Source organism: Coregonus lavaretus (assembly GCF_964263955.1).
Source record: "Coregonus lavaretus genome assembly, chromosome: 1".
Lineage (NCBI taxonomy): Eukaryota > Metazoa > Chordata > Actinopteri > Salmoniformes > Salmonidae > Coregonus > Coregonus lavaretus.
In genome coordinates this window covers 85,124,791-85,196,879 of record NC_139988.1, presented here as the reverse complement: position 1 = coordinate 85,196,879, position 72,089 = coordinate 85,124,791, and the positions used below count along the sequence as shown (strand labels likewise).

The window sequence follows — 72,089 nt, the reverse complement described above, 5'->3', positions numbered from 1 at the left end:
GTTCTCCTCTGAATCATTCAGATGTTCATTGGCAAACTTCAGATGGGCATGTACAGTGGGGAAAAAAAGTATTTAGTCAGCCACCAATTGTGCAAGTTCTCCCACTTAAAAAGATGAGAGAGGCCTGTAATTTTCATCATAGGTACACGTCAACTATGACAGACAAATTGAGGAAAAAAAATCCAGAAAATCACATTGTAGGATTTTTAATGAATTTATTTGCAAATGATGGTGGAAAATAAGTATTTGGTCACCTACAAACAAGCAAGATTTCTGGCTCTCACAGACCTGTAACTTCTTCTTTAAGAGGCTCCTCTGTCCTCCACTCGTTACCTGTATTAATGGCACCTGTTTGAACTTGTTATCAGTATAAAAGACACCTGTCCACAACCTCAAACAGTCACACTCCAAACTCCACTATGGCCAAGACCAAAGAGCTGTCAAAGGACACCAGAAACAAAATTGTAGACCTGCACCAGGCTGGGAAGACTGAATCTGCAATAGGTAAGCAGCTTGGTTTGAATAAATCAACTGTGGGAGCAATTATTAGGAAATGGAAGACATACAAGACCACTGATAATCTCCCTCGATCTGGGGCTCCACGCAAGATCTCACCCCGTGGGGTCAAAATGATCACAAGAACGGTGAGCAAAAATCCCAGAACCACACGGGGGGACCTAGTGAATGACCTGCAGAGAGCTGGGACCAAAGTAACAAAGCCTACCATCAGTAACACACTACGCCGCCAGGGACTCAAATCATGCAGTGCAAGATGTGTCCACCTGCTTAAGCCAGTACATGTCCAGGCCCGTCTGAAGTTTGCTAGAGTGCATTTGGATGATCCAGAAGAGGATTGGGAGAATGTCATATGGTCAGATGAAACCAAAATATAACTTTTTGGTAAAAACTCAACTCGTCGTGTTTGGAGGACAAAGAATGCTGAGTTGCATCCAAAGAACACCATACCTACTGTGAAGCATGGGGGTGGAAACATCATGCTTTGGGGCTGTTTTTCTGCAAAGGGACCAGGACGACTGATCCGTGTAAAGGAAAGAATGAATGGGGCCATGTATCATGAGATTTTGAGTGAAAACCTCCTTCCATCAGCAAGGGCATTGAAGATGAAACGTGGCTGGGTCTTTCAGCATGACAATGATCCCAAACACACCGCCCGGGCAACGAAGGAGTGGCTTCGTAATAAGCATTTCAAGGTCCTGGAGTGGCCTAGCCAGTCTCCACATCTCAACCCCATAGAAAATCTTTGGAGGGAGTTGAAAGTCCGTGTTGCCCAGCGACAGCCCCAAAACATCACTGCTCTAGAGGAGATCTGCATGGAGGAATGGACCAAAATACCAGCAACAGTGTGTGAAAACCTTGTGAACACTTACAGAAAACGTTTGACCTGTGTCATTGCCAACAAAGGGTATATAACAAAGTATTGAGAAACTTTTGTTATTGACCAAATACTTATTTTCCACCATAATTTGCAAATAAATTCATTAAAAATCCTACAATGTGATTTTCTGGATTTTTTTTTCTCATTTTGTCTGTCATAGTTGACGTGTACCTATGATGAAAATTACAGGCCTCTCTCATCTTTTTAAGTGGTAGAACTTGCACAATTGGTGGCTGACTAAATACTTTTTTTCCCCACTGTATATGTGCTTTCTTGAGCAGGGGGACCTTGCGGGCGCTGCAGGATTTCAGTCCTTCACGGCGTAGTATGTTACCAATTGTTTTCTTGGTGACTATGGTCCCAGCTGCCTTGAGATCATTGACAAGATCCTCCTGTGTAGTTCTGGGCTGATTCCTCACCGTTCTCATGATCATTGCAACTCCCCGAGGTGAGATCTTTCATGGAGCCCCAGGCCGAGGGAGATTGACAGTTCTTTTGTGTTTCTTCCATTTGCGAATAATCGCACCAACTGTTGTCACCTTCTCACCAAGCTGCTTGGCGATGGTATTGTAGCCCATTCCAGCCTTGTGTAGATGATATAAAAAAAAAATATATACATGTTAAAAGTAATGACTAAATGTTCCACCCTTAAATATAGTTGTGAAATGTTCTTGTTTTAAGTGATTAGTACTTTCTTAGTAGTGACTAATTATTATACTCCGAAACTGTGTGAGATGTGTTAGAATCAACTACCTGGTAATGTGTGAGTGTAGGACCAGTAAAGATTATGACATTGTGTTACTATTTAGAAATGTGAGTAGGAGTTAGACCGGACAGCGAAGAAGGAGAACTGTTAAACATAGTGCAGAATATTATGAGAACGGCGATAACTGAGGAATGCAGGGAGTAGGCTATGATAAGAAAGTGTGTGTGTGAACTGATGGTCAGGAGAGCAATTATAAAGTGGAAAACTACAGCCTGCCTACAGAGGGGAGGGATTTTAATATGACGTGTGTGTATAAAAATATTGTACGACCATATTGTGGCAGAATTCTCAATCAATAAACATCTGACTATGCAGACCGGGACTCTGTCCGTTTCATTGATCCAAAAGCATTACAACCTTTTGGGAGACGCACAGAGACACTGAAATAGTTTGTTAAATAGTTCACTTAACAGTAGGTCTACAATCTTGTCCCTGACATCCTTGGAGAGCTCTTTGGTCTTGGCCATGGTGGAGAGTTTGGAAACAGATTGATTGATTGCTTCTGTGGACAGGGGTCTTTTATACAGGTAACAAACTGAGATTAGGAGCACTCCCTTTAAGAGTGTGCTCCTAATCTCAGCTCGTTACCTGTATAAATGACACCTGGGAGCCAGACATCTTTCTGATTGAGAGGGGGTCAAATACTTATTTCCCTCATTAAAATGCTAATCAATTTATAACATTTTTGACATGCGTTTTTCTGTTTTTTTGTTGTTGTTATTCTGTCTCTCACTGTTCAAATAAACCTACCATTAAAATTATAGACTGATAATTTCTTTGTCAGTGGGCAAATGTACAAAATCAGCAGGGGATCAAATACTTTTTTCCCTCACTGTATATGGGTCAGAAAGATACTCCCACTCTCGAAGAGACTCAATGGGTGGTCACAGAGGGATGGAGAGAGAGGGAAAGAGAGTGAGAGCGCGATAGAGAGAAGGAGGGTGAGAGAGATAGGTGTGTGTGTGTGTGTGTGTGACAGGCAAACAAGCCTCTGTAAATTAGATTAAATGGGAGGGTTGTGTCTAATCATGTTTTAATGAGTTTTTGTGTAACTCATATTTTCATTAACTCCACTTGCCAATAGTGCAAACAGCTACGTCTGCATGTGTGTGGTAGAGGTCACCCTTCTTCATTTATAATGATAAGATGGCCCTGGCATTATAGAATGATTGCAAGTTATAGAAGCAAATAACATTAACACCTTTGGAAAATATTCAGACCCCTTTACCTTTTCCACATTTTGTTACATTACAGCCTTATTCTAAAATGGATTAATTAAAACATTTTCCTCAGCAATCCACACCCAATACAAAATAATGACAAAGCGAAAAACAGCTTATAGACATTTTTGCAAATGTATTACAAATAAAAAACAGAAATACCTTATTTACATGAGTATACAGACCTTTTGCTATGAGACTCGAAATTGAGCTCAGGTGTATCCTGTTTCCATTGATCATCCTTGAGATGTTTCTACAACTTGATTGGAGTCCACCTGTGGTAAATTCAATTGATTGGACATGATTTGGAAAGGCACACACCTGTCTATATTAGGTCCCACAGTTGACAGTGCATGTCAGAGCAAAAACCAAGCCATGATGTCGAAGGAATTGTCCGTAGAGCTCTGAGACAGGATTGTGTCGAGGCACAGATTTGGGGAACGGTTACCAAAAAATGTCTGCAGCATTGAATGTCCCCAAGAACACAGTGGCCTCCATCATCCTTAAATGGAAGAAGTTTAGAACCAACAACCAAGACTCTTCCGAGAGCTGGCCGCCCGGCCAAACTGAGCAATCGGGGGAGAAGGGCCTTGGTCAGGGAGGTGACCAAGAACCTGATGGTCACTCTGATAGAGCTCCAGAGTTCCTCTGTGGGGATGGGAGAACCTTCCAGAAGGACAACCATCTCTGCAGCACTCCACCAATCAGGCCTTTATGGTAGAGTGGCCAGACAGAAGCCACTCCTCAGTAAAAGGCACATCCCGCTTAGAGTTTGCCAAAAGGCACCTAAAGACTCTCAGACCATGAGAAACAAGATTCTCCGGTCTGATGAAACCAAGATTGAACTCTTTGGCCTGAATGCTAAGCGTCATGTCTGGAGGAAACCTGGCACCATCCCTACGGTGAAGCATGGTAGTGGCAGCATCATGCTGTGGGGATGTTTTTCAGCTGCAGGGACTGGGAGACTAGTCAGGATCGAGGCAAAGATGAACGGAGCAAAGTACAGAGTGGTCCTTGATGAAAACCCGCTCCAGAGCGCTCAGGACCTCAGACTGGGGTGAAGATTCACCTTCCAACAGGACAACAACCCTAAGCACGCAGCCAAGACAACGCTGGAGTGGCTTCGGGACAAGTCTCTGAATGTCCTTGAGTGGCCCAGCCAGATGCCGGACTTGAACCCGATAGAACATCTCTGGAGAGACCTGAAAATAGCTGAGCAGCAATGCTCCCAATCCAACCTGACAGAGCTTGAGAGGATCAGCAGAGAGGAATGAGAGAAACTCCCCAAATACAAGTGTGCCATGCTTGTAGCGTCATACCCAAGAAGACTCAAGGCTGTAATCTCTGCCAAAGACGCTTCAACAAAGTACTGAATAAAGGGTCTGAATACTTATGTACAGTGGCTTGCGTATGTACGTACGGTCACTGTGGGGACGACGGCATCGATGCACTTATTGATGAAGCCAGTGACTGATGTGGTGTACTCCTCAATGCTATCTGAAAAATCCCAGAACATGTTCCAGTCTGTGCTAGCAAAACAGTGGTAGGCCTGATCACCGACAACGATGAGACAGCCTATAGGGAGGAGGTCAGAGAGCTGGCCGTGTGGTGCCAGGATAACAACCTCTCCCTCAACGTGATCAAGACAAAGGAGATGATTGTGGACAACAGGAAAAAAAAGAGGACTGAGCACGCCCCCATTCTCATCGACGGGGCTGTAGTGGAACAGGTTGAGAGCTTCAAGTTCCTTGGTGTCCACATCACCAACGAACTATCATGGTCCAAACACACCAAGACAGTCGTGAAGAGGGCACGACAAAGCCTATTCCCCCTCAGGAGACTGAAAACATTTGGCATGGGTTCTCAGATCCTCAAAAAGTCTGCAGCTGCACCATCGAGAGCATCCTGACTGGTTGCATCACCGCCTGGTATGGCAACTGCTTGGCCTCCGACCGCAAGGCACTACAGAGGGTAGTGCGTACGGCCCAGTACATCACTGGGGCCAAGCTTCCTGCCATCCAGGACCTCTATACCAGGCGGTGTCAGAGGAAGGCCCTCAAAATTGTCAAAGACTCCAGCCACCCTAGTCATAGACTGTTCTCTCTGCTACCACACGGCAAGCGGTACCGGAGCGCCAAGTCTAGGTCCAAAAGGCTTCTCAACAGCTTCTACCCCCAAGCCATAAGACGCCTGAACATCTAATCATGGCTACCCGGACAATTTGCACTGCCCCCCCATCCCCACCCCGTCCCCCTTTTTTACTCTGCTGCTACTCTATTTATTATTTATGCATAGTCACTTTAACTCTACCCACATGTACATATTACCTCAATTACCTCGACTAGCCGGTGCCCCCGCACATTGACTCTGCACCGGTACCCCCCTGTATATAGCCTCCCTACTGTTATATTATTTTACTGCTGCTCTTTAGTTATTTACTTATTTTATTTGCTTAACGCTTTTTTTATTTGTTTTACTTTGCATTGTTGGTTAAGGACTTGTAAGTAAGTATTTCACTGTAATGTCTACACGTGTTGTATTCGGTGCATGTGGCAAATAAAATTTGATTTGATTTAAATTGGTTGCACCAGATCTTATTTAGGGGCTTCATAGCAAAGGGGTTGAATACATATGCACGCATCACTTTTCCACTTTTCCGTTATTTTTTTTTTTGAATTTTTTGAAACAAGTTATTTTTTTCATTTCACTTCACCAATTTGGACTATTTTGTGTATGTCCATTACATGAATTCAAATAAAAATCCATTTAAATTACAGGTTGTAATGCAACAAAATAGGAAAAACGCAAAGGGGGAAAAATACTTTTGCAAGGCACTTTAAATGTCATATTTCAGTTTTTTACTTTTATACATTTGCTAAAATTTCTAAAAACCTGTTTTTGCTTTGTCATTATGGAGTATTGTGTGTAGATTCATAAGGAAAAAAATACATTTAAATCAATTTTAGAATAAGGTTGTAACGTAACAAAATGTGTAAAAAGTCAAGGTGTCTGAATACTTTCCGAATGCACTGTATATATAAATTATATACAGTACCAGACAAAAGTTTGGACACACCTACTCATTCAAGGATTTTTCTATATTTTTACTATTTTTTACATTGTAGAATAATAGTGAAGACATCAAAACTATGAAATAACACACATGGAATCATGTATTAACCAAAATAGTCTTAAACAAATCAAAATATATTTTATATTTGAGATTCTTCAAATAGCCACCCTTTGCCTTGATGACAGCTTTGCACACTATTGGCATTCTCTCAACCAGCTTCATGAGGTAGTAACCTGGAATGCATTTTAATTAACAGGTGTGCCTTGTTAAAAGTTAATTTGTGGAATTTATTTCCTTCTTAATGCGTTTGAGCCAATCAGGTGTGTTGTGACAAGGTAGGGGGATAGCCCTATACAGAAGATAGCCCTATTTGTTAAAAGACCAAGTCCATATTATGGCAAGAACAGCTCAAATAAGTAAAGAGAAACGACAGTCCATCATTACTTTAAGAAATGAAGGTCAGTCAATCTGGAAAGTTTCAAGAACTTTGAAAGTTTCTTCAAGTGCAGTCGCAAAAACCATTAAGCGCTATGATGAAACTGGCTCTCATGAGGACCACCACAGGAATGGAAGACCCAGAGTTACCTCTGCTGCAGAGGATAAGTTCATTGAGTTACCAGCCTCAGAAATTGGAACCCAAATAAATGCTTCACAGAGTTCAAGTCACAGGCATATCTCAACATCAACTGTTCAGAGGGGACTTTGTGAATCAGGCCTTCATGGTTGACTTGCTGCGAAGAAACCACTACTAAAGGACACCAATAAGAAGAAGAGACCTGTGTCGTGATGTGACTTACTTTAATGTATGACTGTTATTTATCAAATCACCTAATTATGTTTAATTGTCACTCGATTAAATCAATCATGTAACAATTAACTCATTAGGAATTTGGGGCACCACGGAAGAAGTTGTTTAACGAGTTACCATCTCCCGAATTAAACTCTTAGAAAATATGTTATATATATCGATAACAGTCACTTATTAAATAAGTACCTCTTATCAGTCTCATTCTGAACGTCGCATAATCCTTGAACCTGCAAGAACCCTAACCTTATTGATGAATCAGCAATACACAAATTGGCTTAATTATTTATGTACTACCTAACTAAATAAAACAATACAAAACACACATAGGTTATTGATTACTAATGTAATACAATGAAAACAGGTCCCTAGTGGCCTGGACTAACATTAGCATGAATGCTTGGGTAGTGGAGGGGTCAGAATGGAAGGTAGAGACAGAGATTCAAACTATCGTAGTTACTTTGGAGACTATGCTCACAGTAATCATAATACTTATTCACCCTAATAATGCTCATTCGGATTAGAAATGCAACATGTATTTACGTGTAGCTGTCCTCGAGAGTTGAGTTGATGATGTAGGATGATGTTGTAAGTCCCCTGTAGCTCAGTTGGTAGAGCATGGCGCTTGCAACGCCAGGGTTGTGGGTTCGTTTCCCACAGGGGGCCAGTATGAAAATGTATGGACTCACTAACTGTAAATCGCTCTGGATAAGAGCGTCTGCTAAATGACTAAAATGTAAATGAAGGACTCTGGTTTGCCCACCAGAGATCCCAATGTCCTTGGTAGCGTTTCTGGTCGTAGTAGTGGTTAGAATGCATACTTCAGATGTACCAGTGGTTGTCGGAGAGGGATTGTCCTTTCCAACTCGTGTCTTTAGTGAAAGTTCTCTAGACGACTATACATGCCAGCTGCAGACTGAAATGATAAGGTCTAGTGCATTGTCTTCTTCTTCACCTCGTGTAGAGGTTGAGAGTTTCAGAGTTTCTCCATTTCATTTCATTGTGGATTAACGTCTCACGTTTTCTGGTCTTTCTAGTCTAACCATTTTGTAACATGTAGCTTCAGCTTCACGCTTCTTAGTATTGTAGAGTGTCAACCATTTTAAGCCGTGGGGCTTACTGGTCTTGAAGAAATTCAACCATTTGCAACATTTGGCTCACGCTTCACGTCTGCTGGTCTGAGATGAATATTTGTCACGAGGCTTTTTATGCACTCGGAATAAAAGGGGCGTTCCATCATGTTTGTGCTCATCTGGGTGTGGCCACTGACTGAGAACAAATCAATATGGAAAACAATCATCTCATCTAGAATGCTAAAACCACATTGTTATCTTCACAAAAGTATTATTATGCTTAATCATTCGTTTTCTACAACAATTTGATGCAAACCTCATAACTGGGAAGTGTAGCCCCCCAGAGATACAGTTATGTTGTTCCACCGTCTTTAATGACATCACAACATAGTAACGAATTTGACATGATTGTTCTTTAAGTCCCCACCAACCATTTCCCACATTCTTTTAAGTAGGAATATTGTTTCATTATCCACTTTTGGATGTTGGAGTCTTGGCGGGAAGACTTCCTTTGTTAACAAAGGGGTCCTTTCTCCCAATACTTCATGGCAAGAGAAAGTCTGCACGGTATTTATGACCGGTCATAAAACTGGCCCCCAGGAAAGGGGCTGTTCAAAACCTTTGCCTAGCTGGCATGTTTGATCCTCAACCCATGAGGGCAAGTCATGACACCTGCTTCGGCCAAGAAACACGAGCAATGGACATTAGACCGGTGGAAATTTGTCCTTTGGTCTGGAGTCCATATTGGAGATTTTTGGTTCCAACCTCCGTGTCTTTGTGAGACGCGGTGTGGGTGAACGGATGATCTCCGCATGTGAAGTTCCCACTGTAAAGCATGGAGGAGGTGGTGTTATGGTGTGGGGGTGCTTTGCTGGTGATACTGTCTGTGATTTCTTTAGAATTCAAGGCACACTTAACCAGCATGGCTACCACAGTATTCTGCAGCGATACGCCATCCCATCTGGTTTGGGTTTAGTGGGACTATCATTTGTTTTTCAACAGGACAATCACCAAGCACACCTCCAGGCTGTGTAAGGGCTATTTTACCAAGAAGGAGAGTAATGGAGTGCTGCATCAGATGACCTGGCCTCCACAAATCACCTGACTTCAACCCATTTGAGATGGTTTTGGATGAGTCGGACGGCAGAGTGAAGGAAAGGCAGCCAATAAGTGCTAAGCATATGTGGGAACTCCTTCAAGACTGTTGGAAAAGCATTCCAGGTGAAGCTGGTTGAGAGAATGCCAAGAGTGTGCAAAGCTGTCATCAAGGCAAAGGGTGACTATTTCAAGAATCTCAAATATAAAATATATTTTCATTTGTTTAACACTTTTTTGGTTACTACATGATCCCATATGTGTTATTTCATAGTTTTGATGTCTTCACTATTATTCTACAAATGTAGAAAATATTAAAAATAAAGAAAAACCCTTGATTGAGTAGGTGTGTCCAAACTTTTGACTGGTACTGTATATATAATATATATTACACTGAACACAAATATAAACGCAACCTGTAAAGTTGTCACGTCTACTCCCGCTCTCCTGTTCGATGTCGCCGGTTTACTAACCACTGGTCCTGGCAACCCATCATTCCTGCACCCCATCATCATGCACACCTTGACTTCCTCACAACCTTGATTACTTCCCCTTTATCTAGCACTCTGTAGCCTCACTCATCAGGCAGTATTGGTTCTGTCTTCACGTCCAGACACTTCTTTTTTTTTTATCGCCCCACGTTCGTTATTATTAAACTCACCAACTGCACCTGCTTTCTGACTCCCTGCGTCTCCATTACAGAATACTGCCTAAAAATATGGAAACAGCAGAAGAGAAAGACATCTCCCAGACGATCGACGAACAGGGACACCTTCTCCTCCAACACCACGATCAGCTGGCACAACTGGGTGCAGCTATGGATGTGGTCCAGACGGAGTTGGCGTGCCGGGATGACAACCTTTCCCTGGACGCGCTGATCGCTATGACCATTTGCCTGGACAACCTTCTTCGGGAGCGCCGGCACCCCCCTCGCCCCTCACCCTCCTCCTTTGGCCGTCCTGAGGCAGAGCCTGAACCTATGGATATAGGGGTCACACACCTCTCCGCCGCAGAGCAACGTCGCCGGTGACAGCTGGGGATGTGTCCCTATTGCGACCAGGAGGGGCACCGGCTCCAGCGGTGTCCGGTGAATCCCAACCTGAAGTCCACTGTGGGTAGAGGGACGGCCCTGTGATCATCCGTCTCCCAGGGTAGGTGTGAGTATTCCTTCATCATCGTTTACCGTCAAACCCTTCCTGGTTTCCATTTCACTGGTTGGCTGTCCCTCATGTATTGTCTCTATGGCTCTAGTGGACTCTGGTGCCGCAGGGAATTTTATCGACCAGGCCCTCATCTCCTCCCTGAACATCACCTCGTACCCGCTCTCCTTTCCTTTTCCGGTCCAAGCCTGGGATAAACGACCATTGGGATCCGCCACTATCACACACATCACATCACAGCACCACTCACCCTCACTGTTGGGCCCGTTGCCTTCCCTTCCTCATCACCACGGTTTCTGTACAAAAAGTCATCCTCAGCCTCCCGTGGCTCCAATGTCCTGGTCGAGGATGAAAATCAATGCATGGGCACCCGGATGTCAGAAGACCTGCTTTCCCTTACCTTGTGGTTCCACGTCAGTAGAGAGTCCTGTGAGTGCCCTCCAGCCCACTATTCCGTCCTACCATATCATTGGCCCTGTGTTTTGGGTCGTAGATATGGACATCTGCCAGGCTCTGGAGAGGGAACCCGCACCTGATACATGCCCTCCTGAGCACATTTACATCCCCACGGAGGTGAGGGGTCTGCTGTTGACCTGGGTGCACACACCCCTCGCCACTCGACACCCAGGTATTACCCGCACTATTTCATCCATCTCCGCGAAATACTGGTGGCTCACCTTGGCACAGGACTTCGCCCGTTATGTGAATTCATGCGCCGTATGTGCCCAAACAAAATCTCCCAGCAGGTCTTCCGGCACTATGGCCTTCCGGAGGACATCGTCACCGACTCTGACCCCCAATTTACGTCACAGGTATGGAAAGCCTTCATGGAGAAGCTGGGGGTCACGGTCAGTCTCACTTCCAGTTACCGGCCTCAGTCTAACGAGCAGGTGGAGAGGATGAACCAGGAGCTGGGGAGGTTCCTGAGGAGTCACAGCCAGGACCGGCAGGGGGAGTGGGCCCGATTCCTTCCCTGGGCGGAGTACGCTCAGAATTCATTGCGTCACTCCTCCACTGGGCTGACTCCCTTCCAGTGTGTTCTGGGATTCAGTCAGCCCTGGCTCCATGGACCCAGAGCCAGACTGAAGCTCCTGCGGTGGACGAGTGGGGGGTTGGGGTACTGTCACATCTACTCCCGCTCCGGCGCTCGACGTCGCCGGTTTACTAACCACCGGTCCTGGCAACCCATCATTACGCACACCTGGCAACCATCATTACACACACACCTGCGCCTCATCATTATGTACACCTGGACTTCATCACCACCCTGATTACTTCCCCTTTATCTAGCACTCTGTAGCATCACTCATCAGGCAGTATTGGTTCTGTTTTCATGTCCAGACACTTCTCTTGTTTTGTATCGCTCCATGTTCGTTATTATTAAACTCACCAACTGCACCTGCTTCCTGACTCCCTGCGTCTCCATTACAATAGACTTAGTCCCATGTTTCAAGAGCTGAAATAAAAAATCCAAGAAATGTTACATATACACAAAAATCTTATTTCTCTAAAATGTTGTGCACAAATTTGTTGACATCCCTTTTAGTAATAATTTCTCCTTTGCCAAGATAATCCATCCACCTGACAGGTTTGCATATCAAGAAGCTGATTAAACGGCATGATCATTACACATGTGCACCTTGTGCTGGGGACAATAAAATACCACTTTAAAATGTGCAGTTTTGTCACACAAAACAAATCTTATTGGCCACATACACATATTTAGCAGATGTTATTTTGGGTGCAGCGAAATGCTTGTGTTCCTAGCTCCAACAGTGCAGTAGGATCTAACAATTCACAACAATAAAGAATGGAATTAAGAAATTTATATATTTCTTAATTCCATTATTTTACTTTTAAATATTAGCACTAGCAATGTCGGAATGGCATTGACTAAAATACAGTAGAAAACATTATATATATATATGAAATGAGTAAAGCAGTATGTAAACATTATTAAAGTGACTAGTGTTCCATTATTAAAGTGACCAGTGATTCAATGTCTATGTACATAGGGCAGCAGCCTCTAAGGTGCAGAGTTGAGTAACCGACAAGTGATTGCTATTTAACAGTCTGATGGCCTTGAGATAGAAGCTGTTTTTCAGTCTCTCGGCCCCAGCTTTGATGCACCTGTACTGAACTCGCCTTCTGGATGATAGCGGGGTGAACACGCTGTGGCTCATGTGGGTGATGTCCTTGATGATATTTTTGGCATTCCTGTGACATCGGGTGCTGTAGGTGTCCTGGAGGGCAGGCAGTGTGCCTCAGGTGTTGGGCAGACCGCACCACCCTCTGGAGAGCCCTGCAGGCGGTGCAGTTGCCGTACCAGGCGGTGATACAGCCCGACAGGATGCTCTCAATTGTGTATCTCTAAAGGTTTGTGAGGGTCTTAGAGGCCAAGCACAATTTCTTCAGCCTCCTGTCTATAATAAAGCCATTTTGTGGGGGAAAACTCATTCTGATTGGCTGGGAATGGCTCCCAGGCCCACCCATGGCTGCACCCTTGCCCAGTCATGTGAAATCTATAGATTAGGGCCTATTGAATTCATTTCAATTGACTGATTTCCTTACATGAACTGTAATGTTGCGTATATATTTTTGTTTGCCTTGCAAAAGTATTCATCCCCCTTGGCATGTTTCCTATTTTGTTGCATTACAACCTGTAATTTAAATGGATTTTTATTTTTATTTCATGTAATGGACATTCACAAAATAGTCCAAATTGGTGAAGTGAAAAAAATAACTTGTTTCAAAAAAATTGAAAACATATATAATGGAAAAGTGGTGCGTGCATATGTATTCACCCCCTTTGCTATGAAGCCCCTAAATAAGATCTGGTGCAACCAATTACCTTCAGAAGTCACATTAAGACCAAAGAGCTCTCCAAACAGGTCAGGGACAAAGTTGTGGAGAAGTACAGATCAGGGTTGGGTTATAAAGAAATATCCGAAACTTTGAACATCCTAAGGAGCACCATTAAATCCATTATTAAAAAATGGAAAGAATATGGCACCACAACAAACCTGCCAAGAGAGGGCCGCCCACCAAAACTCACAGACCAGGCAAGGAGGGCATTAATCAGAGAGGCAACAAAGAGACCAAAGATAACCCTGAAGGAGCTGCAAAGCTCCACAGCGGAGATTGGAGTATCTGTCCATAGGACCACTTTAAGCCGTACACTCCACAGAGCTGGGCTTTACGGAAGAGTGGCCAGAAAAAAAGTCATTGCTTAAAGAAAAAAAATCGGCAAAAGGCATGTGGGAGACTCCCCAAACATATGGAATTGAGCTTTTTGGCCATCAAGGAAAACACTATGTCTGGCGCAAACCGAACACCTCTCATCAAGTTTTTCATCGGCAGGGACTGGGAAACTGGTCAGAATCGAAGGAATGATGGATGGCGCTAAATACAGGGAAATTCTTGAGGGAAACCTGTTTCAGTCTTCCAGAGATTTGAGACTGGGACAGAGGTTCACCTTCCAACAGGACAATGACCCTAAGCATACTGCTAAAGCAACACTCGAGTGGTTTAAAGGGAAACATTTAAACGTCTTGGAATGGCCTAGTCAAAGCCCAGACCTCAATCCAATTGAGAATCTGTGGTATGACTTTAAGACTGCTTTACATTAGCGGAACCCATCCAATTTGAAGGAGCTGGAGCAGTTTTGCCTTGAAGAATGGGCAAAAATCCCAGTGACTACATGTGCCAAGCTTATAGAGACATACCCCAAGAGACTTGCAGCTGTAATTGCTGCAAAAGGTGGCTCTACAAAGTATTGACTTTGGGGGGGTTGTCATAAGGTGCTGAAGGTGGGTGTGGTGTATGAATCAGGCGCAGGACGCAGAGGCTCAGTCCAAAGGCTTTAGTGCAAAATTCACACAAACAAAAGCACAATAAGCCTGAAGGCGAATACAAAGCGCACACAGGCGACAAAATAAACGGCGCACAAAACATGTGCAAAGTAACCGCTCCAAAACACTGGAGGGAAATAGTAGCTCCAACACGTAACAGAGGCGCAATCACACACAAACACAGACACACACAACAAGAACTAAATAGAACACTAACGAGGACTAACTAGACACAGGTGTACAACATTAAGACCAAACCAAACGAACATGAAACATAGATCGGTGGCAGCTAGTACTCCGGGGACGACGACCGCCGAAGCCTGCCCGAACCAGGAGGAGGAGCAGCCTCGGCCGAAACCGTGACAGGGGTGAATAGTTGTGCACGCTCAAGTTCTGTTTTTTTGTCTTATTTCTTGTTTGTTTCACAAAAAAATATATTTTGCATCTTGAAAGTGGTAGGCATGTTGTGTAAATCAAATGATAAAACCCCCCCAAAAATCCATTTTAATTCCAGGTTGTAAGGCAACAAAATAGGAAAAATTCCAAAGGGGGTGAATACTTTCACAAGCCACTATATATATATATATATATATATATGTGTGTGTGTGTGTGTGTGTGTGTGTGGTTGTGCATGCCAGGGCCGGTGTTAGCCTTTTGGGGGCCCTAGGTGAGGTTTGGTTTGGCGGTCCCCCACCTCCCGGTCAAAACCTTTTAGTCGCTCCCCTCTTGACGGAGATCATTTTTAAGTTTTAAAGTTAATTTCCTGCAATTCTACACATTTTGCCATGGGGCATAGATTTTTTCTTTAGTTTTGAAGCAAGTTTTCTGCAATTCTAGACATTTTGCCATGGGGCGGTGTTATGATGTTTTCATAGTGTTGTGTGGACCAGGTTAAAGTTAGTAGATAAGTGACTTGGTGCCACAGAGTCTGCATTCCATTATGTCATGGGAGATGATTGATGTTTATGGTAGAATGATGGATGGATAGGATATACTGCCTTGGGGGACAAGGTAATAACATCAAAGAAGGGAGTGCCCATTGATGGTTAACAGATGTGGTTGAAGAAACGTGTAACAGAGGGTATATAAGTGAGATATGGTCTTTGTTCAGTGGTTCGGTAATGGCAAGGTGCAAAGCCATGTCTTTTGTTATAACGAACCGTGGTACCTATTAAATACTTATATGAACTCCCCAGCTAAGTGTTAAAATATCTTATTGCATCATGAATTACTTGATACCCTAGAAACTCATCATAACAGATTGGCATCACGAACTGGATGCAGTTCACAGCCGAACTAACAGGTAAGCAGACTTTCATTTTTTTGATTATGTCAAATTCTGCTTATCTGTGGTGAAGCTGAGCTGTAACAAACTTTTAAAATTCAATATTTTGGAAGGGGACGATGAGTGGTATTGAGTTATTACGGAGATGTAAGGAGAATTATCAAATTAGACAATAACAGGGTGCTATGATTCTAAGAAGGGTTTGGTCAGAGTAATGACTAAAAAAACAACATAGAATAAGGAGAATGGGTGTAACAATATTGGGCGTAGGGTCTTTTAATGTGTGCAACATTGTGGAATGGGTCAGAGGTTTGAGTCCTCAACATGACGAGATTATGGAGTGTACAACATTATACAATAGAATAAACATTGTTCATAGGTTCAAGTCCTGTGACGTAAGAATATAGATATGAAGAGGTTCAAGTCCTCAGCAAGATTAGGGTTGAAGGTTAAAGTCCTTAGTAGAAGGTTATAAAGGACCTATAAAGGTATTTTGGTGTAAGTTTGAGGCCTACGGTTGAAGGTTAAAATCCTTGGTTGAAGAGTACAGTCCTTAGTAGAAAGACGATACTAAAAAGGTGAAAAATTGTGAGGTTCAAGTCCTCAGCAGGCTTAGGGATAAAGGTTAGAGCCCTTTATCATGATGTTCAAGTCATAATGGTTAAAAGCATTATAAATGAGTGGGTTTGAGGCCCTTTGATGTGTACAAATTAAGGAGGTTCAATCCTCTGAGAGGTAGAGTACTGTGGTGAAGAGAGAATTCGTATTTTGTGAATGACTCAAAATGGACAGGAGAGGGAGCCAATGCAATGTAACATATTGAATCATAGCACCAATGAAAAATAGGCAAACAAAATGTTTATACAGAATGGGGATTTGATTTAAGTATTTAATTACTAATATTGCATGTTAAGTAAATTAGGATTTTTCTATGTGGAACCATATCTTAGTGATTTATCAGCATGGACAGATAATGAGTACGTTTTTTTTAAAGGGATAAGTTACAGATAGCGTGAAAATATGTCATTGACAATATCGTCGTAAGCAACACGAAATGAGATTTACATTATATGAAAGAGGTGTATAAAGCATGCGATTTAATGAGCGCACAATGGAAATAGGCAGGGTTTATGACTTTGTGGCTATGGTAACTAGTGACGACCCTCATACACACACAGTCACCTACAGTTGAAGTCGGAAGTGTACATACACTTAGGTTGGAGTCATTAAAACTCGTTTTTCAACTACTCCACAACTTTCTTATTAACAAAATATAGTTTTGGCAAGTCGGTTAGGACATCTACTTTGTGCATGACACAAGTCATTGTTCCAACAATTGTTTACAGACAGATTATTTCACTTATAATTCACTGTATCACAATTCCAGTGGGTCAGAAGTTTACATACACTAAGTTGACTGTGCCTTTAAACAGCTTGGACATTTTTCAGAAAATGATGTTATGGCTTTACAAGCTTCTGATAGGCTAATTGACATCATTTCAGTCAATTGGAGGTGTACCTGTGGATGTATTTCAAGGCCTCCCTTCAAACTCAGTGCCTCTTTGCTTGACAACATGGGAAAATGAAAAGAAATCAGCAAAGCCCTCAGAAAGAAAATGGTAGACCTCCTCAAGTCTGGTTCATCCTTGGGAGCAATTTCCAAACGCTTGAAGGTACCACGTTCATCTATACAAACAATAGTACACAAGTATAAATACCATGGGACCACGCAGCTGTCATACCGCTCAGGACGGAGATGCGGTCTGTCTCCTAGAGATGAACGTACTTTGGTGCGAAAAGTGCAAATCAATCCCAGAACAACAGCAAAGGACCTTGTGAAGATGCTGGAGGAAACAGGTACAAAAGTATCTATATCCACAGTAAAACGAGTCATATATCGACATAACCTGAAAGGCCGCTCAGCAAGGAAGAAGCGACTGCCCCAAAACCGCCATAAAAAGCCAGACTACGGTTTGCAACTGCACATGGGGACAAAGATCGTACTTTTTGGAGAAATGTCCTCTGGTCTGATGACACAAAAATAGAACTGTTTGGCCATAATGACCATCGTTATGTTTGGAGGAAAAAGGGGTTGGCTTGCAAGCCGAAGAACACCATCCCAACCGTGAAGCACGGGGGTGGCAGCATCATGCTGTGGGGGTGCTTTGCTGCAGGAGGGACTGGTGCACTTCACAAAATAGATGGCATCATGAGGAAGGAAAATTATGTGGATATATTGAAGCAACATCTCAAGACATCAGTCAGGAAGTTAAAGCTTGGTCGCAAATGGGTCTTCCAAATGGACAATGACCCCAAGCATACTTCCAAAGTTGTGGCAAAATGGCTTAAGGACAACAAAGTCAAGGTATTGGAGTGGCCATCACAAAGCCCTGACCTCAATCCTATAGAACATTTGTGGGCAGAACTGAAAAAGTGTGTGCGAGCAAGGAGGCCTACAAACCTGACTCAGTTACACCAGCACTGTCTGGAGGAATGGGCCAAAATTCACCCAACTTATTGTGGGAAGCTTGTGGAAGGCTACCCGAAACGTTTGACCCAAGTTAAACAATTTAAAGGCAATGCTACCAAATACTAATTGAGTGTATGTAAACTTCTGACCCACTGGGAATGTGATGAAAGAAATAAAAGCTGAAATAAATCATTCTCTCTACTATTATTCTGACATTTCACATTCTTAAAATAAAGTGGTGATCCTAACTGACCTAAGACAGGGAATTTTTACTAGGATTAAATGTCAGGAATTGTGAAAAACTGAGTTTAAATGTATTTGGCTAAGGTGTATGTAAACTTCTGACTTCAACTGTACTGCCCCACTCACAGACTTCTTTCTTCTCTTCCAGAGACCAGTGTGATAGTCTCCCTGCCTACCTCTGAGTCCCTCCTCCTCTCTCCATCTTTCTTTCTCTCCCGCTCTAATCTACGTTACTCTTTCTCGTCCCATCGTCAGGTTGCTAGGCAACTGTGGTCCTTTGATCTAGAAGAGCAGGATGACAAGCACACATAATTGTGATGAAAAACACACGTACGCACGCGCACACACATTTACACACAAACACAGACAGACACACACATAACCTTCACATACCGTCATTCCAATTGCACCGTTGACACAAAACGATGAACACAGAGGGAGGGGAAGAGAGAGGAGAGAAGGAGGGGGGATAGGAGAGAGAAAAGGGTGAGAGGTAGAGGAAGAGAGGGAGAAAGAAATTAGGGGCTGGGAGATTGATGCAAAGAAAAAATCCATATTGATACAGCTTGCCCACGGCCTGTATCCACAAAGCGTCTCAGAGTAGAAAATTGGTCATAAGTGCTGAGAATAGACATTTTACTCCTACTCTGATGGGTAAAAATAAAAGCTATGCATGAAGCCTCTTTAGTCATAGTTGACAGATATTTAGGGCACCTCATGAGCTGTCCTAACCCATTAAAGAGTTACCAGCAGGTGTCTTGATAATAGAAAAATGCAGTGAGTCAGTGGTTCCTGCGCCACATGCAATTGCTTTGGAGTTGTTCAAATAATGTTTTGATATTTCTATATCATCAATCCATAAATAATCACAGTATCTCTTGACAATGATTTCACGAGGCCTATTTCACATGATATTCATAAATACTTATAACAAATAGGCTAATTAAATGTTTTTCTTTCGATTATTTAATTACCTATGTTATTTCAAGTTATCCCTTTGGAGTGCAATATCACATTGGGAATGCCTATACATTTGGCAATTGAAGGCATCTTGGGCTTATGTTAACTTTGATTGTGTTTGATGAAAATGATAGACCTTTCAAACATTGTATGCAACATTGTTTGCAACATTATCGGAAAGTGACTTGAGGCTGACTGTTCCAAAGCGTTTTAGAGTTAGTTGTTAAATGGGAGTGACGAGTGTGTTGATAACGGTAATATTGTCAAAAGTCTGCTTTTAACAACCATCAGAATTAGTTTTTAAAAAGTTATGCATGCCATCATATTAGGCGATATTAAGAAAAGTGATCCTGTCAGGCAAAATTATATCAAATGTTTTACCATTGCAACATGTGATGTACAGTCACATTCACCGTGGTTGTCTGAAGTGTGCAATAGAGTTCACAGCTGGCGATGCCTCATTGCGATTGTTGCAAATGATGGGGAATAACCAATGTCAATGAGCATCTTAACTATCTTTCCTTTGCGGTACCTCAAACTGTCGTGATTACCAGCTGAGAAACTTTCATGAGTTGATTTTACTCCTGGCTCAGAGTTTGTCTGGGTAGCGTCTTAATATCATCCTAAAACCTACTCTGAGCTGGGAGTTTTTTGTGTGTCTTAAAACAGGTTTTTATCAGGATTCCTAGGACATTCTGAGATGCTTTGTGGATATGGGCAGTGGTGGAAAAGTACCCAATTGTCATACTTGAGTAAAAGTATAGATACCTTAATATAAAGTTACTCAAGTAAAAGTGAAAGTCTCCCAGTAAAATACTACTTGAGTAAAAGTCTAAAAGTATTTGGTTCTAAATATACTTAAGTATCAAAAGTAAATGTAATTGCTAAAATATAATTAAGTATCAAAAGTAAAAGTATAAATCATTTCAAATTCCTTATATTAAGCAAAGCAGACGGCACCATTTTCTTGTTTTGAAAATGTACAGATAGCCAGGTGCACACTCCAACACTCAGACATAATTTACAAACGATGCATTTGTGTTAAGTTAGTTCGCAAGATCAGAGGCAGTAGGGATGACCACGTGTTCTCTTGATAAGTGCGTGAATCGGACAATTTTCTTATCCTGCCAAGCATTCAAAATGTAAGGTGTACTTTTGGGTGTACATAATTTTTTAGGAATGTAGTGATGTAAAAGTAAAAGTTGTAAAAAATCTAAATAGTAAAGTAAAGTACAGATACCCCCCAAAACGACTTAAGTAGAACTTTAAAGTATTTTTACTTAAGTACTTAACACCACTGGATATGGGCCCAGTTCAAATCAAATTGTATTTGTCACATCCGCCGAATACAACAGGTGTAGACCTTAACCAACAATGCAGTTTTAAGAAAAATAATTGTAAAGTAAAAATTGATAACAAAAAAATTAAAATAACAACAAATTAAAGAGCAGCAGTAAAATAACAGTAGCGAGGCTATATACAGGGGTTACCGGTACAGAGTCAATGTGCGGGGGCACAGGTTAGTCGAGGTAATTGAGGTAGTATGTACATGTAGGTAGAGTTAAAGTGGTAGAGTTCTCCTCTGCCATCTGGTGGACCAGACATCCCATTGCTCTTTACATGTTATATTCATGTTTTTGGGAAGCCCAATCAGATATAATATTTGACAAAAACAGAATAATTTCGAACCTTGATTACATTGGGATATGATCACATATGCCTCTCTATGCATGCGAAGACTTGGTAACAGATTTCATCAATTAAAATGACTTTCAGCTGATTTACTGGTGATTTTACAGTATTTTATGTTCCAAAAAATATATAATTACAACATTTATATACACTGCTCAAAAAAATAAAGGGAACACTTAAACAATACATCCTAGATCTGAATGAATGAAATAATCTTATTAAATACTTTTTTCTTTACATAGTTTAATGTGCTGACAACAAAATCACACAAAAATTATCAATGGAAATCAAATTTATCAACCCATGGAGGTCTGGATTTGGAGTCACCCTCAAAATTAAAGTGGAAAACCACACTACAGGCTGATCCAACTTTGATGTAATGTCCTTAAAACAAGTCAAAATGAGGCTCAGTAGTGTGTGTGGCCTCCACGTGCCTGTATGACCTCCCTACAACGCCTGGGCATGCTCCTGATGAGGTGGCGGATGGTCTCCTGAGGGATCTCCTCCCAGACCTGGACTAAAGCATCCGCCAACTCCTGGACAGTCTGTGGTGCAACGTGGCGTTGGTGGATGGAGCGAGACATGATGTCCCAGATGTGCTCAATTGGATTCAGGTCTGGGGAACGGGCGGGCCAGTCCATAGCATCAATGCCTTCCTCTTGCAGGAACTGCTGACACACTCCAGCCACATGAGGTCTAGCATTGTCTTGCATTAGGAGGAACCCAGGGCCAACCGCACCAGCATATGGTCTCACAAGGGGTCTGAGGATCTCATCTCGGTACCTAATGGCAGTCAGGCTACCTCTGGCGAGCACATGGAGGGCTGTGCGGCCCCCCAAAGAAATGCCACCCCACACCATGACTGACCCACCGCCAAACCGGTCATGCTGGAGGATGTTGCAGGTAGCAGAGCGTTCTCCACGGCGTCTCCAGACTCTGTCACGTCTGTCACATGTGCTCAGTGTGAACCTGCTTTCATCTGTGAAGAGCACAGGGCGCCAGTGGCGAATTTACCAATCTTGGTGTTCTCTGGCAAATGCCAAACGTCCTGCACGGTGTTGGGCTGTAAGCACAACCCCCACCTCTGGACGTCGGGCCCTCATACCACCCTCATGGAGTCTGTTTCTGACCGTTTGAGCAGACACATGCACATTTGTGGCCTGCTGGAGGTCATTTTGCAGGGCTCTGGCAGTGCTCCTCCTGCTCCTCCTTACACAAAGGCGGAGGTAGCGGTCCTGCTGCTGGGTTGTTGCCCTCCTACGGCCTCCTCCACGTCTCCTGATGTACTGGCCTGCCTCCTGGTAGCGCCTCCATGCTCTGGACACTACGCTGACAGACACAGCAAACCTTCTTGCCACAGCTCGCATTGATGTGCCATCCTGGATGAGCTGCACTACCTGAGCCACTTGTGTGGGTTGTAGACTCCGTCTCATGCTACCACTAGAGTGAAAGCACCGCCAGCATTCAAAAGTGACCAAAACATCAGCCAGGAAGCATAGGAACTGAGAAGTGGTCTGTGGTCACCACCTGCAGAACCACTTCTTTATTGGGGGTGTCTTGCTAATTGCCTATAATTTCCACCTGTTGTCTATTCCATTTGCACAACAGCATGTGAAATGTATTGTCAATCAGTGTTGCTTCCTAAGTGGACAGTTTGATTTCACAGAAGTGTTATTGACTTGGAGTTACATTGTGTTGTTTAAGTGTTCCCTTTATTTTTTTGAGCAGTGTATATACGCCACTGGCGCCCTGTGCTCTTCACAGATGAAAGCAGGTTCACACTGAGCACATGTGACAGACGTGACAGAGTCTGGAGACGCTGTGGAGAACGTTCTGCTGCCTGCAACATCCTCCAGCATGACCGGTTTGGCGGTAGGTCAGTCATGGTGTGGGGTGGCATTTCTTTGGGGGGCCGCACAGCCCTCCATGTGCTCGCCAGAGGTAGCCTGACTGCCATTAGGTACAGAGATGAGATCCTCAGACCCCTTGTGAGACCATATGCTGGTGCGGTTGGCCCTGGGTTCCTCCTAATGCAAGACAATGCTAGACCTCTTGTGGCTGGAGTGTGTCAGCAGTTCCTGCAAGAGGAAGGCATTGATGCTATGGACTGGCCCGCCCGTTCCCCAGACCTGAATCCAATTGAGCACATCTGGGACATCATGTCTCGCTCCATCCACCAACACCACGTTGCACCACAGACTGTCCAGGAGTTGGCGGATGCTTTAGTCCAGGTCTGGGAGGAGATCCCTCAGGAGACCATCCGCCACCTCATCAGGAGCATGCCCAGGCGTTGTAGGGAGGTCATACAGGCACGTGGAGGCCACACACACTACTGAGCCTCATTTTGACTTGTTTTAAGGACATTACATCAAAGTTGGATCAGCCTGTAGTGTGGGTTTCCACTTCAATTTTGAGGGTGACTCCAAATCCAGACCTCCATGGGTTGATAAATGTGATTTCCATTGATAATTTTTGTGTGATTTTGTTGTCAGCACATTAAACTATGTAAAGAAAAAAGTATTTAATAAGATTATTTCATTCATTCAGATCTAGGATGTGTTGTTTAAGTGTTCCCTTTATTTTTTTGAGCAGTGTATATACACACTGAACAAAAATGCAACATATAAAGTGTTGGTCCCATGTTTCATGAGCTGAAATAAAAGATCAAAGAAATGTTCCATACGCACAAAAAGCTTATTTTTCTCAAATTGTGTGCACAAATTTGTTTACATCCCTGTTAGTGAGCATTTCTTCTTTGCCAAGATAATCCATCCACCTGACAGGTGTGGCATATCAAGAAGCTGATGAAACAGCATGATCATTACACAGGTGCACCTTGTGCTGGGGACAATAAAAGGCCACTCTAAAATGTACCGTTTTGTCACACAACACAATACCACATATGTCTCAAGTTTTGAGGGAGCGTGCAATTGGCATGCTGACTACCATAAGTCACCTCCAACATCGTTTTAAAGAGTTTGGCAGTACATCCAACTGGCCTCACAACTGCAAACCATTTGTATGGCGTCGTGTGGGCGAGCGGTTTGCTGATGTCAACGTTGTGAACAGAGTGACCCATGGTGGCGTGGGGTTATGGTATGGGCAGGCATAAGCTACGGACAACGAACACAATTGCATTTTATCGATGGCAATTTGAATGCCCTTTTTTTTTTAAGGTATCTGTGACCAACAGATGCTTATCTGTATTCCCAGTCATGTGAAATCCATAGATTAGCGCCTAATGAATTTATTTCAATTGACTGAATTCCCCATATGAACTGCAACTCAGTAAAATCTTTGAAATTGTTGCATAATGCGTTTATATTTTTGTTCAGTACATTTGTATTGATTAAATTAAATTAATATATGCATTATTGGGGGGCCTTTAAACAGTATAATTATGCCCAAAGTTATGATGATTGAGTGGACATCTTCAAATGTAATTAACTTACTTATAAACCCAACCATGTTTACAAGATATGGCACAATTATGATAACGTGATTTTCTAACTATAATTACCACTACAGTGTGATTTGTTATTGAGTCTTATTTACAGGCTGAGAACACTGGAAAGAAAACTAGTGATGATGTTTCAGTACTCCGTATGAGTGTTTCAGAATGATAAAATCATAAGATAAATGAAATTGCTTTGTGCACGGTGATGGGCTAATATAGCTCAATATTGGACTTAAGGAGCCTAACGTTACTCCTTAGTCCAAGGACCTTACATGTTGTGTTTAAAGGGAGAATTTGCTCTGGAAGACAAAACAGCCAAATACTATTTCTAAACGTCAATCGATTCTCAATTGCGGTACGGTTCTAGAAACATAAATCCCTCTACTTTCATATCACATCAAAATAATTTCACAAATGCAAGATACTTACTGTACACTGTTTTAACACAGTTGCAGCCGACAGTATTTTTCAGTGACAACACGTTTGTGGCCTCTGTCTTCCGTTTACACACAGGTGTTCGGAGACGCAGAGAGATAATTAGCACAGGTGGTCCGCTCTGTCATCCATCTGTTTTCTGTAAACAAGCACTGTAACATGGAAATATGGCCGTGTGGGAACCCTAACCCTATAAAGGTGTGTTTTGGGATGAATGGGTCAATTCATACTGTCTACTTGTGCGAATGCACTAAAACATGACAGCAGTTGGGAACATGGCTACTTAGCATGTATGTTATTAAATGTGGCAACACATTCAAAAGAACCGACTTATTAAGTTTCGTTATTAAAAAATAATAACAAAAATCATGATATGAATGGTAAGATTCTTATGCATGTTAATGTTCAGACCGAGCGTCGTGGCTCTTAAAAAAGACTTTTATGTGTAATGTAATGGAACTGGGAGTAATGATCAAGGGCTAGGGTTAATAGAGACCTCCTGCAAATAGAAAATATTAATAGTGCAATACGCAGAAATCGCAGCGCCATTTCCTGGTTGCTAAATTTCGAAGAGTTCACCTAATTTTAGTTTATGTGACGAAACAAAGAAAGGTGTAGAGAATCATTGGACCATCTAAATCTGTAAAAAAAAAACATTTCAGTAACCAAAAATATTGCTGTTTGAAGCTGGTGTACCAAAATCAAAAGTAAAAGACGCAAAGACGAAATTTAAGAACGGGAAGCATAGAAATAACGTATATAGAACAGATCTACAGCTTCTTAGGCTTGCTTTCAATGAAAATTGCAGATCTATAACACACATTTCTATGTGAATTTGGTCATTCATACAAAAAGTAACATTTTGCAGCTTTAAATTAAATAAAATCATGGTTTTACATTTCGCTTACTTACCTATGATGCAGGCATTTTAGGTAGGCATATTCCTCTAGATTAGACAGTTGATAGTCTTGTGTTGCCATACCACCAAATCACGTGGAAAGTGGTTTCCACTAGATAGCACAGCCACGAAGTAAACATTTGCAATATTGTAAAAATGTATGAAAACAATAATGTACTTTTTGGTCTTAATTTAAGGCTAGGTGTAGGCATAAGGTTATCCGTGCGGTTCAGGTTAGTGTTAAGATTAGGTTTAAAATCTGATTTCATTAAGATAAATTGAAGAAGTAGGCGGAGTTTATGACTTTGTGGCTGTGTTAACTAGGCTATTTTTTCGATAGTGATGGAAAAGCCGCTGCACTGAAGCTGTTGCCAGAAGTAGATATAATTGCGACAGTAGGGGCAGTGTCGCAAGTGTAGGTAGGTAACGTTAGCTAGCAAGATGAGATGGGATAGCCGCCCAGCCACACACATTGGATAATGTTCGAATGTGAAGACCCTTGCAATTCTTCAAAAGACATCGATAGCGTGTCCGACATTATATTGTTTCCCGTGCTTATTTTTTATTGATAAACAATTTTGCGTCAAGGAGCCTGTACGTCAGATGTGATGTCACGGTTAGCAGCCTGTCTTTTAGCATTGTGGGACGTGTAATATAAGCAGCAAACAACGGGGCTTGTTTGTAATGTATGTGTTTTCCAAATAGCAAACAAAACGGGTCGCGCTATAAGTAGTTTAGAAGAAACTCCACTTTTCGAAATTGCACGCAAATATCGGTCTTGTGTCGTCAGAACAGTTCCTTGAGGAAGTGGAATGTGGCCAGACTGTATTAATGTTGCCGACCAAGATATGAAACTCATTGTAGCGGTGCTTTTGCAGCCTTGCTACATTGTAAATACTAGGTTAGACTTGGTGCTGAACGCGAGCCCATTTGACGAATTCGATGAAGATACCCCTCGGTGTTCGAAATTGTGTGGGGGTTGCGCTGATTACCTAACTAATATCAACATGTGAATTATAGATTGCCTATTTCATTTTATTGAAAGCCATTGAATTGCGCATGTCGACTCAACATCAGATAATGGACTCTTTAGCTTTGGGAAGACTGGAAATCAATAGACCCATGGTGAACCTGGGGACTTGTCTCTCCGGCTCGGTGAAGGAGAAGAACGCCCAGGGAGGATCGCAGGCGGCCCACCTGAACGGATGTGTGCCGCTCTCCCATCAGGTGGCCGGTCATAAGTATGGCGTTGATAAAGTAGGTCAGTGACTGAACTTATCGAGGGGTGGGGGGTCTTCCTGCAGGGGCTGCATTTGGGCTACTGCTAAATTAATAGGGGAATACTGATCACTCCTGATAGGCTTACAAAATCCAATGCCTGAAGTAAGACTGCTAAAACTGAACTGTCAAGAGTGGGAAGAACCAATGTATTATTTGTCCCCTGTAGCTCAGTTGGTAGAGCATGGCGCTTGCAACGCCAAGGTTGTGGGTTCGTTTCCCACGGGGTGCCAGTATGAAAATGTATGCGCTCACTAACTGTAAGTCGCTCTGGATAAGAGCGTCTGCTAAATTACTAAAATGTAAAAATTATTTCTGGCCTCGGAGACAGTGACAGAGCACCAGTGTAAGTGGGATTTAAAACCGGTTGTCTCTGCTAAGAGCCTTTCAGTTGAATCCTACACTCAGGAAGGAATGGGTGTCACATTCGTATTTAGGTCACTTTCTAAAGACTCTTGATACATCTAACCTCAGAGTTGATTAAACGCTGATGCTTGGGAGTGTTCATTTCTTTTTCCAACTCCTATCTATCTAATATTAGAGCAAAGTCTCACACAGTGAGTCTATAGTGTCAGACTTTATAGGTTACTGGTGCTCAGGCGTTTTTGTATAAGGTACATCGTTTTATGACTTCATGTTAAACACAAGTTAACCTTTGCACTTCTCAGTTTGGTATTGCTGGTTCCCAACTGGCAAACTGTTTGGCCCTGTCTAGGTTTGCAAAGGTAGGGTGTGTGTTACTATATATATTTTTGTAACTTTCAAGCTTTTTAGGGGGAATTTATCAGATGAAATCTAGTGCCATTTTTGGGTACTTCAGATTATCACAGGTGTCTGTAATTATCTCTGGCTCTCTGTGTGGCCTTATCACATGTAAAATAATATGATTTAAAAAATAAAAAATAGAATGACAAAGCTGTAAAACATTATCCTAAATATAAACCATCAACTTAGTGAATAGCGTTGGTTTTTAATATGAGGGTTTCAGCATGAAATATCCTTTATATATATTTTTTAACACTTTTATTTATTTGACTATGTCAATGTGTCTTTGTTGTAAATGTTTTGGCACCAAACTGGTGGCAGTTGTGAAAAAAGTCAATAGTTGGAAGAGTTGCAGAGTTAATTAAAAAAATGCCCATTGTTGCTTAGATTGTTGCTTAGATTGTTGCTTAGATTGTTGCTTGTGGTCCTCTGTAGCTCAGCTGGTAGAGCACGGCACTTGTAACGCCAAGGTAGTGGGTTCGATCCCCGGGACCACCCATACACAAAAAAAAAAATGTATGCACGCATGACTGTAAGTCGCTTTGGATAAAAGCGTCTGCTAAATGGCATATTATTATATTATTATATAGATGCTTTTTTCCTTAATTAGGCTATTTTCTCTTGAACCATATGGTGTATCCACTAGAAACTCATAGACAATATGACTATTATATATGAATACATTTAAAAAAAAAAGTGATTAATGTATAAATTACCTAGATTACCTGTTAATTACCAAAATTACAGAAGATTCTAGTAACATTGGTAAATTACCAGTAGCTTTGCAACCCTAGCCCTGTCTGAATACTTTCTAAATGCATTCTTCCTTCCTCTCTTGAAGTAACTACAAATCTAACATGGTTGCACAGTTGTCTGATCAGTGATTATTTAGCAGGAAGGAAGGATGTATTTCTGAAATATTCAGACTAGGCCTTTATGTGGCAACCAGTACTAGATCTTTACTAAGTGTCAGAATGGCCCACACCTTTTGTTACAACAGGCATATTGCAACATCCTGATGGCACAGTACTCAAACAGCTCCAGCCCCCTCCCCGAGGTCCTAGAGAGATGCGGTTCTACAGCAAGGTAACCATCCACGTATTTTGATGCTCCAAAAAGATACAAAATAGATATTATCTGAAAGTACATCAATTTTGACTGTACAGTTACAGTATTCTCTATGAAATTGCTCTCAGTTCTACATGAAGTCAGCAAAAAGTAATCACTTTAAATTATTCAAAATGTTACTTGTGTACTTGGGAACAATCTTTCCATGTCAGTTTCAATAAAGTTATGTTCAAGTTGACGTTTAGATTAAATGTTAATAAAAAGAGAGGGGTATTATTTCAATCTCCCTGAGTAGCTCTTGAGGAAGCCTAGCAGGCCATACTGTGTCCAGTAATGTAGTCCACGTCTTTACTAGCTCAGTGGGCAAGGTTGGCACACTCTGCATATAAACCAGTGGGCTATCTGTTTATTGAAGGGTTTAGGAAAGGTGTTTATCTTGACGTGCCCACTGCAACATTTTAACCAGAGGGTTATCAGGGCTTTCCACCGGAACTGCTTACTCTCCTATTGTTAAAGTGGACTAAATGTCCACAGGATGAAATGGTTGCTTTGGAAACACTCTTACAGAGGAATCATGTATTAGTAGTTAAACTTGGCTACTTCCACCACCATTTCACGGTAGTAAACTATAAAAGGGAAGGAAAATTGTAGCTGGAGCAAATTAGGGTTAAGTGCCTTGCTCAAGGGCACATCGGCAGATTTTTCACATTGTCAGCTCGGGTTTTTGAACCAGCGACCTTTTGGTTACTGGCCAACTGTTCTAACCGCTAGGCCACCCCTACATGTGACATGTTGGTGAAACAACACCCCTATCAATAAAGACATTGAAATTCCCACATAGAGATGGGGATTAGTTCCCGCAAATGAGCTGATTTTGATTCTTCAACAAGGATGTCCTTTGCTTCGTCCAGGTCTACGCTGAGGACTGCGGCGACCCGTGTCTGTTGGACCTCCAGCATCACCTCCCTAAATACTTTGGCACCTGGTCCTCGCCTGAATATCCTAACGGTAAACACCGGTCCATAAGAAATCCTTAAACATCCCTAGGACAGTATTAAAAACATGACTTCAACATGTACCAGGGTCTGTATTCATAAAATAACTCTGAGGAGGAGTGCTAATCTAGGTTCCGGTCCTCCCTGCCCATAAAATCATACTCATTTGGATTTAAAAGGCAGAAACGGATCCTAGGACAGCACTCCATTCAAAAATACTTCTGTCACCGGCTGGAATGCAGTTTAAACCAATCAGCATTCAGGATTAGACCCACCCGTTGTATAAACGTAAACAATCATGGCAGTGCTTTGCTCCTAGAAATACTGTATGGCTGTAGGGGTGAAACACCGCCTCTTCTATCATTCTAGTGGCCAAATAGGTTGATTTATTTGTCTAAATGTCCAACGTCTCTCATGCCATGTTTCTGCGCCCTCTGATTACATCACAGAGCTGTACCTGAAACTGGAGGACGTGACTCGGCGGTTCCAGAAGCCTTGTATTATGGATGTGAAGATCGGCCAGAAGAGCTACGACCCCTATGCCTCCCACGAGAAGCGGGACCAGCAGATCAAGAAGTACCCTCTCATGGAGGAAGTTGGCTTCCTGCTTCTCGGAATGAGGGTGAGTCTTCCTCTTCAGCCTCATCATGAGTCCCTCCCACTGGGTTGAAAAGGGCTCTCCAATTGCTAATGCCATTCATTTTATTGAGAGGGGCTATATGAGACCTGTGTGGCAGTACCTTGGGGCTTATTCAGATTGAGAGTCTGTGCTGCAAAGAGATTTCTACTTTTCAATTCAAAGTACATCCTTGCCTTACCTTTCTTTGGCCCTGGCTTGGCAACTCAACATTCTTGCTGAGCAGCAATATTTACAGTAAATATCACAGAAGCCATTAGCATCCTTTAACAAACTATTAATCAACTATGTGAGCAACTTCTCATCTAAACCAAGTTACAACCCTGAATAATGCAACTATTCACAAGAATGTGCAGACAATTGAGGGTTTATTTTCTCAAGACAATAGCACATAAAGCACTGCTAGCTGGCTAACAACATATGCTTCATCAAGTAGCCTATCAAAAATGAACGAATACCCCTCTCATACAAATAAAAAAGTAGTTTATTATACAGCGCTAGGTAGAAAGCTAAACAAAATCCTTTCTGCATCTTCATCATATCATAAATCATTGGCTACTAGTTAAAGATTAGCTACTTTAGCGTATTAAAGTTACCTTAGAACAAACCTGGCTTCAATTGATCAATATCATGCAAATCATTACATGAGCTAAACGTTGTTAATTCACTGGGGAGTTCCTGCTTGCTGTTCCTGCTTGCTGATGAATGACCGTGTTCTGAAATTCCCATAAAGCTTCGGTTACAATTTCAGAGTAACTGCCTATTAGATAATCATTAGTGGTTACTTGGCATTAGTAACCATTGAGATTGTAACGGTAGAGAAAGGTCCGACTGTGAGGTTGTTTCTATATTAAGGGTTGTTTAGATCACTTCTGATATCCACTGTGTTCATTATATTAATACTTTATTTCTGTCAAGGTTGAAAAATTTAGTTAAAGAAAAACTGAGTGCTTTTGCCCTAGCTCAACTGCATATACACTGAACAAAAATATAAACGCAACATGTAAAGTGTTGGTCCCATGTTTCATGAGCTGAAATAAAAGATCCCAGAAACGTTACATATGCACAAAAAGCTTATTTCTGTCAAATTCTGTGCACAAATTTGTTTATAACCCTGTTAGTGAGCATTTCTCCTTTGCCAAGAGAATCCATCCACCTGACAGGTGTGGCATATTAAGAAGCTGAATAAACTGCATGATCATTACACAGGTGCACCTTGTGCTGGGGAAAAAGGCCACTCTAAAATGTGCAGTTTTGTCACACAACACAATGCACAGATGTCTCAAGTTGACGGAGTGTGCAATTGGCATGCTGACTGCAGGAATGTCCACCCGAGCTGTTGCCAGAGAATTGAATGTTAAGTTCTCTATCATAAGCCGCCTCTAACGTCGTTTTACAGAATTTGGTCTAACCGGCCTCACAACTGCAGACCACGTGTATGGCGTTGTGTGGGCGAGCGGGTTGTTAACACAGTGCCCCATGGTGGCGGTGGGGTTATGGTATGGGCAGGCATAAGCTACGGACAACAAACACAATTGCATTTTATCAATGGCAATTTGAATGCACAGAGATGACGTGACGAGATCCTGAGGCCCATTGTCGTGCCATTCATCCGCCGCCATCACCTCAAGTTTCAGCATGATAATGCACGGCCCCATGTCACAAGGATCTGTACACAATTCCTGGAAGCTGAAAATGTCCCAGTTCTTCCATGGCCTGCAAACTCAACAGAAGTGTTGCATGTTGCATTTATTATTTTGTTCAGTATAGTTGCAAAAACCAGTTAAACTAGTATTGAACAAGTAGAATCAATACCCAATTACATCATCTACACCATTAGACTAGTTGTTTTCTGTTAATATGGCAATCACAGGAACACAATGACAATAATCCCTCCAAGGGCGTTTACCAGGTGTTGATACACCTGCCTGGGCAGCCAAACCAGAGCGGCGGATTAGAGACTGGAAGGATCATTTAGGTGCATTTGTTATTTCTATTTTATTAGGATCACAATTAGCTGTTTCGAAAACAGCAGCTACTCTTCCTGGGGTCCACACAACACATGGCATAATACCGAACTTTAATAGACAAACAGCTCAACAAGAACTACATACTTTTAAAATAAAAAAGGACCTGACTGACAAATTACTGAGAAAACAGAGACTGTGGGTCTACAGTCAGTCACATCTATCAACTTCATGCTTACATACATACAGTTGACATATACATATAAGTTATTTAGGTCAGGTGTTGTTTTTAAGATAATATTGCTGTTTGCCTGGGTAATTTGAGATGGAATGGAGTTTGTCATTAGTCTGCCGTAACCTTCCAATTCCCCACTTCCTAGTTCCTGTCAGACTGGCTCCACACCTCACAAGGTTAATGTTTATGTGAAGAGTTCAATACCTCATTCAGGTCCATTCTGACGTCTCTCTGTTTGGTCGTCACTGACCAATCAATCACACAGGGCCAAATCCAACATAACACTATTCTACCATTCCATAATGACTTACAGAAGAGCAAAGACCTCATCTCCACCCCAAGGACCAACTGCCAAAAGAAAGGAAACACTTATACAAAGTATATTGAAAGCAGGTGTTTCCACACAGATGTGTTTACTGAGTTAATTAATCCATTAACATCCCATCATGCTTAGGGTCATGTATAAAAGTTCCTAGTTGCCCATTATTTTGGCTACCATTCTAGAAGAAGAGATCTCTGTGACTTTGAAAGAGGGGTCTCAAATGAGCATAGGGGGTTTAAAGGGGGTGTGTGTCTCTGTCACCAGATCTCAACCCAATTTAACCCCTTATGGGAGATTCTGGAGCGGTGCCTGAGACAGCATTTTCCACCACCATCAAAAAAATACCAAATGATGGAATTTCTTGTAGAAGAATGGTGTCGCATCCCTCCAATAGAGTTCCAGACACTTGTAGAATCTATGCCATGGTGCATTGAAGCTGTTCTGGCGGCTTGTGGTGGCCGAACGCCCTGTTAAGACGCTTTATGTTAGTGTTTCTTTTATTTTGGCAGTTACCTTTAGTTGAATGGCCTCCTCAACTAGAAGGCGGGGACAGTGCATCAAAGCTGGGACTGAGAGACTGGGAAAAACAGCTTCTATCTCCAGGCCATCAGACTGTTAAATAGTCACCATTAGCGGGCCCCCGCCCAGTACCCTGCCCTGCACCTTAGAGACTGTTGCCCTATGTACATAGTCATTGATCACTGGTCACTTTAATGTTTTACCCACTTCATATGTGTATATACTGTATTCTAGTCCAGCATCATCTTGCCTTCAGAAAGTATTCACACCCCTTGACTTTTTACGCATTTTGTTGTTACAAAGTGGGATTAAAATGGATATAATTGTCATTATTTGTCAAAGATCTACACAAAATACTCTGTCAAAGTGGAAGAAAATTCGAACAGTTGTAAAAAATAATATACAGTTGAAGTTGGAAGTTTACATATACTTAGTTTGGAGTCATTAAAACTCATTTTTCAACCACGCCACACATTTCTTGTTAAAAACTATAGTTTTGGCAAGTCGGTTAGGACATCTCCCTTGTGCATGACACAAGTAATTTTTCCAACAATTGTTTACAGACAGATTATTTAACTTATCACAATTCCAGTGGGTCAAAAGTTTACATAAACTAAGTTGACTGTGCCTTTAAACAGCTTGGAAAATTCCAGAAAATGATGTCATGGCTTTAGAAGCTTCTGATAGGCTAATTGACATCATTTGAGTCAATTGGAGGTGTACCTGTGGATGTATTTCAAGGCCTACCTTCAAACTCAGTGCCTCTTTGCTTGACATCATGGGAAAATCAAAAGAAATCAGCCAAGAACTCAGAAAATAATTGTAGACCTCCACAAGCCTGGTTCATCCTTGGGAGCAATTTCTAAACGCCTGAAGGCACCACGTTCATCTGTACAAACAATAGTATGCAAGTATAAACACCATGGGACCACGCAGCCATCATACCACTCAGGAAGAAGACGCGTTCTGTCTCCTAGAAATGAACATACTTTGGTGCGAAAAGTGCAAATCAATCCCAGAACAACAGCAAATGACCTTGTGAAGATGCTGGAGGAAACGGGTACAAAAGTATCTATATCCACAGTAAAACGAGTCCTATATCGACAAAGCCGCTCAGCAAGGAAGAAGCCACTGCTCCAAAACCGCCATAAAAAAGACAGACTACGGTTTGCAACTGCACATGGGGACAAGGTGCAAAGAAATGTCCTCTTGTCTGATGAAACAAAAATAGAACTGTTTGGCCATAATGACCATTGTTATGTTTGGAGGAAAAAGGGGGTTGCTTGCAAGCCGAAGAACACCATCCCAACTGTGAAGCACGGGGGTGGCAGCATCATGCTGTGGGGGTGCTTTGCTGCAGGAGGAATTGGTGCACTTCACAAAATAGATGGCATCATGAGGAAGGAAAATTATGTGGATATATTGAAGCAACATCTCAAGACATCATTCAGGAAGTTAAAGCTTGGTTGCAAATGGGTCTTCCAAATGGACAATGACCCCAAGCATACTTCCAAAGTTGTAAAATGGCTTAAGGACAACAAAGTCAAGGTATTGGAGTGGCCATCACAAAGCCCTGACCTCAATCCTATAGACAATTTGTTTGCTCTGTCAGGAGGAATGGGACAAAATTCACCCAACTTATTATGTGAAGCTTGTGGAAGGCTACCCGAAACGTTTGAACCAAGTTAAACAATTTAAAGGCAATGCTACCAAATACTAATTGAGTGTATGTAAACTTCTGACCCACTGGGAATGTGATGAAAGAAATAAAAGCTGAAATAAATAATTCTCTCTCCTATTATTCTGACATTTCACATTCTTAAAATAAAGTGGTGATCCTAACTGACCTAAGACGGGGAATTTTTACTAGGATTAAATGTCAGGAATTGTGAAAAACTGAGTTTAAATGTCTTTGGCTAAGGTGTATGTAAACTTCTGACTTCAACTGTAAGTATTCAACCCCCTAATACATGTTAGAATCACCTTTGGCAGTGATTACAGCTGTGAGTCTTTTTGGGTAAGTCTCTAAGAGCTTTCCACACCTGGATTGTGCAACATTTGCCCATTTATTCTTTCAAATTGGTTGTTGATCATTGCTAGACAACCATTTTCAAGTCTTGTCATAGATTTTCAAGCAGATTTAAGTCAAAACGGTAATTTGGCCACTCAGGAACATTCACTCTCTTCTTGTTAAGCAATTCCAGTGTAGATTTGGCCTTGTGTTTTAGGTTATTGTCCATCTGAATGGTGAATTAATCTCCCAGTGTCTGGTGAAAAGCAGACTGAACCAGGTTTTCCTCAAGGATTTTGCTTGTGCATAAATCAATTCAGTTTCTTTTTTTTATCCTGAAAAACTCCCCAGTCCTTAACGATTACAAGCATACCCATAACATGATGCAGTCACCACTTTGCTTGAAAATATGAGAGTGGTATTCAGAAATGTGTTGTATTGGATTTGCCCAAAACATAACACTTTGTATTCAGGACAAAAAGTGAATTGCTTTGCACAATTTTTTCCAGTATTACTTTAGTGCCTTGTTGGAAACAGGGTGCATGTTTTGGAAATGTTTTATTCTGTACAGGCTTCCTTCTTTTCACTCTGTCAATTAGGTTAGTATTGTGGAGTAACTACAATGTTGTTGATCCATCCTCAGTTTTCTCCTTTCACAGGCATTAAAGGCATACTTGGAGATTTTGGCAATGAGGCACTTTATCTACTCCCCAAGAGTCAGATGTACTTGTGGATACCATTTTTGTCTCTGTGTACTGTATGAAGGAAGTTTGAGGTAGTTTCATGAGCCAATGCTAACTGGCGTTAGCGCAATGACTGGAAGTCTATGGGTATCTGCTAGTATCCCATAGTGACTGGGTGTATTGATACACCATCCAAAGTGTAATTAATAACTTTACCATGCTGAAAGGGATATTCAATGTCTGCTTATTACATTTTTACCCATCTACCAATAGGTGCCTTTGCGAAGCATTGGAAATCCTCCCTGATCTTTGTGGTTGAATCTGTGTTTGAAATTCACTGCTTGACTGAGGGACCTTACATATATTTGTATGTATGGGGTACAGAGACGAGGTAGTCATTCAAAAATGACTATTTGTGTGTATTGTCTTGTATTGTTAGGTATACTGCACTGTTGAAACTAGGAACATAAGCATTTCGCTGCACCTGCAATAACCTCTGCAAAATATGTGTATGCGACCAATAAAGTAGATTTTCATTTGATTGTTGTATTTTTAGTGGACTAAGTATAGAGCAGCTTCCAGTGTCTTTGTCATCTGTTGAAAACTCTAAACATACAGTATCAGTCAAAAGTTTGGACACCTACTCATTCCAGGGTTTTGCTTTATTTGTACTATTTTCTGCATTGTAGAATAATAGTGAAAACATCAAAAGTATGAAATAACACATATGGAATCATGTAGTAAGCAAAAAAGTGTTAAACAAATCAAAATATATTTTACATTTGAGATTCTTCAAATAGCCACCCTTTGCCTTGATGACAGCTTTGCGCACTCTTGGCATTCTCTCAACCAGCTTCACGAGGTATTCACCTGGAATGCATTTCAATTAACAGGTAGGCCTGCTTAAAACTTAATTTGTGGAATTTCTTTCCTCCTTAATGCGTTTGAGCCAATCAGTTGTGTTGTGGCAAGGTAGGGGGGGTATACAGAAGATAGCCCTATTTGGTAAAAGACCAAGTCCATATTATGGCAAGAACAGCTCAAATAAGCAAAGAGAAACGACAGTCCATCATTACTTTAAGACGTGAATGTCAGTCAATCCGGAAAATTTCAAGAACTTTTCAAGTTTCTTCAAGTGCAGTTGCAAAAACTGTCAAGCGCTATGATGAAACTGGCTCTCATGAGGACCGCCACAGGAATGGAAGTTACCTCTGCTGCAGAGGAAAAGTTCATTAGAGTTACCAGCCTCAGAAATTGCAGCCCAAATAAATGCTTCAGAGTTCAAGTAACAGACACATCTCAACATCAACTGTTCAGAGGAGACTGTGTGAATCAGGCTTTCATGGTCGAATTGCTGCAAAGAAACCACTACTAAAGGACACCAATAAGAAGAAGAGACTTGCTTGTGCCAAGAAACACGAGCAATGGACATTAGACCGGTGGAAATGTGTTGTTTTGTCTGGAGTCCAAATTTGAGATTTTTGGTTCCAACCGCCGTGTCTTTGTGAGATGCAGTGTGGGTGAACGGATGATCTCTGCATGTGTATTTTCCACCATAAAGCATAGAGGAGGAGGTGTTATGGTGTGAGGGTGCTTTGCTGGTGACACTGTCTGTGATTTATTTAGAATTCAAGACACACTTAACCAGCATGGCTACCACAGCATTCTGCAGCGATACGCCATCCCATCTGTTTGGGCTTAGTGGGACTATCATTTGTTTTTCAACAGGACAATGATCCAACACACCTCCAGGCTGTGTAAGGGCTATTTGACCAAGAAGGAGAGTGATGGAGTGCTGCATCAGATGACCTGGCCTTCACAATCCTCCGACCTCAACCAAATTGAGAGAGTTTGGGATGAGACGGAAGGCAGAGTGAAGGAAAAGCAGCCAACAAGTGCTCAGCATATGTTGGAACTCCTTCAAGACTGTTGGAAAAGCATTCTAGGTGAAGCTGGTTGAGAGAATGCCAAGAGTGTGCAAAGCTGTCATCAAGGCAAAGGGTGGCTATTTGAAGAATCTGTTTAACACTTTATTTTTTTGTTGACTACATGATTTCATATGTGTTATTTCATAGTTTTGATGTGTTCACTATTATGAGTTTTTCCAGGGGAGGGGCTTTTTGGCTCGGAGCATGGAAAATTCTGCTTGTCTGCAGTGTGTGACCACAAAGTGATGAGACTCATTACTGATAATGATGTTCCTGATTGCAGTGAAAGAGGGAGGAATCCCTCTGGTAAAATGCTCCTCTCAGCATGGACATGGAATGAATGTCTCTGGGTCCTCACAGACACATAAGTACATTGTCACATTACAGTGGGGTCTGGAATTATAGGATCCCTTGATTACAGTGAGCAAATACTGTATAAAATAAATAACACATACTGAGCTATATTGTATGCTCAAAAACATAAAAAATTATATTATTTTATACTAATACAGTTGCTCAGAATAAGAGATTTTGTTTTTTACAAGTAATACAAATAATAAATAAATTACTTTACTCACTAGTTCTTTAAAATATATCTCTATGCAAATGTATGCAAATCATCAACCTTTTTCTTTTCTTTTCTTGTAATTGTACTTTTTTTGTTATTTGTTTGTCTTTTTTGCTGATCTTTTTTAAGGGATCCAATCATTCCAGGCCCCACTCTACATGTCCATCATAATATAAATGTTTTGAGCAAATTGTGTTTATATATAATTTCTCCACCAGAGGGAGTATTCCACCCGTGATTCTATCATGGAGAGGTCACTTTGAGTTGAACGTTATATAGAGACGCATCATCTCCTTTTTGAAGTTGTGCAGCGTTGCTTTTTAGTGCTCCCGTATGAGAAGAAACAATAGGTCTATGTACTGCATCTAACTGTTTCTTGCCATTGATGTTAATTCTTCCTTCTGTCCTTCTAACCCTCCAGGTGTACAAGGTCAACTCTGACGAATATCACTCGTATGATCAACATTACGGGCGAGGCCTTCTCAAGGACACCATCAAAGATGGTGAGCTCCTAAAACAATAATAATCCTGTCACAAAATACACAACATTATATCCTTCTGTCTATTTCAACAGGCTTAAGGTCTGGGTTCCCCAATAGGTGGCCCTAAGGGCAAATTCGGCCTGTTGATTTGATTTGGGCCACTAAGTTTGAAAAAATATATATATATAATTTTCGTTGTTGGACATAAGACAGTAATATCACCAGGAAATCAACTAGGTGATGTTAATTGAGGAAATCTGTTCCCAAGTATTACCACGCATAGATAGAGGCATATGTGATCGTATCCCAATGTAATCAAGGTTTGTAATGATTCTGTTTTTGTCAAATAATATATCTGTTTGGGATTCTTGCGGTCAATTTGCAATGTACTATTTATTTTAAAACTATGCTCTGGCCCCCTGACCATCCGCTCAAAAATCATCCCACGGCTAAATGTAATTGGAGACCCCTGGTGTAGGTTGTAGTCACTTGCTGAACTTGCTCTCTAATAAGAAAAAGCTTCAGGCATCGTCTAAACAGATCAAATCATCACCATCATATTTCTTATCAGTAAACATTGGATTCCTCAACAACAACAATTTCCTTTCCCATTCCTCTCCCAGGTTTATCCAAATTCTTCTCTAATGGGAGGAGTCTGAGAAAAGATGCCGTCGCTGCCAGTATCCTGAAGGTCCAGAACATCCTGCGATGGTTCGAGGGCCAGAGCCAGTTAACCTTCTATGCTAGCTCTCTGTTGTTTGTATATGAGGGCCTGCCCCCTCCCAGCCCTGAGGGCCATGTCTTCAGGGGCCCCCCAGAGAAGACTACGTCTGCCGCTGACGCCTGCTGTGAGCCCAATGAAGAAGTACTGGAATACAACAACAACATCCGGGTTGCCGTGCCGCTCGACTACAGCCTGTCCACCATGTACACCATGTACAAGAAGGGCTGCACCCGGGGTCACCATGGCGAAGTCACCGCCGCCAGCGACACCACGACAGGCCCAAACCCCCAGGAGGACAACAGCACGTGGAAGTGCCCAGGTCTGGTGCCAGCAGAGCAACCCAACGGCAACGGTATCAAAGCCCAACTGGAAGAAGAGTCTGGGGTGGGGGAGGGAGGCCGTGGGGAGCCACATCCAGAGCAGAGGGTCAGCGAAGTGGAGGTGAGGATGATTGACTTTGCCCATGTCTTCCCCAGCGAGAGCCAGGACCAAGGCTACATCTATGGCCTGAAACACTTGCTGGAGGTGCTGCAGCAGATCCTCCACCAATAACCTTCTCTCTCCAGTGGTTTGTCTCTGCCTGTCCATTGGTCAAGTCAAGTGTACCCATCTGTGTTTTACTGTGTGAATGGAGGAGTTGTAGCGCCCCCAGTCCCTCATCCCTCTCTCCCTGTAATTCTCTGCACTATGATGAAGTCAGTTCTCCATAATTCTTTGTCCGATGTATGTGCTTCTTGATTTTTAACCACTGTTAACCGGTATCTAACTCAGGTAAACTACTGTCATCAATACTCACAGGATTATCTCTAAAGAGTACCGTTGTGTTGTTGGCTTGCTGATCATATGTTGTACGTTTTATATCATTTTGTCTTTTCAGATTTCACGTCCTTTTGTCCTAAATGTTGACAGAATGATGTTATTTTTATCCAAGTTATTATACTCATACAGTGCAGGTTAAGTCATTTTACAATTGTGGTTCTCTAATTATTTTGCTGCCAAATTGTCTCCTTAAAACCTGTGTCCTTGCAGTGTTACTTGTACATGGGGCGGCAGGTAGCTTAGTGGTTAAGAGCGTTGTGCCAGTAACCGAAAGGTCGCTGGTTCTAATCCCCGAGCCGACTAGCTGAAAAATCTGTCTGTGCCATTGAGCAAGGCACTTAACCCTAATTGCTCCTGTAAGTCGCTCTGGATAAGAGCGTCTGCTAAATGACTAAAATGTAAATGATTAACTTTTTTAAATGATATTAATCTCGGAAACCCAGAACTAAAATCTTGCATAATTGCGTCAGTGCTCATTTCGGTTCTGGGGGGAGATGTTAAGAGAAAGATACTAACGTGACTTGCGAGGTCTCCATCACCCCAAAATGGAAACTCTCTGCAAGTTTCAGGCAAGTGTATGGGCAAAATGTCCCTTTCCCTTCGGAAATTTGAACGATGCGAGCACCTGCGAAATGGTTAGTCGTCACATCTCACAGTCTGTTGACAGATGCCATACTACCATTTATGTTACGTGCGTCTGTCCACAAGAGATTAAGATTACATAGTACAGTTGTACACTGTGTGTCGTGGTCTGTTTAATTGTAAAGAAATGCAATACGCTGCTCTGATGACAATGAATTAACAAACTGACCAGAGAGATTTTTTTATCGAGTGATTCATGTTCAGAGGAATAGAATGCCAAAGTACTGGTGAGTGGGAGCAAGGTGTGGCTTGTTCTAAACTCGAAGGCCTGGAAGTGAATTAGATCCTTGTGGTGTTGCCAGTACCCTGACAGTGGGATCTCCCTATCAAGATATTGTCTGTTTTTTAAGTGAAGATGAATGTTTTTCATTTGCTTCTTCTAACCCTGATTGCTATAGAATGTCTATGATTTTGTTATTTTAACAAAGATATGCATATATTTTCAAAGACATGCAGACAATGCTACATTTCTGTGTTTGATTTTGAACTAATACCAAAATAAAAAAATATATTTTTGGATGATACTCTGAACTTGACAATTTAGTACATATTTGAAATGGTAATGAGGAAGAACCTTTATGGGAAATGTTTACAGTCTTTTGAAGATATTTCACTCTGTTATTATCACTGATTTATTTATTTTTTATCCATATTCATTTCAGACATTTATCATTCTGGCAGCTTTTACATTTTTACATCTACTCAAAATGTCTTCATGTTATCGTTCCAACTCCGTAGCAAACGACCAGCTTCAGCATTTTGCACCAGGGCATTGTTTGTTTTAGCAAAATTCTCTAAATTGTAGATAATGATTTACATTACAGTAACTCTATCTTCATGAAGTACTCATAACCTACCTATAAGCACTTTAAATTCAACATTTCATAACATATATGCTAATTTGTGTTTATAGATGTGCTATGAGTGGGCCATGTATATGGAGGTACAGTATAGTCAATCGTTACAGAACAATGTACCTCTAAGATGGTTGTTTACTGTTGACATCCTCTGCAGCTCCTTTGGACGTTGTGGTTCTAATGCATTAGAACCACAACAGTTAGTTAGTACTCTATAGAAGGACTGTACATTGCATCTTGGTGAAGTCAATTATGAGTTGTTGATTTGAAATCTTGTTTACACACCAGTTCTATTTTATGAGTAAAACTGTGTCTTTGAATAGTTCATGGACAGGAAGTTAACAAATGTTTGCTTAAGTCTGCTATTCTTTCATTTTTGTTCAATAATGCACTGAAAAACTAATGAATATAGCCAATGTATAAAATGTGTCCCTTTGCTGTGAACTAACCAATGACTTTCCTTGTGTGGAGAAGTTGTGTAAGTTGTTTTCTATAATACCTGACTGAAATGTCTGTTGGCATATTGAAACACTCATGTGGCAAGACTGGATTTTGTCTTTAGACTTCAGCCAATCAGAAGTGAGTTAATGTTGTGTGTGTATATACAGGACAAACTCAATTTCTCTGTTTTGCAAACACTTAAAAAAAAAATGCTTTGTAACAAAAGTAATCAGATCTTTGATTTGATTAGTGGAATCAGATGATTTATCAGCTTGTTGTAATTATTGTTCTGGACCCTTATTTACAAAGAGTCTCAGTGTGCTGATATAGGATCAGTTTTGCATAATGAATAAGATATGGACAGATGGGGATCTGATCCCAGATCAGCACTCTTACTCTGAGAAGCTTTGTAAATACGAGCCCTGGGTTTCATTGAGCCGTCACTGGTCTCCTCATGCTTCTTCCTGTGGTCTGGAATAAGATGCATTAGTGTCAGTACTGTCATAATGTTCTCTATGGAAATACCCCATGTCTCCTCTCCTCCCATTGACTCTGCTGTCTGTCCGTCTGTCTGTCCGTCCCGGGGGAATGCTGATCTGTTCTTCAGTTCTAACGTATACAGTAACATGAAATGCAGGAGAAATTATGATGTATATCTGCTGTTTCTGACTAATTACTAATTTTGTAAATGACCTATATGAATATGTATAATATGTAGATGGATCAATAATGGCTGTATATTTGGCAGATTATTATTACTAATAAAATGTATTCCCAATGAACATCTGGTTGTTTTACCTTTTTCCTTGTCTTTGAATCAATGTATTTTCTCACTCCTATTTTCCTTCATGTGCAGACTGAATAAAGAATAACATGTAGTTTACAGTATAATGTGAGTGCTGAAAAGAAGAGTTGTTGACCAGAGCCTCAGGTCTTGTCTCCGTCTCTAGCTCAATGCCATTCTTATTTACTGATATCACCTTGTCATTGCTATAGCTACCATATCATCTCAATATAGCGCTTCTGTGGTTTTGGCACCATAAAAAAAAAAAAGACAGGCAATTACATGAATGAGCAGTATACAACAGGGCCATGCATGTGACAGAGGTAGCCTACCGCCTGAGGAGTTGGTGCTACTAAAGACTTAATAGTTTTGCAGCATATTAGGGGTCAAAGGTGGCCATGTTTCCTTTTGACAGCCAGGGTCTTTCCACTGGGGGTAACGAGAACAAATGGAGGATGGAAGTAGAGACCTTCAACATCTTAGCCCTGGGAGGAAAGGAGTGACGCAGCTTGCTTAATGTCACCAGGGCTCTGGGTCTTAGCCCTGGGAGGAAAGGAGTGACACAGCCTGCTTTATGTCACCAGGGCTCTGGGTCTTAGCCCTGGGAGGAAAGGAGTGACACAGCCTGCTTTATGTCACCGGGCTCTGGGTCTTAGCCCTGGGAGGAAAGGAGTGACACAGCCTACTTTATGTCACCACAGCCCCGCCACGGCACGCAACCCCAGAGCAATGACAAGATCTCTCTCTCTCTCGCTCTCTCTCTATCTATTCACTGAGCAGAGACGTACCAGTCCAAGACACATTATGCTTGGAAGCCATGGAAGCCAGACTGTGCCAGAACAGACATAAGACTGTTTGAGGTAGAATAGTTTAACCCAATGACCCAATGGTTGTAACACGCAACACTGTGGCTCACATTTTTTCAATGCATGCGTAGGCTCATAGTCATCAAAACATTATTTGAAATGGATTCTCACAGATGAGTTAGTCTGTGAAATGCATCTGGAAACACCGGAGAGCTGTGGAGGAGTAGTGTGGTGAGCCAGGCTTGTGTGGGCTGAGCCTGAGGCTGCTTCTGCTACTGTCCATATAGCCACCATCTGCAGGTAGGTTCTGCCTGCCTGCTGAGATTGAGCTATTTATGAGGAGCAGAGATTAAGATTAATATTTCACCATACCAGTTTCATTTGGCCCTCGATGCTCCTGGGCACGTCACATTGTATCATGTGTCAAAAACTCTCTCAAAGTTAACATTGAAAACTGATAAGAATCACATAAGAGTAAGCTAAAATACAATTGCCATGTAATATTTCTAAATCTGTTTATTCTTAGTACTTGCTGTGTGCACCTTTTGGTAGCGCTGCAATATACGTTTTCAGCATGAAGTCAGCTATTGTTCTGTAATTCCCTCGCAAGGTGTTTGATCATTAGATTTACGCATCAAAATATTAAATCAGTTTATGTTGCTGTAGGCTGCCTTGAATGACATTGTATCATAGGTCTTGTCTTCAAGTTGTTTCCCAGCCCAGACAAGGACGATTACAGAAAAGTGCTCCCATTCAGTCAGAAGAAATAACCCACTAGACACACACTGGTTAAATCAATGTTTTTTACACCTCATTTCAATGAAATTATGTTGAACTAACGTGAAATAGACGTTGAATTGACATCTGTGCCCAATAGCAAGAAGCTTTTAGGGAGACAACGCCACAGTTATACTGACAGTTAACTGCTTCCGCCATTCAGACGAGATGCTTTCTGAAGTGCTATGGCAATGTTAACTCTAGCCTGGCGCAGGAATCCTCAACTAGATTCAGCAGTGGCCGATTATTGCTTGAGTGGTTGGTCAGAGGGCCTGAACATAATTACAAATAATTTGTAGATGGCAAATTGACCGCAAGAAGCGAAGTAATCATTTCAAACCTTGCTTACGTTTGTATACGATCACGTGTCTCTCTATTATACATGGGAATACTTGGGAACAGATTTCCAAAATTAAAATCAATTGGAGCTGATTTCCTGGTTTTTTTTACAGTCTTTTATGTCCAACAATGAAAATTGTGGGCCGCCAGTTATAAAACCCTGGTCTATTGCATTTCTGATACACAAATTTGTGTATACGAAAAATTCACACTGTAAGAGCTCAACAGCTACATAAAACATATGGTGCCACTGGAATATTTATCTTTCAGTAATTCTAAGTTATGTCTGTATTCAGAGTCCAGACTGGATACTTTTTTCCTTCTGTAAAACAGTTATGATAACCACTGGATACACGCAGAATGTTTATATTCTGTCTGGAAATTATACAAATATTCAGATTCAGATAGATATAGTGTCCTGGGTGCCCCATACAGCTGTCCATACCTTGAGCCAGGAGTTAGTTGCTCTGTAGAGTGTATCCACTTGATGGCACCAAACACCTGAAACCAGAGCAAACATACAGTTACAGTATCAATCAGCCCTAAAGTAGTTTATTAGTTTAGTTAGTGCCAGTTAATACCCATAAGAGGTTTTTTAATGCAGATGGATGGTGATGTGCAGTCTTAATGGCCTATTCACAACCTAACTGTTAGCACAAATAGGCCTGAAGAATGCACGTATTAGAATCCTAATGCCGTCTCTCTGTAAATAAAATCTGTACTGTTGGGGAATGACTCCATCTACTGCAAGCCTCTGGCTAAAAGGAGAGCAAGGAATGCATATGACATGGGTTAGAATTCCACTGTGGGGGGAATATAATATTTTTCCTCTGCTCCTAGTAGCCAAACATTTTAATTTACTCAGTGTGCCCTATGAGACCCCAAGAATGACATTTGACAAATACGTCTCACACCGAGCTGACAGCTCTCGTGTAGGAATGATTCTGTCAGATTGAATTGGAAGATTCAGAATTATGGAGGCCGTCTGCTACCTGCATCCCTCTCAGGCGCAGGTCTCCAGGGGACCATTACTGCCAGTGACTTTGTACAATATTTCAACTCCCTTCCTTTGCCTTCGAAATGTGTTTATAAACATGCTCAGGAATTGAATTTCTTAAATGTGTATTATGTTGTTTGCGTTTTGTGCGAGACCTTAAATATTCATTTGGAAACAAACGCAGCAGTACAATCACTGGCTTTGTGTCTGTCTGTGTCTGGAAAGGTAGTGGGGGAGATCTGACTATGTGAACTGAACTGCTGGAGGGGACAGTAGTGTTCTGTTAGCCTAGCTCCATTAAAATCGAAAAACTCCAAAACACCGCAACAAAATAATAATAGTGAGTGAATACATATGTTCAATGAGTCTGGGTAGATTAGCATCAAAGTAATGGCGTAAAGTGTCTAATTAAAGTCATACTTAACATAAAGTCAGTGTTTGGACAGATTGTCTCTCCCAATCTTGTCACCACAGCCACAAAGTGATAAACCCCGCCTATTTCTACAATTTATCTTCTGAAAATGTAATTTTAAACTTAACCCTAACCTTAACCACACTGCTAACCTTATTCCTAACCCTACCCTTAAATTAAGACAAAAAAGCTAATTTTGTGAATTTCTACGATATAGCCGATTTTGACTTTGTGGCTGTGCTATCGAGTGGAAACCATCTACCCGCCATTGTTTTGAAAGGCAACTTCCTGATTTTCCCACGTTTATGACGAAAACCAACATGAAAATCTGAAAATCCGGAAGGGTCAGTGCTATCAGCCTGGTCTCATAGACTAGACGTAACATAGTAAACACTAAATCCGGGACACCTGTCACATCTCCTCCCGTTGCTCCCCTCCGGCGCTCTGATTCGCCGGTCTACTGAGCCACCGGTCTGAGCGCACCACCTCGGCAACACCGGAATGGAAACATTTACATTATTGATTCCTGCGTCTGCGTCCTGCCTCTTCATATCCTCAGTACTCATCACAGAATCACACACACCAATCACGAAGATGGATGCAGCAGGTAATCCTCCTGGAGTTTCCCAGCGCCTCGACCAGCACCAGCAGCAGATTGCCCAGCTGAACGCCGCCATGCAGGAAGTGCTCCAAACGCTGCATAAACTGTCCGGTTCCACCTCACGGCGAGTGCACCCAGTCCACCTCCTCCCATGCTATGACCAACGTCTGAGGGACCCCTCGCCCTGCCGGAGCACTATGACGGGAAAACAACGAAATGTAGAGGCTTCCTGCTACAGGTTTCACTGTATCTGACGCATCAGCGTGGGGCATCTCCATCGGACCAAGCCAGGATAGCGCTGGTGATTTTGCTACTGAAGGGAAAGGCGCTGGATTAGGCCACGGCAGTCTGGGAAGGAGGTGAGGCCGCGGCGCTTCCCTACTCCACCTTCCTCGTTCGGTTCAGGGCGGTGTTCGATCATACCATGGAGGGAAAGGACGGGGGTGAGCGTCTCCTCCGGCTACAACAGGGAGAGGAGGCCGTGTTCGAGTACGCCCTGAGCTTTTGCACGGTGGCAGCGTCTTCCGGCTGGAATGAGCGTGCTCTGCGCACGGCCTTCAGGAGAGGCTTACGGGAGGACATCAAGACGGAACTCGCATGTCGGGACGACAAGATGGACCTTCATCGCCACGTCCATTCATCTTGACGACATGTTGGGAGACCGACTGCGTTCCCAACACCACCCGGAGTCTCGACGCTCACCCCATCTGAGCTATGGAAACCGCCCTACCTCCGAGTCCTCACACTGGCGGCTCCCTATCTAGGCGGTATGACTCCCGTTGCTGCTCCGTGAGTGTTCCGTCATCACCTGTCACCAAACCATTGTTTTTAGTTCCCCTAACGGTGAATGGTTCTTCCTTCTCTTCACTTTCCACGGCAATGACTGATTCCGGATCAGGGGCGAACCTTATCGATAGGGAGCTGGTCTCTGAATGGGGGTTGCCCACCGATCCACTGCCTTCTCCACTACACGTCACCTCGCTGGACAATAAACCACTTGGATCAGGCACTATTACTCACGTCACTCTCCCCATCACCATTCCCACATTACCAGAGCACCACGAGGAGCTGTCCTTCCACATCGTCATGTCACCCCTTCACCGGATCGTCTTGGGATTGCCCTGGCTCAGACTACACAACCCCACCATCAATTGGATTACTAAGAGGATCACAGCCTGGTCCCACTCATGCTGGAGGACCTGCCTGCTGGTGGTTTGTTGTTCCACGTCAGTGGAGAGTCCGGAGTCTGCCCTCCAGCCCAACATTCCACGTGAGTATGCAGATCTCTCCGATGTCTTCTCTGCCTCCAAGGCTAAGTGTCTCCCTCCTCACAGGCCCTGGGACTGCACCATTGACCTGCTGGGAGGGACAACACACCCCGAAGAGTCGCATTTACTCCCTCTCCATAGCGGAGACTGAGGCCATGGAGAAGTAAGTGGCGGAGACCCTGAAACAGGGGTTCATCAGAAGCTCTACCTCTCCTGCCTCCGCAAGCTTCTTCTTCGTGGTCAAAAAAGACGGAGGACTGAGGCCATGCATTGACTACCGGGGGCTGAACGCAGTCACCACCAAGTACCGGTACCCTCTCCCGCTGGTTCCGTCGGCCATTGAGCAGCTGCGAGGGGCCTGGTACTTTACCAAGTTGGACCTGAAGAGTGCCTACAACCTGATCTGAATCCGGGAAGGAGACTAGTGGAAGACGGCATTCAGCACTACCTCAGGCCACTATGAATACTGCGTCATGCCCTACGGCCTCACCAACGCACCTTTCGTGTTCCAGTCCTTCGTCAATGACGTGTTCTGAGACATGCTGAGTAGACAGGTGGTGGTATACATCGACGATATCCTGATCTACTCGGCTACATTCAAGGAGCACGTCAGGGACGTCCGAGCGGTCCTACTCCGCCTCCGGGAACACAACCTGTTGGTGAAGGGGGTGAAATGCGAATTACACCAACAGGCCATCTTCTTCCTGGGATACAGGATCAGTTCTCAGGGGGTGTTCACGGAAAGAGCAAAGACAGATGCCGTCAGGTCATGGCCAGTCCCCACCACCATCAAGGGCCTACAGAGCTTCCTGGGCGTCGCAAATTTCTACCTGCGTTTCATCAGGTCCTTCAGCTCCATAGCCGCCCCAGTCACCTCTCTCCTTAAGGGTGGGCCTCAGAAGCTGGCCTGGAACCCTGAGGCTGACGCTGCCTTCAAGAGGCTAAAGGAGAGGTTCACCACAGCGCCCCTCCTAAAACATCCAGATCCAGCTCGTCCTTTCATCCTGGAGGTGGACGCATCTGAGGAGGGCGTGGGTGGGGTCCTCTCCCAGCGGCAAGGTAAGCCAGAGAAAATGTATCCCTGTGCCTTTTTCTCGAAAAAGCTTACCCCCATAGAGAGGAACTATGGAGTTGGAGACAGGGAGCTGTTGGTGTTGGTCCTCGCTCTGGAGGAATGGAGACACTGGCTGGAGGGCGCAGTCCATCCATTCCGGATTCTCACTGACCACCGGAATTTGGAGCACATTCGGGCAGCGAAACAGATGAACTCTCATCAAGCCAGGTGGGCCCAATTTCTTACTCGCTTTCAGTTTATTCAGTCCTACCGCCCAGGATCCCAGAATGTGAAAGCGGACACAACCTCCAGGATGCACCATACCAGAGAAAGGAAGGATCTGGGGGGTCTTATCCTGCCTCCGTCTCTCATCGTGGCACCTGTCGTTTGGGATGTGGATGAAGACATCCGCCTGGCGGCTCAGGAGGACCCAGCGCCTGCCAACGCCCCTCCAGGGCACGTGTATGTACCCACCAGGTTCCGTGACTGCCTGCTGATCTGGGCGCACACCACCCTTACGGCACGCAGGCAAACTAGTTCCTCTCCCAGTGCCTCAGCGACCTTGGTCACACCTGTCCATATACTTTTTCACCGACCTCCCACGTTCTGACGGCTTCATCACAGTCCTGGTTGTCGTAGATCGGTTCTCCAAATCATGCCGTTTTTTGCCAGTGACTGGTCTTCCTTCTGCTCTCCAGGTCTTCTGGCATAATGGACTTCCAGAGGACATTGTCTCAGACCGTGGCCCCCAATTCACCTCCTGAGTGTGGAGGTTTCCTGGAGAAGATCGGGGCCATGGCCAGCCTCACTTCCGGGCATAGGCCTCAGTCGAATGGGCAGGTGGAGCGCATGAACCAGGAGCTGGGGAGGTTTCTTCGTTGCCACTGTCAGGACCGGCAGGGTGAGTGGGCAAGGTTTCTTCCCTGGGCAGAATATGCCCAGAACTCCCTCGTTCACTCCTCCACAGGGCTCACTCCCTTCCAGTGCGTCCTGGGGTACCAGCTGGCCCTGGCCCCTTGGACACCCAGCCAGACCGATGCGCCCGTTGTCGACGAGTGGTTCCGCAGGGCTGGACAGGTCTGGGATGCCGCCCATGTCCATCTCCAGAGGGCCATTCGACGGCAGAAGGACCAAGCCAAACACCACCGCAGTGAGGCCCCCGTATTCCAGCCTGGTGATCGTGTCTGGCTGTCCACTAAAAACCTCCCTCTCCACCTGCCCTGCAAGAAACTGAGCCCCGGTTTGTGGGGCCTTTTAAGTTCTCCGGCGGATAAATGAGGTATCGTACCGGCTGCTCCTTCCCCCTCACTACCGTGTCTCAACCACTTTTCATGTGTCTCTCCTCAGGCCGACATATGCGGTGAGGGACCTGCTGGACTCCCGGTTCCGTGGGGGACGGCTCCGTTACCTGGTGGACTGGGAGGGGTATGGTCCTGAGGAGAGGACCTGTGTTCCGGCTGGGGACGTTCTGGACCCCAACCAAATTCGGGACTTCCACCGTCGCCGCCCTGACCGGCCCGCTCCTCGTCCTCAGGGTCGTCCTGCGGCAGGAGCCGCGCGTCCGGGGGGGGAAGGGGGGGGGGTACTGTTTACCCACTGTTCCCCAGGCGCCGACGACGTGGATGTCGATCAAGGAAGCCCCCTGCACCTCTCTGATTCAGAGGGGTTGGGTTAAATGCCCATTTCAGAAGACACATTTCAGTTGAATTCATTCAGTTGTACAACTGACTAGGAATCCCCTTTCTCTAATCCTAACTTTAACCATTTAAAATGTCAACTTCAATGGGGTAGGGACATTCCAAGGTTCCGGATAGCACGGACCTTAACACAATGGCGGGTAGATGGACTAGAAACTTGCACAAATATTTTTTGGCCTTACCAATAAATTTGCTAACTATAGAAAAAGTTACAGACTAATGCTGCATTTAGACGAGGGACTAAAAAACCGGCATACCCTTTGGCATAGCGGGACAAGAAAGCAAAAAAGACTGTGACGGCAAAAGCAAGCCAACATGACGGTATACGTTGCTATGGTGATTTCAGTAAACAAATAAGTGCAAATCAACATCCGGTAGAAAACAACGCTAATGCTGTGTTTAGATGGTACGAGGTAGACGGTAGATGAGAAACCGGAAGTCAATGTTTTGAATTAGAGCACAATGGTAAATGCCGCTGAGGCTGGCGGTGAATGCCATCAGCTGCCGTGGTAGACAGGACTTGCCGGCAGAGTTCAAATATTTAAAGTTCGGGAAAGCTTACGTCAAGGATCCTCTTCTTGAATGTTCAAGCTACAGGCCGTTATCAACTTTGAACTGCGATTTTAAACTATTTGCGAAGGTCTTGTCAAAAAGACTTGAGACTTGTATATCATCATGGGTTAAAACTGATCAATCAGGATTCATAAAGGGTCGGTTGGCCTCGGACCATAGTTGCGGGAAGTAGGGGTGTTGAGTGTGCTGCAGCAACCCCTGAAAAATCAGAATAAAAAAATTATATTTTCTCACTGGGCCTTTACGAGTCCTGTATTAGCGGACTTATATTGTCACGATCGTCGATAGATGCGGACCAAGGCGCAGCATGGTAAGCGTACATTTTATTTAATTAACGTACTTAACACACACGAACAAAAACAACAAACCAAACGATACGTGAAGTCCTAGGTTAACACCAAAACAAACCATACGGAACAAGATCCCACAATGACTAGTGCCAAACATGCTGCCTAAGTATTGACCCCAATCAGAGACAACGAGAAACAGCTGCCTCTGATTGGGAACCACCCTGGCCAACATAGATCTACACGATCTAGATCAACAACATAGAAAATACAACATAGACACTACACACCCTGGCTCAACATTTAAGAGTCCCCAGAGCCAGGGCGTGACATATATAGCCTTCTGTAGCGCATGCCAACATTTTTTTACAGCGCCGCAATATACAGTATCTCAGTTTATTGCATAAATCGGTCATGCATTGGATTGCAATGCTGGTGCGGTAAAATAATCCAGTCCAGTTGAATAAATTACAGTGTAGGCTAATCCAAGTGTAGGCTATGACGCAATGTAAATGGAGAAGAAGGCTAAAACGTGGTTAGCGGCACGAAGTCTCGGGGTGAACGGAGGAGCTGTCCATGGTGCTGTCGTTCAAGGTCCTTTATTTACCCTGTTCGTAATGAGCACGGGACAGTTGCATTTTGGTTTCTGCTCAGATGGATGAAGCCAGCGGGGAACACATACAGCATACAGAATCCACGGCTACAGACCTACCACAGATCTGACTTGCGGTGGTGTAGTGCTATTTTTTTTAGATGAGGGAGAGCCAAAAATATGTAAATGACATCATAATTTCCTCAATCAAAGTTTGTACCGACAGATGCATATTGAATAGCCTATCAGGGTTCTCCAACCCTTTTCCTGGAGTGCTACCGTGCCTGCAGGGTTTCACTCCAACCCCAGTTGTAACTAACCCCATTCATCTTATAAACCAGCTAACAATTAGAATCAGGTGCGCTAGATTAGGGTTGGGATAAAAACCTACAGGATGGTAGCTCTCCAGGAGTAGGGTTGGAGAGCCCTGATAGGCTATTCAATATGCCCTGTTATAAAATGTGCATAAAATGCATCCTCCAATTGCAACGTCTGCCTATGTCCACCATATTGTCTCAAGAAAATGTTCTAAACTGAAAAAATATATAAACGCAACACGCAACAATTTCAAAGATGATACTCAGCTACAGTTCATATAAGTAAATCAGTCAATTTAAAGAAATTCCTTTAGGGCAATCCATGGATTTCACATGACTGTTGATCACAGATATCTATGCGAATAATTATCTGGGCAGAACTTGCAGTTATCTCCTATTTGGATTAATAATTGTATTTTATGCTCTTTGCATCAGAAAACCAGTCAGTATCTTGTGTGACCACCATTTGCCTAATGCAGTGCGACACATCTCCTTCGCATAGAGTCGATCAGGCTGTTGACTGTGGCCTGTGGAATGTTGTCACACTCCTCTTTAATGGCTGTGCGAAGTTAATGTATATTAGCAGGAACTGGAACATGCTGTTGTACACGTCGATCCAGAGCATCCCAAACTTGCTCAATGGGTGACATATCTGGTGGGTTTGCAGGCAATGGAAGAACTGGGACATTTTCAGCTTCCAGGAATTGTGTACAGATCCTTGCGACATGGGGCCCTGTATTATCATGCTGAAACATGAGGTGATGGCGGCAGATGAATGGCACGACAATCTCGTCACTGTATCTCTGTGCATTCAAATTGCCATAGATAAAATGCAATTGTGTTCATTTTCCGTAACTTATGCCTGCCCATACCATAACCCCACCGCCACTATGGGGCACTCTGTTCACAACGTTGACATCAGCAAACTGCTCGCCCACACAACACCTTACACGCTGTCTGCCATCTGCCCGGTACAGTTGAAACCAGGATTCATCCGTGAAGAACACACTTCTCCAGCGTAACAGTGGCCATAGAAGGTGAGCATTTGCCCACTGAAGTCGGTTACGGCGCCGAACTGCAGTCAGGTCAAGACCCTGGTGAGGATGACTAGCACGCAGATGAGCTTGCCTGAGACGGTTTCTGACAGTTTTGCAGAAATTATTTAGTTGTGCAAACCCACAGTTTCATCAGCTGTCCGGGTGGCTGGTCTTAGATGATCCTGCAGGTGAAGAAGCCAGATGAAGAGGTCCTGGGCTGACGTGGTCTGCGGTGGTGAGGCCGGTTGGATGTACTGCCAAATTCTCTAAAATGACGTTGGAGGTGGCTTATGGTAGAGAAATTAACATTCAAATGTCTGGCAACAGCTCTGGTGGACATCCCTGCAGTCAGATTGACAATTGCACTCTCCCCCAAAACTTGAGACATCTGTGGCATTGTGTTGTGTGACAAAACTGCACATTTTAGAGTGGCCTTTTCCCCAGCACAAGGTGCACCTGTGTAATGATCATGCTGTTTAATCAGCTTCTTGATATGCCACACCTGTTAGGTGGATGGATTATCTTGGCAAAGGAGAAATGCTCACTGACAGGGATGTAAACAAAATTGTGCGCACAATTTGAGAGAAATAAGCTTTTTGTACATATGGAACATTTCTGGGATCTTTTATTTCAGCTCATGAAACATGGGACCGTCTCAACCAATTGTCAGTATACTGTAGGCTAAAGATCCCAAGCAGGGATACAGCAACTTCCAGAGAGGGTCAGGCTCTTGGGCTTTACGGTGGTGACTGTGGTTTGGGTGTCCTCAGCAGAATGATGTTGCTGTAACCAAGTGGTCAGATATCGTTCGGGGTTCCACTGCACAAGAGCAGGTCGGTAGAGTTTTATGAACATCAAGGCAGACAGGTGACTTTTTTTTTCAAAGTTCTGAAGTTGACAAGCATCCAAAGAGCCTCTGCAGTGCACACATGTAGACTACAGTTCTTAATTATGCGTCTGAAAGAAAACAGGAAAAAACCCATTATTTACCTACTGTACCTCTAGGCTGCTGTAGCCTACATATTTATTTGGTTTGTCATTCTATCGTTTTTCATGGAATTTTTGTGGTAATTAAATATCTTTCTTTAGAATTCATCAGAATACATTTTCCGTGTGTGAAAAAATTTGCTCCCTCCCACTCCCCAAGCACTACCCACCAGACTACTTGTGAAGCTAAGGCAGCTGCACTGTGCCATTTCATCAATAAAAAATAAATAAACACATTGTGGGGAAAGTTATCTTAATGCCTCTAAACCCCACAGTGAAACAAGTTACTTTATCTTTACCTATCACTTTGGAAAATAAGGGATTTCATACCTGGACATTCAAATTTGATCTAATTTGCAACTCATCATTAATGAGCATTTCGTTGCAAAATTGGAAAACAGTAAAAAACATCTAAGTAGATGGTCTCCACTTCATTTACTCTTTATGGGAGTTATTAAAATGAATGTCCTCCCCCTTAGTAATTTCCTGTTTTCAATGCTTCCTCTTCCTCCCCCAACTTCATCCTTTAAGGACGTATCTTAGTGAGAAATTTCATTTGGAATGGGAAACGTCCTAGAATTAGCCTCTCCACCTTACAACGGCCAAAAAAGTTTGAAGGACTCTGTATTATTGGACATTTCAGCTGAGGTCACTGACTATTTGTGCCTTGGCGGAAAATAGAGGAGGCCAAGTTTCACCCAATTAGAATTCAGCAGCTTCCTTCTGGAATAAATAAAAAAGCTGCCTCATCTTTTATGGGCTCTATTATAAAAAATACTGTTTGGTACCAAATTAATAATTATCTGGGCAGAACTTGCAGTTATCTCCTATTTGGAATAATAATTGTATTTTATGCTCTTTGCATTCCCTCCTTGGTCTAAGCAAGTTATTAATGTTTTGTAGGATATGTTATACCTGCAAGGGCTTCATTCCTTTCAACATCTAAAGAGTCATATTCTCTCCCTGGTTCTTCCTGATTTGTATTAATTTTTTATCTCAGACTCCGTACAGCATTGAAAACCTATGGTGTACAATAGCACACCAAACCAAGCTCCCACTTCTTGCCTATCAACATTCATTTCAAATTCAGGTTCAAAATGAAGCTTGTGGATAGTGATTTATGTAATAAATATACCCAATCTGAGGTGCGCAATTATATGCATACAGTATGTTTTGGAGCTGTGTACCAGTAAAGTCTCTTTGGGTATCAAGTTGTTAGTCTTTTAAATTGTATTCTTGGCAGAAGCCTACCTGTTTGACCACCCCTCCTCCTGCTGGGTTGTAGCCCTGTTATCTTATCAAGACAGGCGGATTGTTATGTCTGCATTAACAGCAGGCAAAAAAAAAAACTATTCTAAGGAGTTGCTTTGAACCGGGCATTCCCCTTTGAAGATGTTGGTTGCTTATGTGGAAAGATCCATTGCCAGACTGCGTGGGGCCAAGCCCAAAACTCTGGTCAATTGGTCACATGCTATCTCCCACTTGCAAAAGCTAATTTAACAACATTATCATACACACATATTTAGATAAATTGCTTTTCATTGACAGCTGCATCTCAATAATCAGCTAGGCCTATTACCACGTGCGCTGCCCAAATTGATTTGAAACAATACACAGCTTTGAAAGAAGCTAAGTTATGCTCTCAGGTGAAGTATTTTGAATTATATTATTTATTTATGTCTAGACAGAAGTAATTATGTAATTATGGCACATTTATTTCAATTTACTTTAGGCTGCAGTGACTACTCTTACCGAATCTTGTCCTATGTTTAAGCTACTGATCACATTAGGAATTGTAGACACACACAATCAGCAACCCCTACTCAAAACATCTTCCCGCAGCTATGCCTGCTTTTGAAAACAGCTTTGTCTGAACAGCCATGCCAGGCCAGGCCAGCCTTTCACTACAGATAACCCTTAAGATGCAAGGTACAGGAAGATCGACCTCCATCTGGAGTATTAGGCTACTGTGTAAACAAGTATCTGTGTTCCTTATAACATAAACAATTATGTGGCACCAGTCACCCTTAAAATGATTTCTCAAACATAACTGTGGTCACAATGTGCATATAAAAAGTATTACGATTATTTAAGGTTAACGTTCACTTTCTTTAATGGTTAAGGTTAGCCTTCAGTTGTACAACAGGTTAGAGAAAAATAAATTGATGCACATGCACTTCAGTTTTTCAGTCAAATCCTTTCCCAGCAGATCCACTTTTGACACATACACAGGAGACTTTTGTGACATACATTTTCACAAGCCGAGCTATATCTTATCGAATAATCATGACAAATGTAGAACCCTGGAGTACTCAAACTCGAATTACTCCTGGAGATTGTTCACAAAAACATAAAAAATACTGACATTCCCCTGGTTCAGTTATCCATTATCTCAATAACAGGCATGATATGACAAATGGTGTACTGTGTGCCATAAAATGTCCCAGAAGGTTGTGGTGTTATTAAGGTGTTGAAGACCTAGAGGGAGCATGATGCTGGGATAGAGGTATGATGGAGCAGCCTATTGGCTGGTGTCAGAGAGGCAATAGAGGTCAGAGGTCAGCCTAGAGCAGTCCTCCCCTCTAGATAAAGCCATGTTGGAGTTCTGGTATGCCAACCCCAGTCTCTGTCTTATAAATCAACGGATGGTGTAGGACAGGGTTCCCCAACTGGCAGCCCGCGGACTGAATTTGGCCGCAGGTGATATTATTTAGCCTCCTAAGTTTTCTGAGCAAAAAAAATATAAATACTTTTTTTATAGTTGGACACCAGCAAATCAGCTCCATGTGATTTTGATTTTGGAAATCTGTTCCAAAGGATTACCACGCATAATAGAGAGATATACTATATGTGATCGCATACAAATGTAAGCAAGGATTGAAATTATTGTTTTAGTCAAATATTATTTCAGTTTGGGCTACCTACTGTCAATTTGCAGTCTACAAATGATTTGAATTGTGTTCAAGCCCCCCTGTCCATCCGCTCGAGAAAAAATGGTCCCGTGGCTGAATCTAGTTGATGATCCCTGATGTAGGTGATAGACTCGTAATGACAACACATTGTGAGTGGGTTCCTTGTTTGGAAAACCGCAGTCTTCTCTGCTTGAATTGATCTGATAGGTGAGGTAGCCGGCCATATAGTTATGTGTTGCTGATGCGTTGCCCCGCTTGAGTACTGAGCATCACAAGGAGCATCCATGTGTAGCAGCCATCAGACCGCCCCCCCTCCCCTCCCCCTGGTAGTAGGCAGGATGGCAGGCTGGCAGGCTGGCATGCAGGCTGGCATGCAGGGGTGTTGTGAGACTATCCTGCCAGCCCAGACCTAATCTTGGCGTGGCTTGGTGGCTCTAGTTGTCAAAAGCCTCAGCCTCCCTCCACCAGGAAGGAACAATGTGATAAGACAGCAGTGGCTGAGCAATCCTGTGTAATGCGTATCAAGCAAACAAGAGAACGGTCACTTATTGCCAAGAGGATCAGACCAGCTACTGTTTAGAATAGAACAGTCATGCATTGTAGCCTAGGTTATAAAGGCTATGTTTTAGACATTCATGTGTTTACTGTTTACATATAATGTAAATGTGCTTGAATGTGTTTGATATGATATGATGAAAGTGACCTGGGCTGTGGATCAGGCGTGCTTGGCCCTCTGCCAGTGGGCTAAATCCATATGAATTAATTCCCTTTTTGACAGCGTCACTTTTGACTTAAACAAAGCTTTCCATACATGTTTGCTCATGGAAGAAGTGGTCAGAAAGTAACTTTTTGGACCTGAATGTGAAAACATTCAGGAGATAGAGGTCCTTAGAGTTGACCCATTTTACATACCTCACCCTACCATGAGACATCCATGTCTTTATCACTGGAAAGATCAACGTTTGAGAATGATATAATTTAAAAGCTTACAAACAGGGTTAAATGATGATGTTTAACCTTTAACGTCAATTATCGAAAAACATGTAAACTCCGATTTTTTTCAGATTCGCATATGTTGTAGCTTAAACCCTACTTTACATCATCTGAGGTTGTTGTGTTGTGCCCGCCATTGGGTGAGACACAACATGCTCTTGAATACAGGGTGGGTGTCATTTCAATCCTAGAAATATAATTCATAGAATTGACCTATCCCTTCAGACCACTGCAATTTAGCTGGGACATCATTGACGTTTAAATTGAATTGACATTTTTTCTCACAATTACTACCACAAAGAGGGCCGCCGGTCCACTTACCATCGAATGTCAACTTAAATGGTATTGTCTATTCTATTATTGATATTTCTATGATTTCGATAGGTTTCCTATGGATGATTGTGATACCATTTGAAAGTGGAAATTAAAATTGTATTCCCATTTATCAGCCAAGAGCATGTTGTGTCTCAACCGATGGCGGGCACAACACAAAAACTTCAGATTATGTAAAATAGGGTCTAAACTACAACATATGCGAATAATAAATACGCATTTGTAAGTATTTATTGACGTTAAAGGTTAAATAATGTCATAATCTTTATTAATTAAAAATATATAAATATATGATCAAATACTGTAATTTGACAACCCTGTTTGTTTTAAGCTTTTAAATGATATCAAACTCAAATGTTTATCTTTCCCCGTGATAAAGTCATGGATCTCTCATGGTAGGGTGGGTTATGCAAAATGGGTCAACTTTGAGGACCTCTATCTCCTGAACGTTTTGACGTTCAGCTCCAAAAAGTCCCTTTCTGACCACTTCTATCATGGGCAAATGTACTGTATGGAAGGTTTCGTTCAAATCAAAATGGGTGCTGTCAAAACTTGATTGAATTCAAATGGATTTACCCAGTGACGTGCTCCAGAACTGTCCATCCGTAATCCCCTTCTGTTTCTGCTCTGCTGTACTGTCACAATCACAGGGGCAATGAAAAATGCATGTAAGCCAGTAACACAGTTCTCATTCAGTGTGGTGCTGATTGAAAAAACATGATGTCTTGTTAGGTTGGCCAGGGGCACACCCCTTGCCTTGCCTCCATAATGACGACTGTCATTCATTCGATGCAGAATTAGGTTTTGTCCTCTAGACAGAGAACCATTCTAACACTGTGAGATGGAATCATAGACTTTCCTATTGTACAGGACTTGGCTCGAGGAAAAACAAGCCATCAACTTTAATATTTATCGATCCTGCCTCCTTACTCTGACATCTGCAATCCATCAAAGCGGTGGTCGTCAATTAGAGAGGTGAGACTGATACACCGGTGGTATACCTTTGTTCTCCTTTCATCACTTTAATGTCCCCGCTATGAGGCCAAAGTGATTCATTATGTCAGAGCTTAGTGAATCAGCAAATTCAAACTGTCAGGCTGCCATTTGCTTTGGTCTGACATCATTGAATTCAATGTGTCTACAATCTCTCCATCTCCTATTAGGCGTCTGACGTGTTTGTGTTAAATCTGACTCTGACCACTAATCATATCGCTTTTAGAAGCCAAGGCAAACACTTTATCTGACACGTACAACGTATCATGGCTATCGGAAACATTCCTCATATTTTATGACACTCTGGTTTATAGTCAAGCGCGGCATAGGCCTGCATCCTGTATGCATGATGCAATAGCAAAAATATATGAATAGGAAATTCCATGTGTCATTGTTTCAAGGGTTTTTGTGCTTTACCACTAGAGCTGAAAATATGCATATCATCGTTGGATAGAAAATAAACCTATTTTAGTTCACATGAAATGACAGTAGGCCTACATGTTATTGTCTGACTCCAGGGACAAAGCACATTGAAATATATCTTAACCTGTCCCATTCATGTAATTCCACCCACCTGTCTATGACTCAGCAGCATCATAGCAGATGTAAGTTATTATGTGAAACACAGTTATTAAATTCTGCATTTCACAATATCACATTCAAGCTCTTGTAAATGTCACTGAGCTCGTGTTTCTCCCCTAAATGAAGGCGATAGACAGATTGAGCTTTATGTGGCGGCTGCTTCCTTCAGGCTGTTCTGTTGAGCCGGGATGAAAAGCAGGGTCCTTACCTCACTGACGAAGTGATTTGTCATGAGAAATATGGACAAAGTTCTAATTCTGTCAGGGGTTTACATGTTGAACTTCTAATACCCAGTGAAGTGTCAGAGAGAGAGAGGCAGAGAGAAAGAGGTCTTGTTGGTTAAACTACAGTCTTTGCTTCCAGGGAAAATGTAACAGGAAGAATGGCAGAGACGTTTACCAGTTTTCCCCCAAGACAGACTGTGGGCTTGTGTTTGCATCTGAGATGCTGCTGTGTGTGTGTGTGCGTGTGTGTGCGTCCATTTATGTTTGTTTGTTGTGTGTAAGTGATTTCAATGTGTTGTGTTATTTTGTTTTGTTACGGTACGTTGGGTGATGAATTGGTTGCGTGACAATGGGGGAATGGCATAGGATTAGTCATCATGGTGATGAAATAAATCTGTGCCATCACATTTCAACAGATTGAATGGGAAGAGAGAGGCGATGAATGAATTTCAATTATTTCGGAACACGATTGGAATGTGAACACCCATAGGTACAGTAGTATATTCAGCCACAAATAGAAGACAGTAAGCAAGTGTGTGTTCAGTGTGGCCTCCGACCTCATCCAGAGATCCCAGTGAAACTGGGGTCCTATAATGAGAGGTTAATAACATCATTCAGAGAAGGGGTTTCTGAGCAGTCAGCTATTTATGCCTCTGGAAGTTATCAACATTCTTCTATTCCCTGGTGGAAAAAGGAACTGATCATGACATTTTGAAATAATGGCACTTGGAATTTCCCCAGATACTTATGGAGCTGATTGTCATTATAAGTATGATAAAAAATCAATAGGCCATTCTTATATCTGGCATTTTCTATTAAATTTTTTTGGTGCCGCGTCCTGCAGGGAGTGACAGATGAGGTTCAAGTTTCTCCTCACAGAACATAATCATTACCAGGGCCAGACACAACGGTGGAAATGACTAAACCCACCACTCTGGAAACATCCACGTCTCTATTTGCACAAGGACAACCATACGGCCAAATGAAGAAAAAATAGTTCCAAAAGGGCTCTTCCGCTGTCCCCATAGGATAACCTTTTTTGGTTCCAGGTAGAACCGTTTTGGGTTCCATGTAGAACCCTTTGTAGAAAGGGTTCTACCTGGAACCAAAAGGGTTCTACCTGCAACCAAAAAGGGTTATCCTATGGGGACAGGCGAACAACCCTTTAAGATTTTAGATAGCACCTTTTTTCTAAGAGTGTAGCCTCAAACATTTACATTCTTAGTAATTTAGCAGACGTTCTTATCCAGAGCGACTTACAGTTAGTGAGTGCATACATTTTCATACTGGCCCCCCGTGGGAAACGAACCCACAACCCTGGCTACCAACTGAGCTACAGGGGACTATATACAAATATATTGCCTTAAACACAGCAGACGAATGTAGTTATGCAAAACCTTACCTTTATCTGAATAAAATTACCTCCTTATCAATGAGTTAAACTCAAAAGGTGCCACAGTTTCAACTCTGTGACACTTAATAATAAATGGTGATTTACAGCACAAATGATCTAGAGACCTGATGTCTTCCCGCTAGAGAGAGAGAGAGGCTGGCAAGAGAATTCTAAAACATCTCCCCTGCTCTGCTCACAAACAGAAGCAGTGTTTAGTGGGCCTCAGAAGAGTTTTGAAAGGAGAATGGATTTACAGTTATTCTACTTCCTTTCCTCCTTTCATTTGTATTGCTGCTCATCCACAAGGGTACTGATAAAACAGGGCAACCAGTACATTCACCAATTAAAACAGAAGCTGTAACGCCAAGACACTAATGGCCATACGTTTATATATTGACAGGAACACTCTCCTTTGGCTGGCTTTACAATACGATACAATAGTCAAGCAGGTGATGTAGTGTTTACCAAAGTGATGTAGTGTTTACCAAAGCCTTTGTGAATAGCTTTTTGAATGGTACTGATCATGAGAGAAACAGGGAATGAGAAAAAAAATTAAAAGACAGAAGCAAAGAAAGAGAGAGAGAGTTAGTTTTATTGGCGCCCAAAGACACATTGTCCCCTCTCTTTGGACATACGCTGTCTTGATCTGATGGTTCTCTCTCTGTACTGTATTCCTCAGCTGCACAGAGGGCTCCATCATTACCCTCTGTGGGGGCGACTCAGTCAGGTGAGGAGAACAGAGCTAAGGGCCACCCACCACCAGAGCTAGATCATCTCTGACGCATTGTAAACTCCCATGCAAAATACCCTAATAATGCCCCCAAACTGGCAGGTCTAAAAATCGACATATGAGTTATTCGAGGTACAGTATCGTCAGGTTATAAATCATCTATGGACACTGGGGGTGTGTGTGGGTTGTGTTACGTGGGGTATTACATTTTCATGGTATAATTTGGGGTTTGTTTAATAGCTGATTGGGCTGATGGATTTAGATCTGTTAGGCTCTACTGGTTGTAACTGGAGGTCTTGTGAAGTCTGCAGACCCGGCCTCTCTCAGAGAATGATGGATCTCTTCAAGTAGGCGCCCTGGTGTTGGAGCCAAACATACTTATTGCTATGACTCAAAATATGATTAGGAAGAATACAGGTAAACTCCCCTCACAGATATACTTGCAGCTGTAGCACATGTATGCGTGTAAACACAAGCAATAGTATTTAAATGTAGGTGCTGCATTGCTCTGGCGAGTGATATTTGTAGACTTTTCTATTCATTTGGGATCCACTGCTTCGATGATGATGTAATGGACCAGAACTAATGAAGTAAATCCAATAACTTTGAAGTTGTATGATTTAAAAGATTGTAAAGTGACAATGCAAAATTGATAGGCGGCTGATCGGCTACACGCTCCGGCAACGCTGCGAACATGTGAGTGCAGCATTATGAACGACTTCATCCAGGCGCATGCAGCCCTAAAAGGAAAATGCAATCATCTGCTTTGTGCGTGCAACATGGGCCCCGGTCCACGGCTGTCACAGACACAATGGATAGGCTTGATGAAGAGTAGTGCATTCCAGCCCAAAAAATCAGGTCACCGGCAATATGACAGGCTATTCGGGGTTTACAAATCATAAACCCCTAAGAATACTGCTGTCTTCCTAAACACAACATCGCTATAGTTTATTCGTGATATGTCCATGGAGCCTTTTTCCTAATGACGTTTTCCCCTGTTATTTCACCTGTCGGTCCTAGCCTTATCTGTTTACAGGGAGAGGGCATTATTTGATTTGCTGATAGGCATTGTAGGCATCTGGTGATGGGATTAGCATGAAGATGAGTATCCCAGACTCTGTTGTACGCCTAATATCATGTGCCTCAGATAAACCGATTATGTGGGTGGTCTCTCAGAGCTCATTCGAGAATCAAACAATGAGTTAATTTACATTCAGATTAACATAATAGTTCGATTCAAATGTTAACATGCTTTGCAAGAAGAACGATTTCCCTAATAATCCTGTTTACACGGACACATCTGAAATCAGGCTACCTGATTGCACTCTGATAATTTTAGAAAATCGCAAATCAAAATAAACTTTCTACCACAGCGACAATGTTATTTTTGTGAAGCATATTTGATTCTGAGTCCCAACATACAGTGGGGAAAAAAAGTATTTAGTCAGCCACCAATTGTGCAAGTTCTCCCACTTAAAAAGATGAGAGAGGCCTGTAATTTTCATCATAGGTACACGTCAACTATGACAGACAAAATGAGAAAAAAAAATCCAGAAAATCACATTGTAGGATTTTTAATGAATTTATTGGCATATGATGGTGGAAAATAAGTATTTGGTCACCTACAAACAAGCAAGATTTCTGGCTCTCACAGACCTGTAACCTCTTCTTTAAGAGGCTCCTCTGTCCTCCACTCGTTACCTGTATTAATGGCACCTGTTTGAACTTGTTATCAGTATAAAAGACACCTGTCCACAACCTCAAACAGTCACACTCCAAACTCCACTATGGTCAAGACCAAAGAGCTGTCAAAGGACACCAGAAGCAAAATTGTAGACCTGCACCAGGCTGGGAAGACTGAATCTGCAATAGGTAAGCAGCTTGGTTTGAAGAAATCAACTGTGGGAGCAATTATTAGGAAATGGAAGACATACAAGACCACTGATAATCTCCCTCGATCTGGTGCTCCACGCAAGATCTCACCCCGTGGGGTCAAAATGATCACAAGAACGGTGAGCAAAAATCCCAGAACCACACGGGGGGACCTAGTGAATGACCTGCAGAGTGCTGGGACCAAAGTAACAAAGCCTACCATCAGTAACACACTACTCCGCCAGGGACTCAAATCCTGCATTGCCAGACGTGTCCCCCTGCTTAAGCCAGTACATGTCCAGGCCCGTCTGAAGTTTGCTAGAGTGCATTTGGATGATCCAGAAGAGGATTGGGAGAATGTCATATGGTCAGATGAAACCAAAATATAACTTTTTGGTAAAAACTAAACTCATCGTGTTTGGAGGACAAAGAATGCTGAGTTGCATCCAAAGAACACCATACCTACTGTGAAGCATGGGGGTGGAAACTTCATGCTTTGGGGCTGTTTTTCTGCAAAGGGACCAGGACGACTGATCCGTGTAAAGGAAAGAATGAATGGGGCCATGTATCGTGAGATTTTGAGTGAAAACCTCCTTCCATCAGCAAGGGCATTGAAGATGAAACGTGGCTGGGTCTTTTAGCATGACAATGATCCCAAACACACCTCCCGGGCAACGAAGGAGTGGCTTCGTAAGAAGCATTTCAAGGTCCTGGAGTGGCCTAGCCAGTCTCCAGATCTCAACCCCATAGAAAATCTTTGGAGGGAGTTGAAAGTCTGTGTTGCCCAGCGACAGCCCCAAAACATCACTGCTCTAGAGGAGATCTGCATGGAGGAATGGGCCAAAATACCAGCAACAGTGTGTGAAAACCTTGTGAAGACTTACAGAAAACGTTTGACCTGTGTCATTGCCAACAAGGGGTATATAACAAAGTATTTAGAAACTTTTGTTATTGACCAAATACTTATTTTCCACCATAATTTGCAAATAAATTCATAAGAAATCCTACAATGTGATTTTCTGGATTATTTTTTCTCAATTTGTCTGTCATAGTTGATGTGTACCTATGATGAAAATTACAGGCCTCTCTCATCTTTTTAAGTGGGAGAACTTGCACAATTGTTGGCTGACTAAATACTTTTTTCCCCCACTGTATAAAGTTCGTATGTGAAAACTACTTCTAAAGCCGAAACCACAAAGAGAGACGGCGTCAAAATTTGCGAGTGAGATTAGAGAGCGTCAATTCACATATAGTGCCTTGCAAAAGTATTCATCCCCCTTGGCGTTTTTCCTATTTTGTTGCATTACAACCTGTAATCTAAACTGATTTTTATTTGGATTTCATGTAATGGACATACACAAAATAGTCCAAATTGGTGAAGTGAAATGAAAAAAAGAATTTATTTCAAAGAATTGTACAAAATAAATAACGGAAAAGTGGTGCCTGAATATGTATTTACCCCCTTTGCTATGAAGCCCCTAAATAAGATCTGCTGCAAACAATTTTATTTATTTATTTTTATTTCACCTTTATTTAACCAGGTAAGCCAGTTGAGAACAAGTTCTCATTTACAACTGCGACCTGGCCAAGATAAAGCAAAGCAGTGCGGTAAAAACAACAACAACACAGAGTTACATATGGAATAAACAAAACGTACAGTCAATAACACAATAGAAAATCTATATACAGTGTGTGCAAATGTAGTAAGTTATGGAGGTAAGGCAATAAATAGGCCATGGTGCAAAATAATTACAATTATAATGTAGTATTAACACTGGAGTGATAGATGTGCAGAAGCTGATGTGCAAATAGAGATACTGGGGTGCAAATGAGCAAAATAAATAACAATGTAAATAACAATATGGGGATGAGGTAGTTGGGTGGGCTAATTACAGATGGGCTGTGAACAGGTGCAGTGACTGGTAAGCTGCTCTGACAACTGATGCTTAAAGATAGTGAGGGAGATAAGTGTCTCCAGTTTCAGAGATTTTTGCAGTTTGTTCCAGTCATTTGCAGCAGAGAACTGGAAGGAATGGCGGCCAAAGGAGGTGTTGGCTTTGGGGATGACCAGTGAGATATACCTGCTGGAACGCATACTATGGGTGGGTGTTACTATGGTGACCAATGAGCTAAGATAAGGCAGTGATTTGCCTAGAAGTGATTTATAGATGACCTGGAGCCAGTGGGTTTGGCGACCAATATGTAGTGAGGGCCAGCCAACGAGAGCGTACAGGTCACAATGGTGGGTAGTATATGGGGCTTTGGTGACAAAACGGATGGCACTGTGATAGACTACATCCAATTTGGTGAGTAGAGTGTTGGAAGCTATTTTGTAAATGACATCGCCGAAGTCAAGGATCGGTAGGATAGTCAGTTTTACGAGGGCATGTTTAGCAGCATGAGTGAAATTTGTTCCTTTGTTGCGAAATAGGAAGCCGATTCAAGATGTAACTTTGGATTGGAGATGCTTAATGTAAGTCTGGAAGGAGAGTTTACGGTCTAACCAGACACCTAGGTATTTGTAGTTGTCCACATATTCTAAGTCAGACCCGCCGAGAGTAGTGATTCTAGTCGGGCAGGCAGGTGTAAGCAGCGTTCGATTGAAGAGCATGCATTTAGTTTTACTAGCGTTTAAGAGCAGTTGGAGGCCATTGAAGCTTGTTTGGAGGTTTGTTAACACAGTGTCCAATAAAGGGCCAGATGTATACAAAATGGTGTCGTCTGCGTAGAGGTGGATCTGAGAGTCACCAGCAGCAAGAGCGACATCATTGATATACACAGAGAATAGAGTCGGCCCGAGAATTGAACCCTGTGGCACCCCCATAGAGACAGCCAGAGGTCCAGACAACAGGCCCTCCGATTTGACACATTGAACTCTATCTGAGAAGTAGTTGGTGAACCAGGCGAGGCAGTCATTTGAGAAACCAAGGCTATTTAGTCTGCCAATAAGAATGCGGTGATTGACAGAGTCAAAAGCCTTGGCCAGGTCAATGAAGACGGCTGCACAGTACTGTCTTTTATCGATTGTGGATATTATATCGTTTAGGACCTTGAGCGTGGCTGAGGTACACCCATGACCAGCTCGGAAACCAGATTGCATAGCGGAGAAGGTACGGTGGGATTCGAAATGGTCGGTGATCTGTTTGTTAACTTGGCTTTCAAATACTTTCGAAAGGCAGGGCAGGATGGATATAGGTCTGTAACAGTTTGGATCTAGAGTGTCACCCCCTTTGAAGAGGGGGATGACCGCGGCAGCTTTCCAATCTCTGGGGATCTCAGACGATACGAAAGAGAGGTTGAACAGGCTGGTAATAGGGGTTGCGACAATTTCAGCGGCTAATTTAAGAAAGAAAGGGTCCAGATTGTCTAGCCCAGCTGATTTGTAGGGATCCAGATTTTGCAGCTCTTTCAGAACATCAGCTATCTGAATTTGGGTGAAGGAGAAGCGGGAGGGGGGGGGCATGGGTAAGTTGCAGTGGAGGGTGCAGAGCTGGTGGTCGGGGTAGAGGTAGCCAGGTGGAAAGCATGGCCAGCCCTAGCAAAATGCTTGTTGAATTTTAGTGTATCGTAGATTTATCGGTAGTGACAGTGTTTCCTAGCCTCAGTGCAGTGGGCAGCTGGGAGGAGGTGCTCTTATTCTCCATGGATTTTACAGTGTCCCAAAACTTTTTGGAGTTAGTGCTACAGGATGCACATTTCTGTTTGATAAAGTTAGCCTTTGCTTTCCTAACTGATTGTGTATATTGGTTCCTGAGTTCCCCGAAAAGTTGCATATCGCGAGGGCTGTTCAATGCTAATGCAGTACGCCACATGATGTTTTTGTGCTGGTCAAGGGCAGTCAAGTCTGGGGTGAACCAGTGGCTATATCTGTTCTTAGTTCTGAATTTTTTGAATGGGGCATGCTTATTTAAGCTGGAGAGGATAGCACTTTTAAAGAACAACCAGGCATCCTCTACTGACGGAATGAGGTCAATATCCATCCAGGATACCCGGGCCAGGTCAATTAGAAAGGCCTGCTTGCTGAAGTGTTTTAGGGAGCGTTTGACAGTGATGAGGGGTGGTCGTTTGACTGCGGACCCATTACGGACACAGGCAATGAGGCAGTGATCGCTGAGATCCTGGTTGAAGACAGCGGAGGTGTATTTAGAGGGTAAATTAGTCAGGATGATATCTATTAGGGTGCCCATGTTAATGGATTTAGGGTTGTACCTGGTAGGTTCCTTGATAATTAGTGTGAGATTGAGGGCATCTAGTTTAGATTGTAGTACGGCCGGGGTGTTAAGCATATCCCAGTTTAGGTCACCAAGCAATACGAACCATAGATGGGGGGCAATCAATTCACATATAGTGTTCAGGGCACAGCTGGGGGCTGAGGGGGGTCTGTAGCAAGCGGCAACAGTGAGAGACTTATTTCTGGAAAGATGGACTGTTAGAAGTAGAAGCTCTACAGTAGATTGCAACGCCGCCCCCTTTGGCAGTTCTATCTAGATGGAAAATGTTGTAGTTGGGAATGGACATTTCAGAATCTTTGGTGGCCTTCCTAAGCCAGGATTCAGACACTGCTAGAACATCAGGGTTAGCGGAGTGTGCTAACGCAGTGAATAACTAAAACTTAGGGAGGAGGCTTCTGATGTTAACATGCAAGAAACCAAGGCTTTTGCGGTTACAGAAGTCAACAAATGATAGCGCCTGGGGAGCAGGAGTGATACTGGGGGCTACAGGGCCTGGGTTAACCTCTACATCACCAGAGGAACAGAGGAGGAGTAGAATAAGGATATGGCTAAAGGCTTTAAGAACTGGTCTTCTAGTGCGTTGGGTACAGATAAAAAAAGGGGTAGATTTCCGGGCGTTGTATAATAGATTCAGGGTATTATGTACAGACAAGGATATGGTAGGATATGAATACAGTGGAGGTAAACCTAAGCGTTGGGTAAAGATGAAAGAGATAGCATCACTGGAGGCACCGATTGAGCCAGTCTCTGCGTGTGTGGGGGGTGGGACAAAGGAGCTATCTGAGACAGGTTGAGCAGGACTGTGGGCTCTACATTGAAAAAGTACAGTTAGAACTAACCGAAACAGCAATAGGCAAGGCATATTGACATGGGAGAGAGGCATAAAGCAGTCACAGGTGTTATTCGAGAGAGCTAAGACAACAGCTGGTAATGGCGACGAAAGTTTGAGCTGAGGCTAAACAGATAAATAGGATGGGGTACCATATAAAGGAACAGTCCAGCAGGCATCAGCTGTGTAGCTGAGTGATCACAAGGTCCAGTGAACAGCAATAAGTAATTACCTTCAGAAGTCACATAATTAGTTAAATAAAGTCCACCTGTGTGCAATCTAAGTGTCACATGATCTGTCACATGATCTCAGTATATATACACCTGTTCTGAAAGGACCCAGAGTCTGCAACCCCACTAAGCAAGGGGCACCACCAAGCAAGCGGCACCATGAAGACCAAGGAGCTCTCCAAACATGTCAGGGACAAAGCTGTGGAGAACTACAGATCAGGGCTGGGTTATAAAAAAATATCAGAAACTTTGAACATCCCACGGAGCACAATTAAATCCATTATTAAAAAATGGAAAGAATATGGCACCACAACAAACTAAGAGAGGGCCGCCCACCAAAACTCATGGACCAGGCAAGGAGGGCATTAATCAGAGAGGCAACAAAGAGACCAAAGATAACCCTGAAGGAGCTGCAAAGCTCCACAGCGGAGAGTATCTGTCCATAGGACCACTTTAAGCCATACACTCCACAGAGCTGGGCTTTATGGAAGAGTGGCCAGAAAAAAAGCCATTGCTTAAAGAAGAAAATAAGCAAACACGTTTGGTGTTCGCCAAAAGCCATGTGGGAGACTCCCCAAACATATGGAAGAAGGTACTCTGGTCAGATGAGACTAAAATTGAGCTTTTTGGCCATCAAGGAAAACACTATGTCTGGCGCAAACCCAACACCTCTTATCACCCTGAGAACACCATCCCCACAGTGAAGCATGGTGGTGGCAGCATCATGCTGTGGGGATGTTTTTCATCGGCAGGGACTGGGAAACTGGTCAGAATTGAAGGAATGATGGATGGCGCTAAATACAGGGAAATTATTGAGGGAAACCTGTTTCAGTCTTCCAGAGATTTGAGACTGGGACGGAGGTTCACCTTCCAGCAGGACAATGACCCTAAGCATACTGCTAAACTAACACTCGAGTGGTTTAAGGGGAAACATTTAAATGTCTTGGAATGGCCTAGTCAAAGCCCAGACCTCAATCCAATTGAGAATCTGTGGTATGACTTAAAGATTGCTGTACACCAGCGGAATCCATCCAACGTGAAGGAGCTGGAGCAGTTTTGCCTTGAAGAATGGGCAAAAATGTTTTTCTTGTCTTATTTCTTGTTTGTTTCACAATAAAAAATATGTTGCATCTTCAAAGTGGTAGGCATGTTGTATAAATCAAATGATACAAACCCCCCCAAAATCCATTTTAATTCCAGGTTGTAAGGCAACAAAATAGGAAAAATGCCAAGGGGGGTGAATACTTTCACAAGACACTATATATATATATATATATGTGTGTGTGTGGTTGTGCATGCCAGGGCCGGTGTTAGCCTTTTGGGGGCCCTAGGTGAGGTTTGGTTTGGCGGTCCCCCACCTCCCGGTCAAAACCTTTTAGTCGCTCCCCTCTTGACGGAGGAGATCATTTTTACGTTTT

At 42.8% G+C, this 72,089-nt stretch overlaps 1 protein-coding gene across 1 annotated transcript; it reads left to right on the top strand.

The window, feature by feature from the left end:
• Window positions 1–26,270: 26,270 nt before the first annotated feature.
• On the top strand, window positions 26,271–42,017 carry LOC311132787 (inositol polyphosphate multikinase-like). The gene is made up of 6 exons (XM_084166125.1): window positions 26,271–27,140; window positions 28,923–29,008; window positions 29,902–29,998; window positions 30,435–30,607; window positions 39,277–39,358; window positions 39,961–42,017. The coding sequence occupies exons 1-6, from the start codon at window positions 26,939–26,941 to the stop codon at window positions 40,611–40,613; spliced, it is 1,293 nt and encodes a 430-aa protein (XP_084022251.1). The 5' UTR covers window positions 26,271–26,938; the 3' UTR covers window positions 40,614–42,017.
• The last annotated feature ends 30,072 nt before the right edge of the window (window positions 42,018–72,089 follow it).

What these genes read in the sequence shown, in the direction of transcription:
- LOC311132787 (XM_084166125.1), top strand. Translation starts at nt 26,939, where the DNA reads ATGTCGACTCAACATCAGATAATGGACTCTTTAGCTTTGGGAAGACTG. An exon ending in GTATGGCGTTGATAAAGTAG is followed by an intron (nt 27,141 to 28,922) that starts GTCAGTGACTGA and finishes TTGTTACAACAG; the next exon opens with GCATATTGCAACATCCTGAT. An exon ending in TCCTGCTTCTCGGAATGAGG is followed by an intron (nt 30,608 to 39,276) that starts GTGAGTCTTCCT and finishes CTAACCCTCCAG; the next exon opens with GTGTACAAGGTCAACTCTGA.